General features: G+C 41.9%; 1 protein-coding gene across 1 annotated transcript; it reads right to left on the bottom strand.

The window, feature by feature from the left end:
• Nucleotides 1-18,916: 18,916 nt before the first annotated feature.
• UGCG (UDP-glucose ceramide glucosyltransferase) lies at nucleotides 18,917-57,000 on the bottom strand. Its single transcript, XM_069001544.1, has 9 exons — nucleotides 56,724-57,000; nucleotides 30,400-30,541; nucleotides 26,814-26,916; nucleotides 25,800-25,901; nucleotides 25,292-25,404; nucleotides 23,227-23,405; nucleotides 22,707-22,793; nucleotides 22,090-22,279; nucleotides 18,917-21,370 (listed from the first exon to the last, which is right to left on the bottom strand). Exons 1-9 carry the CDS (start codon nucleotides 56,819-56,821, stop codon nucleotides 21,200-21,202), a joined length of 1,185 nt encoding a protein of 394 aa, XP_068857645.1. The 5' UTR covers nucleotides 56,822-57,000; the 3' UTR covers nucleotides 18,917-21,199.
• Between the last annotated feature and the right edge of the window lie 15,089 nt (nucleotides 57,001-72,089).

Here is a 72,089-nt window from a genome sequence, read left to right as displayed (position 1 = left end):
ATTCCTGACCATGTAAAGGCAAAATGTGCAGCACTGAAGGCAAGCACTTTCCTGAACGGAAACCAATGACATCTGTGATCACAAAATTAGCAAATTAGCTACCACTCAATCAATTTTGTGAGGTGCGTGTTAGGCATTATGCCCAGAGACAGAATTTCAAACTGAGACATCAACTGTGAAAGATAGATTTTTCCTGAGGCTTTTCGTTTCCCCCAAGGAGATTATGTCTACATCCCCACGAGTTCCATGTTTTCAGAGATCAGATGTGGCATTTTCAACTTCCCCTTTGACTTCTCATCTCAGAAGATCTAAGCCCTTCTTCTATTTCAAGTCACCGCAGATTAAAAAACGGTGTGATTTTAAAAACCGCATAATTAAATCAGTACAGAACTCACATACTGATATTATAAACAGATGTAAAACTTCCTTAAAACCACAAAATCAAAATTTGTCAAAACCTTGGTTTACACTGAATTCAGAGCATTCCAGTTCTCAAACACTGTCAAATACATTAGAACTAACCTGAGCAGGCCAGGTCCAAGCCTGAAAGCATGGGATTCAGCTTTCAACAGGAGTAAATTTAGTGTACATCTCAGTAAGATGGGTCAGCTGCTGTAGTGATAGGCAGCCTTGCTTCTCTGGGCAGCCTTGTTTTGCAAGACCTAAAACAGAATAAGTGGTTTCAATAAAGTGACTTGAAACTGATCCCTTGAAGTATAAAAGTATATGGCTGCTCAGGTGTGTCCCCTGTTAGGTGTGCTATGATAGCCTTCACGAGAGGCTTACACCTGCAGCCAGGCTGTTAGCTGTGTCAACGCAGCTGCAGCAGCTAATTGCAAAAATAGTATCTGTTTCACTTGCACATTTTACAGGTACTGCGCAAAAGTGAGAGTCCACGTTTGAGCAGGGTGTGCAGGCAAAAAAAACACTGGTTTTGCCTCAGACACTGTCTTGCTCTGGGTTTGCTCTGTGCCAGGAACTTGGAAGACATGATCCATGAATAGGGCTCCCCACTGTGAGTGAGATAATACAACAAACTTTAAGTCAAACTACTCCTTTCACGTACTGAGCTACAACCTCCAGCCCAAAAAACTTCTGTATTTCAGGTGTGTTTCAGTACATCAGACAACCAACCAAACATGCATCTACATATTTTCTTCAGTCTTATTCCCACTCCTAGGGAAGAAAGGCCAAGGCACAGCACCTGTCCCAGCTGTGGAACGCTGCTGGTGCCCCCTCCCCATAGTGTTCTGCTCAGGAGGAAGCCAAGCAAAGGCATATTTTGTTTTGCATTTTGATGATGAGTGCTGGTGCCTGGATCTGGCTGTATTCGTTCATTTGGAATTAAAGGAGTGACATTACAGTAGTGGTTTTCAATCTGCTTTTCATTTCCAAAGCTTCCAGGTTTTCTCACAGAGACAAAGACCCATGTACAGCAAGTGAAGCCCTTGAGCAATAAATTTCTTCCACTGACTTATTTTCTGCTGGCCTGGTAGGCAGAAAACCACCAGTGCAGTGCAGAGTGGTGCCGAAACCACAACTTGAAATTTACTGGCAGGTGCATTCTCAGTGCACTGGTAAAAGTATACTGAGAACGAAACTCTCTGAACATGCGAGGTTTAACTCTCAGCAGAGAGGCAGGTTGAAATGAAAATTAAAAACTCACACAACTGAATCCCTCTCACTGGATTGAAAGAAGAAAAGACAAAGTCCCAGCTGCTCTTTCAGTTGGTTCATGCTTTTGATGGTTTCCCATGAGGTTTTTTAACCTTTACTTTCTGGGCTTCCTGTATAAGAGACATGGATGTATTGGAGTGAGTCCAGAAAGACGGTGAAGGGCCTGAAGCTTTTAGTCTGTAGGGTAAGGCTGAGAGAGCAGAGACAGCATTATGGACAAGAGCAAGCTCAGGAGGGGTCTTAGCAATGTGTACAAATACCTACAGAGGGGTGCAAAGAGGACAGAGCCTGGCTCATTCCATCAGTGCCCAGTGACAGGACTGGAGGCAATGAGCACAGAGTAAAACACAGGAGATTCAGCTTGAACATCAGGAAAGATTTTTCACCGTGGGAGTGACTGAATAATAGTGCAGGTTGCCCAGATAGGTGGTGCAGTCTCCATCCTTGGAGATATTCAAAAGCCATCTGGACATGGTCCTTGGCATCGAGTCCAACTCCCAGCCCTGCACCGGACTATCCTCAAGAATTACACTGTGTGCCTGAAAGCATTTTTCAAATGCTTCTTAGACAATAAGAAAATAAAAATTAAAACCCACCACCAAAATAAACAAAAATAAACAAAATTCCCTCTCTCTTCTGGTGTCATGGAGTGCTTTATGAGGAATAAACCACTTCTGAACTATTCCCACACCTGTGGAAGAGGAAGGACATCTGTGAAGATCAAGGAAAATAGAAAGAGGGAGAGGGAAGGTGAAAGAGGGAGAGGGAAAGTAAAAGAGGGAAATCAGTGTTCAGTGACGTATTCAAAGAAAGGCCCAGGAACTGTGCAAGCTACTCTAAGGAAATCAGAGTCAGCTTTTCATCTTGTATTTTGTTCCCTCTCTTTGGCTGTTTTTTACAGGCGCAGTACAGCCAGAGCTGCAGGAGGACAGCTGAGATTCTCCTGGGAGCCCCAGTAGAGAACTGGAGAATTATCTTTTCTTAAGTAGGTGACAGAGTAGCTGTTGAGCAGTGTCCAGCACCCTGCCTTTGACCAGTGTCCCCAGCGTGGTTTATCCATGGGTGGCATAATGGGGACTGGTGCGGCAGGGGGACTGCACAGCTGCCCACGTGGCACCAATGCCCCAGCTACCACTGCTCCTCAAATCGCTGCCAGAAGAGGAACCCATCAAGGCTTTCCCCTTTCCTCTGCTGAGTGTGTGGGAGCACCAGGGAACAGCAACCTCCCCACCCATGCATTGCGTGAGAGAGATGAGGGGAGTGAGGTAACCCTGAGCACGCCTGGCTCAGAATCCTGTACCAGGTATTTCCATTTGCAGTTGTCCCGGTCCTGCACGCAAATGCACATTGGCATGAACAAATACACACCTTCCCACTGTCCACTGACATAAATACCACTCACAGCTACTGAACCTCTACTTGAGCTTGATGCTAACCTTTTGACAGGAAAACAGTTACTACAGACTAATGATAGAGAATTCTTTGTCACATAATTTGGACCACTAAGAAGAGATGAAGCCCTTTTTAAAGACATATTTTGCATGAATAGTGTTTTATCTGTGCTTAAAATACCCTAAATTTAGTACCCAAATATGGGTTTACATATGCATTTGGCTTTATATAAAGTTAAAAAATATACTGCCTCCAGAATTTTAAGATGCTGAACAGTTAGAAGATCTGAAATAGTCTTAAAATTCAGAATAGACATTATAACACAGGAAGAGGAAACAGAAAAACAATCTAAACGTCAGAGAAAGGTGTTAAATCCAGCGCAAGGATAGGCAGGTCCTGGCAGAAACCAGAATATGTCTCTCAGACTGTCACACCAGGGCTGAGCTTTCAGTGACAGATGGCTGCAGTGAGTGCTTTGAAGTCCCATTGCATTTCCAAGCATTTCTGGCACCCCTCTGCAGATGAATCAGTAACTTTGAGAGCATGCTGGACATATGCAAGCACCACCCTCCGAAGGCCAAGCCCAGGGGAAACTAGCTCATGCCTTTTGCAATTGCTAAACACCATGTAATTTGTAATTTGCCCAAGACCTGGTACTTTTACTCAATTAAAACTATGAAACCAGCATAAACTCTCAGTAGATCCAAAATATTAAGAGTTCAGGAAGACATATGTGCACGTTCTAGTTACCTTCCTCTAGCAGATGCCATGAGATGACACATGACAACATGCAGTGTCACACACCTCTGTACAAGACTGGCAACGAGCTGAAGCTGCCAAAGCTGACAGTCCTTACTCTCTCTGTGTAGGAGGGTCAGTACCTGCTGTGCATGGTGCCCCTACTGCCTGGGGGCAGAGACTGGACATTGACCCCACTGAGCAGTGACTTCCAGCCAACCTGGCCACCCAGCCCCACAGCTCAGAGGCCTCTGAACACCGTCAGACAGCCTCGTATAGGAAGAAAGAACAAAAATTTTTAAAAAAAGCATTTACCAGAAAGCACAATGACTCTAAGGCAAGAGGTCTGGAAGAAGTCAAAGGGATCAATAATCTTTGCAACCTGGATTTGAGATCTGCAGCCCACTTCCTCCCGTTCTTGGGAAAGCACAGTGCTGACTGCACTATGGGAAGGGCTTCCCATGCAGTGCTCCTTCCCACTGGTTTTGCCCACTCTGCAAAGTCCACCCTCTGCACTTTACTCCTACCCCTCATATGGTCAGCCTCAGCCACTGGCAAGCAGATCTCCAAGGTGTTTCCAGAACTGCAATTTTCTGCACTTCGTTAAGTCAAAATTCTATCTGGGTCTTTCCAGAAACAGTTTTTTAATTCTCCAGGGCCAGAAAGTTTTCCTTTGGTGCTTTGTCTTTACTCGGACCTTTGGAGGGAGGTGAGGAAAATAGGAAATTTCAGGAAATTTCAGGACTTCTAGAAAACAGCAGCTTTACCAACTCCTCTCCAAAATAAATATGCTTTTGTTTCTCTTTTAAAGTGGAATCATTTGTTTAATTACTTACTGCATTGATTTTTATGCATGCTCATTACTTCACAGAAAGAAATCTTGGGAAGAAAAACTGCAAGAAGGCTAAAGTATTTCCTCTCTTACAAACCGGCAAAAACACAACTGTGATTTGACACGCAGACAAAAATACTAACATTCTATTTCCATACTAAGGCATCTCAACCAATGTTATGATGGTTGCACCATTAGGAAACTGTACCACCTACAATTTTTTCTGCAGGCACTGCCCACAAGCAAGCTATGACATATGAATATACGAGAGCAGTTTGCAAAGATGTGCTGATGCAGAAAAAGGCAGGCTGCCTGCCTGTCCCCACACAGCCCATTCGGTGCCACAGAGGGCTTTCTGCAAACAACTAGGCTGTTTAATGGAGCCTAGCTGTGTCTGCCTGAAGTGGTCTTGTCCAGGGTGGGGCATCAAGAGAAAACCACACTCCATCACCATTTGCAGCTCAAATGAAAGGGCCAGTTCCCACATGGTGACAGCTAAAACTGCCAACAGTGTGACTATTTACAGTGCGGAAGACACAGAAGCAAGAATCCTCTAGATCTGCTTTCAACGTGCCTGAATTTTTCTGATAGTAAATGCTGAACAAAATCCACAGTGCAACTACAGCCAGAGATATTTTGGCTTGGCACATGACTTCTCTCAGGAACTTTTTTAATGAAAGGCCCCTCTTTCCACACAGAATTGTTAAGCCTTGTTCCACAGGCCTGTCTCAGGTCATTGTTATGCACCAGTATGCAAGAGTTTCCTTTTGGGCTGCAATCCAAAGTTTTTTTACTTTTTTTCAAGCAGATCTGATTTCATGCAGAAGTTCCAGGATTTAGAAGATTTTTCTCTTTTTTTCTCTTTCCTTTTTGCTTTTTTTTTTTTTTTTCATAAGAAGAAACATTTCCCTTCTACAGTTATCTCAGCTAAAGGAGTCACGCTGCAGGTAGCTTCCATGCCTGCATATTCTGCACACTTACTACTTTTATTCCTTGCACAAAGCTTTCATTTGTGACTAACCACATTGTAAAGCTGGTAGGAAGAGGCCAAGGAGTGTTTTGAGACAAATGGCACTAAAGATACACCTGTGCAGGCTGCTTCCTTTCTCAGAAAGACTATGTTACCGCTTTTCTCTCTTCTTTTCCTTTCTGCTCTATTCAGCAAGGTGAAATCAATCAGTGCTGCTGGTGAAACAGAAATCCAGCAGGCAGCAGTGATGACCAGCCACAGACTCACACCAATTTACATCAGTCAGGCTCACTGCTTAGAGGGTTATTTTACTTTTTACTGGAGCCTCAGGTCCAACCTTCCACTTCTTTATCAGGCCTTTACAATGGAGGGCACCTAAGCTTAACCATTTTGCCTTGCTGAGCAGTCTACTTGCTAAAACAGTCTACCGTGACAGTAGAAACTCCGATACTGAGCAAATATTGGCCTGTTTGTCCTGGCTGACTGTTGTGGGGGTTGAAAAAACTTAATGCTAGACCCCTTGGCTAGTGTTCAGAAAGTAAACCAGGGATGGGCCAGCAACACATTTGCCCACTGACAGAAGGTCTGTCTCATAGCATTGCTATCTGTGAGTGCAAATGGCCCTGGGACACTGCTCACATGAGTTTACTGGTCTTTAACCCTCTTCTGATACTCAGCAGCTTCCTGTGATGTGAGGTGTTGCCCTCCAGGTGCCAGTCCTGTTAGTATCCTGGGAGAACACAACCAAACTCCAGTCTGTAGTCAAACACTGTCTCTCCTAGTGCTAGTAACTTGCTACTTTTTCTGGCATTTGCAAACAGTTTTCATGCTCCGAAATGCAAGTCTGCAATGTCTGAGAAAACCTGCAAGCTGATCAGCTGCTCCAGAGAGGTGTGACCTTTCTCTTCAGCTTCAGGGATTACAATTTATTGTCACTTTTCTGGAGACACACTGAGCGTTAGAGGAACTGGACTTGCACAAAACAGATGCGTTATCTGGCAATGGGTTGGATTAATCTGCTAAGTATTGCTATTTCCTATCCAGACAGCAAGGAGGAGATGAGTAATGTGTACACAACAAGAGCAGCTGGGCAGAGGATGTTGTTAATGTGCTTCTCCTAAGTGGCAGCACTGACGGATCTTGTATTACTGCTATAAGCCTCACTCTTCAGTATGCTTCAGAAAGCCCCATGTTCCGGAAATTGCATTACCTTCTTGCTTTGTGAAAAAATAAAAAACAGAAACAAGCAAAACAGACCTCTGTGGTATTCAGGCTGTGTCAACTGAATAACTAGCACTGTTGTGCAATGCCACAGCAGCATTTGCTGTGAGGTAAGGTTGCTGTTTTCCCCTGCCTGACCTCACAGCAGAAACTTCCAAGAGCACGAAAAAGTGAAGAGAGCTTTCATGAGGGTGACTAACAGATTTACTCCCCTCGGTAGGAGAGGCCCATTCGCCGTGACTTCTGGAGAGTGGGTACCTGATTTTGGGAGCATGCTGCACCACAAATGGGGCCCTGGGCAGCACAGCACCACTGGTAGCTATGAAGGTTGCAGAGGTCCCTGTTTCATGTCCCCAGATGATCAGCGCTAGCCATAGGGTAGCTGTGTGCACAGAAGAAGGAACAGGGGACCCTCTGATACAAGGATACATGTTGCTCCCGGCCTTTACCCCCAGAGTCCTGTCCTCTGCATGAACACAAGGCTCTGTCTGCACCCCAGATTCAGCAAAATTTTTAGGCTACAGCTAACAACAAGTGTTGCCCACACCTCCTTCAGGCTGCCCCACGCCTCCTGAAGGTGATGCCTGGACCCTGCAGGGACATGCAGGACCCCCTAATGCATCTCAAAGGGCTCGTGCTGCACAGGCTGTGGGGACCTGGTACTGAATTGGCATCTCTTGGGTAGCAAAGAGACTTCAGCAACATCAGTTCCTTGGAGAAGTTGAAACCTAATTATACAACCTTGACACTGGTTCCTAAGGACACAACAGCACCTTTGCCACCAGCAGCACCAGCCGCACATGGTGACTGTGCCAACTCTGCCACTTCTGCTTCTTTGTACTCCCTCCTCCAGCATGAGAGCACAGCAGCAAAATCCACTCCATGGGCCACAGCAGAGGCTCAACCCATGCAGTGCCATGAGGGAAAATGGATTATGCTGACTATTGTTTTCAATGGCACTGATGGAGAGGGATGCAGCAGGGAGACACTCAACTCTGCTTCCCTGTGCAGTGATAACTACAGCAGGGTTGAATGATGACTCATAAGAGTATCCTCCCAGACCCAGGAAGGGGAAGAAGAACACATACTTTTAGGAGTGAGAAAAGGGCCCTCCTGTCTCCATCCATCCTCTTAGTCTTTCTCTGAATTTGACTTAAAGCCTCTTTCCCCATCTTCTGCCCACAGAAGCCTCTGGGCTGCCACAGCAGGAAGTTTGTGGCTGTGTGTATAATGTTGTTCCGTCCATCCTGGCTCAGTTAGAAGTGGTCCAGATAGCTGCACTCCCTCTAAGTAAAGGAGCTATTTCCCCAGCAGAGGCCAGATCCTGGTGCCAAGTCAAGTCTGTCTGTTGGCAGCAGAAGGAGCCGCACTCTGGGACAGCCATTTCCTAGGGAAGGAAGTTGGGAAGGATGAATAACTTAAAACCAGTAGAAGGCATCCTCAGACCTGCCTCTGACTCAGTATAATTGGCACTGATTGCAGGTTTGCACAACCTGTGGCCATGATTTCTCATTTTGAGATTGCTCAAGGTTTACATACAATTAGTTAAACGTGGAAGCAGCACACCTGAGGAATGGCTGGTTGCCCTGGGCTGCCCAAAATACACACTCTACCACCTGCTCAGCAACTCCCATGTCCCCAGAACCACAGTGGCCATGGCACAGCATGTCCCACAGGCTCCACTTCCCAAGCTTGGCTCTTAGCAAAAGCACACACAGAGCATCAGGGCTGTGCTCTTTGAACAGGGAAAGGGCTGCTAATGAGAAAAACAGCAGCATGCAGTGATAGCAGAGCAGGCTTTCCAAAAACCTCACCACATCGCAGCTCTGTTCAACCAAAGAAACTATGCAAGAAATAGGCAAGAGAACAGTGCTATCTGCAAAGTACATCTAAGTCCAAAAGCTAATTCAAAATCCTTTCATGGGGACCACAAGTAAGTACCCACAATAAAAATAAGACTAAAAACAGCCTAGAAGAAAAACAGCATAGTACATGGCGTGGGTTAAAAGCACTCACCTTCAGTCTGCATTGGCTCAGGTTATGGTTCTGAGATTGGAGATTAGGAGGAAGTTACACCTCATGGGCTGTGATAATGTTCAGCAGAGGCTCTGGGTCTTCATGGCCTTTACTTACACATCAGTGAAGCCTCAAGGTCCTGAGCCTGGTCCCTGCTCTTCCAGGGTGCAGCCACCTCTGTGGGTACAAAGCAAACATTACAGCAAGGTTTGCTCACAACCCCTTGTCCCAGGCATGAATGCCATGCTGTGGTATGTAGGATTTTGCCACATGTGTTTCCAAGAAAAAAATGTTCATCTCCTCCTGTGGCAGTGTCCAGAGGCTTTGTCCGACTTCATCAGTATGTGTCACTTTCTATGCTTCACTTTGTCAGGACAGACACAAAATTTTGTGCTCTCTCCTGAGCGGGGAACATGGCCTGAAAGAACAAGTCTGAGGTATACACACAATTATGTAAACCTGGAGGAAACATTTGCAAAAAAAAGAGACCTAAGAAAGGCTAGTCTCAATAAGATACTGGTTAGGAAATAGGACTAATAGCTAAAAAAGACTAATTCCAAGTAACACTGCTGGCAAATACCACTGCAGTCATTCAAACCAGACACAAAGAGGTCACATCCACTGCCTTATGCACCATTATGACAGTCAAACCAGAATAAAGAGGCTGGAAGGTAGTAGACTTCAAAATGGCAGCTTTTTTTACTCTTTCCCTCTCTTTCACACTGGAACAAATGAAGACAATGAGGAATCCAACCCTGTAGCTGCTAGATAAATAATAAAGCTTCTCAGCAATAGGACACACCACCTGTTGGAAAAATGCAAAGCTAAGAACTGGTCTGTTTATACTTCTGTAATATCTGGTGCCCTGCTGAAAGAATACTGTCTTTGGAAAAAAAGGTCTTTTTAGCAAGTAGGAATGCAAACACACCCAAACAGCACACAAGTAAGCATGGAAATCTATACTTTTTTCATTTACTAAAATAAAAATGTTATTTATTTCATATAAAATAAAGGAGAGGAAATTTATTAAGACCACATTTTCTTTTTTTTTCCAATTACATGCAAAACTTATGATCAAGCAGTCACACCTTATGTTTATTTAAATTTATTTAAAATACATCCTACTAAAACATACAAATTGGTTACTACTATGAAAGTAAATATATTTAATTTGAAAGTGTATATATTGCCAAAAACAAAATATGCACAGGGTTAATGTTGCTTAGCTAGCTTAAAGCTAAAACTAATCCATACACAACTCAAATTCCCACAGCTTAATATATTTTATGACTAAGCTGCTGCTTTAATGGCCAGTCATAAAACCTAAATCACTTAACCCAACATGCAAAACCCAGCATGTGCATTGAAATCTGTGCAAAGCCATTAAAGGCATTGCTGTCTGAGAGTGTGAGCCTGTGGCACCTTAGTCTGGTGTTGATTGCTGCTGTTGCTTCCCTCTGCCAGCCACCAGACCCTTCCCTGAGCTCTTCCAACTTTAAAGCAATAAACAAATGCACAAACAAAAAAAATCCACCCCAAAACTCCCCCAGGCCCAAACCTGACTACTTCCTCTGCTTTGTGACTGGATTTAGTTTGCTGAAACAGATTTACAAAGGGTTTATCAATCCCTGCAGCCAGCACAATGGATGAGCATTCAGTGACAGACTGTCTACCATTGCCTGTGTCCAACTGCACCTGGGACTGGATTGTGGTAGATGATCAAATTCCTGCTGTGAAGGATGTGTTTCAAGGCCTACAATTTGCAGTGCCTTTTCAAGCTCAGAAGTCCATGGCCTCTGGAGGACCAGCATGTTTGTTTGTCCAAGAGAGCTGCATTTCTCAGGGCCACATATTAGGTGCCAGACACATTGCATCTTCTTGCGCCATCTTTCTGGGTGCCAGCGTAGCCAGACAAAAACACAACACAGAAGACAGCAGCTGAATCCTTTGTAGCATCTCTGGACCATCCAGGACCCCATTCCAGTAGTCCCTGACTATGCTTACTAGGTTTTAAGAAATGGGTTCTGGCAGAGAGGCTGGAGGCACCCTAAGCTCAGCTGAAAGCCATGCTACACCCACCACATGTGCTGCCCATTCCCACTGCTCACCATCCCCCCAGGCATGGAAGCAGTGGGACAGGCTGACTGGTGGTCAGCAGAATGGCGGCCATCAAGGCACCACGGTTGCCTCTACATTTGTCCTTCAGCGTAGAGCAGGTTCCTTCAACATGCAAGTCCTTCCAAGAGGGTGCACACCAGCAACACACCCATGGTTGGCTTTTGTGTGGCTTCTGTGTGAACTGGTGCCTCCTAGAAACGGAGAAGAGCAAGTGGAGAGAGCCATGTCAGTCCTGCATCAGGCACAGTGGTAAGGAAACACAGCTCACCCACATGGATGCATTGTTGGGCAGGGAGTGGCAGCCTGTATTTGTATTTGGCTGGGAGGGAAGAAATGGGAAGGAAGAGCTGAGAGAGCAAACCTAAAGGTAAGACAACAGCAATGGGAAACCTAGAAGTAAGATATTGCCACTGGAAAGATTGGGCAAGTGAAGGAGGAAACCTGGAAGAGAGACTGGAGGCCCTGGGCGAAGAGGAATGCTTGTGAAGGACAAGGAGTTGATTCCCTCACCCAGACAAGACGACTCATATCCAATGTTGAATGAAGGCACTCAATCTGTGCCCAGATGCTTATATATAAAGGATTAACAAAACACATTTATTTTTTTTTTCACCCAGTCATTTCAGGAATTAGTGATGAAGCCAGTAGTCACAGCCAAAGATTACCATCAGTAATCCATTTGCATTGTTTCCATTTCAGACCGAGAAGGATATATTTTGCTTTTAGTTTAGATTAATAGAATTTTTTTCCTATTTAAACTGAAGTAAAATAGCTCCAGATTCATGCTCCCTTTTTACACCATGCTGATGTACATGTGACCACCAGGAGCTCATGCTGTTATCCAGAGGGACCTGGTCTGGCTGGAGAAATGGGCCAACAGGAATTTCATGAAGTTCTGCAAGGAGGAGTTTAAAACCCTGAACCCAGAAGGGAACAGCTGGGGCCTGGGAGCTGACAGTCTGGAAAGCAGCTTGGTGGAAAAGGATTTGAAGGTCCTTATGGACACCTAGTTGAACCTGAGCCAGAAGCGTGCCCTTGCCACAGAGAAGGCAAATAGTGTCTTGGGCTGCACAGAAAGAGTGATGACAGCCAGTTGAGGAATGGGCTCCTTCCTCATTACTCAGGACTGGTGAGGTCACAACTCGAGCAAGTCTATGGGAATGTCATAAGCACAATGAAGGAACTGAAGAATCTGACATAGAGGAGAAGCTGAGAGAGCTGGGACTGCTCAGTGTGGAGAAGAGAAAGCTCAAGGGCATCTTATCTGCATGTACAAATACCTGATGAGGGTAAAGGAGATGGAGACAATGGTGCACAGTGCCAGGATTAGAGACAATGGGCCCGAACCAAAACACAGGAGATTGCTTCTGAACTTTCAGAAATACTTTTGCTATGAGAGTGGATGCACAGGATGGCCAGAGAGTTTTTTTATGCATGCTCAAAATCCTGAGTCAGTCCTGAACAGCCTGCTCTAGCTGACCCTGCTTTGAGCAGGTGGGCTGGACTAGGTCTCCAGAGCTCACTTCCAACCTCAGATGCCCTGTGAGTCCAAGATTAACACTTAATTCTTTGTGGGGAGCACTGCAATACAGCTCCCTGACAGCAGCTCACACATCCAGTCTTGAACAGACCTGGAGGCAAGTCCTGTGCTGCAAGAATGCTCACAGTGGGCTGTGGGGTGCTGTTTGCAGCAGCAGTGATTACCTATCCTCTACTAACAAGCCAACACCCACTTTTACTGAGGAGATCCTTGTGGTAGCACAGACCCTCTCTGGTGGGAAGTAGCAATTTCTTTGTCACACAAAGTTTTCTTAGTGTCTTCTGATTCATTGCCTGTGGACTTTTGGATATCTGTCCAGTACTTCTAAAGGACACAGAGATAGTAACTAAGCTAACATGAAAGGACTTAAGCAGACCGTACATAAAAAAACCTTAAGGCTATCAGCTGGTCACACAAAGGAAAGTGGATGTCTGTGATTTAGTCGATCTGATCAAACTCAAGCAGGTACTGATGCAGCTTTCTCCTTGTAAAATAATAGGCTTCAGCTAAGTATGGAGAAGACCCCAGAAATTGGAAATATTTCTTAGGAGATGTGCAGCAAGGACTGTTTTTTAACAGGAATACTACAGGAAGACTTTTCAAACAATAAGCAAATACCGTTTTTTTTCCCCTTTTATTGCCACCTTGGCAGGAATCAGTTCCCAAAAAGTGACTGCCAAGCATCAGTGTATCAGACTTACACCATCTGCACACTGTGGTACATGGAGATAAGGTTCTCCAACCTGGAACTGAGTGTGGCCTTTAATGCCCTCTGTTTTTCATCCATTGCTAACAGCAGGGAGGAGATGGTAAATTTCCCATGACAGGAGGAAACATTTATCTACTGATTGCAGTGTTGCAATGGGAGAAAATGGCTCTCACAGGTGCAGCAGACATCAGAAGTGGCCGCAGTGCAAACCAGATGAAGGCAGCAGAGCACTGAAATGGTAGAGCTTCAGGCCCTTCAGACATTTGCCATCTCCCACCTGGAAAACCAAAGAAAACTGTGTCCAGCCTATTTATGGCAACATCAGCTTCCTGGGGACTGAGAAGCTCAAAACATTTCACAGCCTAGAAGGGGAAGAATACCCCATGATGTTGGGAGTTATAAATTAGACAAAGTCCATGATACTTTTTTAGAGAGGAAAGCTACTGGATTTTGGAGGAGGAAAAAAACTTTAGTAAAAAGGGCTCCTTTATTCTCTAAGATACCTTCCTTTAGGACATAATCTGTGTTTAGGATTGAAACAACAGCAAGAAATGCTACCTACTCATGCAGTGCAAAATAGCATAATTTTGTGGCCAGAAAACTGGCTTCTATGATCCTGCAAAACATCTATCGCCACCCATGTCAGCCATTTGAAGGACTTGAAGGGCAATTTCCCCTGGATACTTGTAGCATTTTGACATTGAAAGCCCAATGGGTACATGGCCTCTTGGCATAACTGCTGCTGGCCATAGGCTACTTCCCTGTAACCCCACAAAAAACAGCCTTGAGACAGATTATGGACAAGTGCAGTCCTTCCTGCTGTACAGACTTGGCTTATTACTTTGTATGTTCATAAAGAATGGGTCCACTGTTCAACAGCAATGGAATGCCTGAGGCAGAAATGCACCAGCTTTTCTTTTAATCACTGGACAGGGGGCTGGAAACACCAAATTTTACTTCTGATGTTCATTTCAGCTATGTTTTTAAACTAAACGAAATGTTCTCTTTAGTCATCACCTATTGCATACAAAAGCAATCTGTTCGACAGGCAAAGTACAAAAATATTATGCAGTTGTATTCTGGCTGCAGAAAGACTGTTTTTATGTACACACATAAAGATATGAATGTCAAATATGACTGTTGACTCTGAGTAGAAGTTAGCCCATTGCTAACGCACTGTGATGAGATCATTGTTTGTGTCAGTCTGCATACAGACAAGACACTCCACATTCACGTGCACTCATCATTGCAGGAGGATGCCTGAAACACACCAACATTTCAAGCCTGAGATTTTAAGCTCTAGTAAGACAGCTCCTAGTTCATATCACCAGTGTAGTACTTACAGAGCAACACTCCTTCTAACATCTGCCTTCTCCCTGCTTGACATGCTGTGTGCTTTTAGACTCCCCAGGCCCATAGCATCAGCAGAGACCCTTCATGGTACAGTCATCACCATACCATACCATCTAAGAGTTAACATTCTCATCTCAGATAAAGTCCGTGGCTGCAGACATTCCCAGACATGGGGAAAGTCCAAACCTGCCTGCTCCAGCTGGACCTCCCTCCCCACTCAGCCAATGGCCCAACAGTGACAAGTTGTCTCTATCCTACAAATCATCTGCAGGAGGGCAAGAATGCCTCAAGACATGGGAAGCCAAAATAAGGCGGCCTTTGAGTGGTCTGTAAGCCAAAGACAACAGGTGCAAGTTGCCATGTCTTGCAGAGTCGGCTGCAATCCCTGCTAAAATGCTTTCCTCCTTTTCCAGCCATATGACATAACCCTTACAGAGATCATGCTGAAAGACCCATAAAATTAATGGGAACAGGCTTATTCTAGAGATTTAGCCTTCAGGAATATCTCAGAGGTCTCCAGCCTGTCTCTAAGCAAGAATTCTTAAGAACTCTTACAAAATCTCTCTAAAGTTTCACCTTTTATTCTTCCTTGTTACCCAATATGTTGCAAAAGCGGCCAGATTTGCCCATACTTCATGCTGGAGCAATAGTCACATGCAAATTTAACACTGCATTGACCAGTTCTACCTCTCATTTTTGTTATTTCTCCTTCCCACATGTTTCTCTCCTTGGGAAAACTGCTTTATAAAGACCCTCAGGAACAAAACAGTTGCCTCAAAAGTGAAGAGCAGAAGCCAATGAAACTGAACAGAAAGCAGGCAAGTGACAAAAGTATGTGCCTTGCCTTGCTCAGATTTGGGGGGCTGCCAGCTAAGGAAACAAGAGTCTCTCAATTCTCTCTCAGTGGAAGATGCAAAAGCCTAGATGAATAAAAACTTGTTCAAGCTTATAAGTAAAGAGTCCAGGAAGAAAATTACAAGTTTTGAGCTTTCCTCTGTCTGCTTACTGGGATATGAACTGGAACTGGATCCAGTGGCTCATGGTTTATTTAACTTCATGCTGCTGGCTTTTTATACTAGCAAATCATTATTTTACCTGTATGGTCCATTTACAGAAAGTATAAATTTGTCAAATTACAAGGTTTTATTTTGACATTAGTATATATATAGATATATAAAAAAGCTTATACATAAAAATGTATGCACATATACCTTTATCTATGTAGCGTGTGTATATGCAATAGAAAAACAAAAATTATATGTACAAACAATTCCCCCAAAGGCTTCATAGTTTCTTTCTATTTTCTCATTTCTATAGCTTTAGGAAGTCACTTTTGAATGTGTTACTGCATTTTACATGTGTATTCTAAGGCCTTCTGTGGTCTCAGCACCCTTCCCAGCGTTTGGTATCAGAGAAAGGGCAAAGCAATTGCCACCAAAAATAAGTTACTGTTGAACACAAAAATACACTCTTCCAGGCACCAGGCAAGCCTTAAAAGAAGAAAAGCTATTCATTATACAGTAAAGGCAAGGGGGAGGGCTAGCAGAGCTTTAAATTGGCTTGAGCTCACTTCCACCCTGTGAGCAGATCTAACTTTAACACAGGCCCAGAGGATGCAAAGACAAAGTCAAGAATAATAATAATTCACTTCATCTCAAAGCCCAGTGAAGAGATTTCTTTTGACAGCTCCTGCTTTGTGCTTCCAGTGAGGTTACTGGCTTCCTGCACAGGCACATGAGCCTGACCTCTCCCATTCACCCACAAACTGGCTACATAAAAAATGGCCATTAATTCCAGCTGGCACCTGGGTTTGGCTGAGGCCCTTCCTTCCTGTCTGGAACTGGGAAAAAGTGTTGGGGGAATGTGTGGAGGGATGAGACAGAAAGAAGCAGCAATCCGTAAAATTCTAGTGCAGGGCTCCCTGGTCTGCACTTCTTAATTGAGCATCTGCAGTCACACCAACAATTAGGCAAAAATCATTAGATCTGATTCAGATCAAGAAGAAGAAGAAGCATATTCTCCCCAGAAACACAAACCGCACATAAGCAGCAGTCCAGTCTTGATCTGATGAGAATTCAAGAAATAAGGAATTTCAAAAGCTGTGTTGGAAAGCATTGGAAATACTTTACTTTTTACAGTCTCTTAGGTTACAGGATTAAGCTGGCTAGTTATTTCCACCTCAGCTAAGTGTGAAGACACAGCAGCACAAACATCTTCCACTTAAAAGGGTTGTTAGACACTTGTCCTTTCACATACACTCTGCACGGCTTCAGGACACTACCCTAGAACTGCCTTTGAAAAGGAAACTCACTGGAAACAACTTTGCAAGGTTATAGCTGAACGTCAGCAAAGCCCTAGGATCCACAAGACTGGCTGGTGTACTTACACTTAAGGTTGGATTTGTAGGGAGAACTGGACAGATTCCAGGTAGGACTTGAAATTGAAAACAGAGCCACCTAGCATTAGAAACTGCTACAAAGAAACATTTTCCACAAAGGTTTGCAACATAGTCATTACCAATTTCCACATGAAACAGGTAACTAGCCTTCAACACAACCTGGTAGTGGCTAAACTGGCTTGAAGCACTTCATTAAACTGCTTATTGAAAGGTTCAAGCTCTAGGGACCTGCCAAATAAGCAAAAGCAGAATGTGGTGAATTTAACCAAAAGAATTATCACTTATTCTTAATTGTGTATAGCTGGCAATTGAAATTGGTTTGTGCAGTGCAGAAGAGGTCAAACCTTTCAAGCAGTCCAGCTCTGAAGGCTCAGGATCTACAGGACACACAGTCAGCAAGGTTTTGGTTCTGTGGTGGATGGTTTCTTTGGTTGTGGTGCTTTTTTCATTTACTTTTTTTTGTTTGTTGTGTTTTGGGTTAGTTTGTTTTTATGGTTTATTTGTTAAAAGCCATGCCCCCGGACCCTGATTTCAATTCAATTTTGATTATTTCAATTTCAGTGCAGTCCTACACTAACATAAGAACCTTGAACATATTATCCAAAGCCAACGTAACAGCAGAGACGACTTTGCAGAGGAAAGTTCTCATCTACCCAGACAACTGCATCACAACACTAAGTACTGCCTGTGACACAGATTTTAGTTTAAGAGGCAAGAAAAAACCTTATGTAAACCTATGCAGTCACTCTGAGTATCCAAATACTAAACCATTCAGTATAATCTGACCATTAGTTCAAAACTAACACATTCTCTGATCCAAAAGATGGATTAAGTTTTAAATTCTTGCCATTCTATACAGTGCCATTCTCTCTTCTAAGTGTTATTCATATAAGCAAAGACACTATATAAGATGAAATAATTTTGTATTTTGTAGATTATTAAAAGTGTATCTATTGCCATAAAAAATTTTAGGCTTCCTTAGCCTCAAGAGCCATCATCAGTAAAAGAGCTGTTGGGGAACCAGTTCAACACAAGAACAGCTAGAGCTCAAACCCACCTCAAAATTAGATGATCATAAATTAGGTTTGAGGCTTAAAAGTTTTTAAAGTGAATGAAACAGAGTCCAGAAGTGATTTGTGAAAACAGGTGGTTAGAGACAGCTTTTCCAGCAGTCAGAACAGACTTGAGAGGAAACCCAGGTAGCCAGCACCCAGCAGGAAACAGGAGAGTGGCAAAAGGAATTCAAGTGAGAGACTTCACCTGCAAGTACAGAATAAAATGAAAACATTATTTAACAGTAGGCAGGAAAGTAATAAAAGCACTGAAGAAAGAGGATTTAAGTATTGTGCTGTGTGGCTGCAAATGTACCAAGCACAAAATACACCCAGGACCATTTAAGTTTCTATAAATAGTTTTCAAGTGATTCCAGCAGTGTTTAAGCCATGCATCCAGGATTACAACAATTCTTTCATAAACACAGTCTCTTACTAAGTTTCACATGATCTTCAAAAATGGTAGGGAAGAGACAAAAAAAGCCAAGTTAGATGGCAGAGCAAGTTCAGAATGCTTTCTAGTCAGTGTACCTGAAAGCAAAGGATCAATACGACTTCTCAATGTCAACATGTTTTGTGGCAAAGATATAATCTCTAAAATCAGAATCTAGCCTAGTTACAATAAATAGGGAACCATGCTGCTCACTTGTAAAATTTTTGTACACTGAAGTTGTTCTAAAAAATTAAGGATAACTAAAAATCAATTTAGTTCATGTGAGTTAATTTCAGTCAAATATAAAATCCAAAAGAGATGGTGCAGTTGTAAAAAAATCAAAAGAAAGTGACATCCCTTTACTGCTGTGAAGACTAATTAGAAATATAATCTAACAAAACTGCCATAAACACTTAAAGCTGTCACATTACAGCATCACTGAAGAAAGGAAAAAAGTACTCCGAACAGATTGTATTCAAAATTTATTTTTAAATAAAGGAATAAACAAGACAATTATTTTAAATAAACATGGTATATTATACACAGCTGTAGATCAACATAACTTTACATTAGCTGTTTATAACTTTTAAAAGTTCTGTTGCAGCATTGTCTATGACATTTGACACTGTTGGTTTCCATTTCATCACCAACCAAACAATACCCAAATGAAACCATTTGCTTAAGTGAAGCTTTATTTTTCACAGCCAAAAAATGGCTCTACTAATACCAAAGCACCTGTTAAACAATTATCCCCACCTAGTTTTTTTAAACGGAAGTCTGTACAGCCTTTTTTTTTGGTTCTGTTCCATTGCCTGCATAGAAATCAGCATAAAGCTAAGTAGCAAGCTAAGCTTCACTTTAGCAGTGCAATGAACGGCATCAAACTTCATGAAACAAATGAAGATACAAACATTGTCAGTAAAAGTCATCTATGTCAAAAATAATACTAAAAAAAGATGTTTTTGTGGGCCACAACTAGACTATGTTTCAATGTAAAACTTTCCTCAGGAAAAGTGCTTCTTCCTGATTCACATGAAAAGAATGAAGCATGTATCACAAGCCTTTGTTCATACAGAAATGCCCATTAAAAAAGTTTCATGTTACCATAAGGCAAAAGAGATATTAAGGTGGATGAAGCATCTTGGCCCAGAGTATGTTTTACAACAAATACATACACATTACACTTGTGTAGCATATGATGGGTAAGGGATTGGCTCAGTAAGGTAAAAAGTCCATTTTTATAAATACATGTCATTATTGCTAATATGCTACACATCATCATCCAACTTTTAAAGCTGCTTTGTTGACATAACCTTGTAATTAGCAGCTCACGTTCACGGTGACAATTTGCTATTCCATATGAAGAGAAGTAAAGCAGCATAAATACAATTATGAAAACAAAAGGCTTATGCAACAGTCTTCTCTAGCTTTGCTGTGTTTTTTTTTTCATTAAAGAGTGTTCAAAGAAAACAAGTCCAGTTCACCACAAATTAGGAAGTTTCACAATGAGGTTGAAAACCGAGCTACAGGGAACAGAGGGGGGGAAAACCATGGCATGCATTATAATCTAGTCCTTTTAGTCATACCACTGAAATATGGAAGTCCAGTTTAAAGGCTAGACTAACAGGCAAACAGCCAAGAGTAAACTTAGTTTGATATCTAAATTAAGACTACAGTTTTAATCAGTAACAGCAAATTCACCCGGCCCTTTAATATATTCACAATATCTACTGCAATTGAATACTTAACTATGACTAGTACAGGTATGTATGTTCACTTTAAAAAGATATTAAATACCTGCATCATGAAATTACATTCTTAAGACATTGTGTAAGAAAATAGCTCATGTGTGAAATGTTTCTGAAATGTATTTCTGCTCCCTTCTACCCCCTACTATGTCCCCCACACACACAGAACACCCCCCACCCCCCCAGCATGAAAGCATTCACTCACAGGGAAAAACAAACGCCCCTTAAAAAAGGATGGAAGTACTGAGGGGATCACCTTGGCTAATTACAGCACAGTGCTTAACAAGGTTCAAGACAGAACCAGATCAGACTTGGCCAAAAGATGCCCACAATACATGCCTGACCAGTAAATCCTTCCAACTCATTCCTATCAAACTCAGTCCACTTTTGGTTACTGCAATGATTAAAATATTCCCTATATACACACATAAACACAAGACTCCAGGTTTACTTTAGTTCGTTTTTGCAAAGCTGTTTACTTTCTATTCATATTGCTCTGCAGCAACTACAAGAGGTAGGCATAAAACATTTCAGAGCTTCTTTCCCAAGGTCCCGTTACTAGCTCTATTTAGTGGGATAAAACAAAAATCATCTGTACCTCTGTGATTTTAATAGGTACAGCATTGTGCAATCCAGCTGGAAAATAGCTATGTGAATGCTAGATTCGCTAGCCTTGCACACCAAGGAGTAAGAAGCTGTTCATATCCCGGAGGATATTTGTTTTAAAAAAAAAGTCTACTGCAGAGCATTTAAATAGAAAGTAGATGTCAGGACCAATTCTCCCTATTTTTATTTGTATATAGGAGGAAGGTACCATTTGGCCAAGACTACAAGATGTATTTTCACAGATGCAAGTGCCATGCAAAAATAAATTAAAGAACAGATACCAAACATTCAATTAATAAAACTAATGAAGGTAGATTTTCTTGAAAGTATATAAACAACTTCTAGTACTTTTCTTTCCCCCTTCTCTTTTTGACATTCACAGTTACAAATGTGTGGCTATACATCAATAATTTCTTCTGCAGTGCCTCCACAACGTAATCTGTACCGTCCTGTCCTCCAGCTAATAGTGGGGTCCCACAAAGCAGATAGGAAAATATAAATTGTCATGGATTCTCTGATGAACCAAGCTACTGCATAATCAAGTTTTGAAAAACACAGAGCGCCACCCTAGAAATAATAAAAAGCAAGGTTATATAATCATACTGGTAATTCAAGAAATTTTAAAGTAAATTAAAACCTTTTTTGCAGCTAAATCTTATAAATATATATATATATTTATATAACTATATATATTTACATAACAATAGCATCCTTCATTAAAAGCCAAGAATATTTTCTTGTTCAAGATACAGTTACCCATATTTAATATTTTCTACAGCATTAGGAGAACAAATGCTGCTCTCATTTGTGACAGTTTTCTACATTAAAAGTTTTTTGAGGCCTTGGAAGTAGGTTACAGCTGTTTTCCCTTGTCTATCATTAACAAAATTAAGTGAATAATGTACATATGAGTACACATACACCTCAATAAATATAAGACAAAGAGACAACTAAAATAAAATCCCACAAAGCTTCTGTTCTTGTACTGTCAAAAGAGCTTAACATTTCTGCATATGCCCAGGTAGAGCAGATTTGAAACATAATTATTAATTAAGGGGACAGCTAAACTTTCAGAGCCTAGTCGGAGGCAAGTGCATGTGGAATACAAAATTACCACTTACTCCTTTTCATGCTACTATAAACTGAAGCTGGAAGACTGAGAAGTAACAGGATTATTTCCTGCATGTCAAGAGAATTATTATATGGTTGTAATTACACTTAGCTTTTTGCCGAAGTCGATAGCAAAAACAACTTTTAGTAACCTCCTGGAAAACAAAATTACATACCTGAACACCTTTTAGCTGAATGTAGTCAAATATAAACCATGCCAAGCAGTGACACATGAAAAATACCATTATATCCCATCTAAACACATGATGAGCTGCCCATCCAATAACTAGACTGGCAACAAAGCACTCTGAGATTGGCTCACAAATTATTGTGGCAGGCAACATATTAATTCGTAGTTTGGCCCACCTAGAAAAGACAAACAAATCAGTTTTGACTTTGCATTATTCATTACATCCTCCTCCCCCACCTCACCAAATGAGCCATCATGGTATTTTCTAAACTGTTAATCTCATTTAATTCACACCTCCAAATATAATATTGAAAAAAACCTCCCTTTCAAAGATGCTATGGATAGCATTTAAAAGGTACTGAGGACAAGGTGTTTTAAATTTTTTTTTTTTAATGCCTGTATCAGTCATACTTCTGTGGAAAGTCAACGCCTCTCTCCCAGCACTAACAAAGAAGAGTGCATCAAGCTGTGCACTGAACTTTAGCACACCGGGCATTAGATCAACTTAGCTCAGAAAATGTACTGCCTCTCAATATCAGGTTGTCCCCATCAGAAGAAGGGGGCAGGGATGGGTGGGAGAGGAAGTAAAGATCAAAATCTTACCTGATCATTCTGGACTGAAACTGAGAAATAGAATATGAACCAGAGTTTTGCATTGCAACTTGCGTGGCCATCGCAAATTTCCAGCCCCTGAAAAAGGAATTTGTTATTATAAAAATGTGGAAATAACAGATGCAAAAACCAACTAGATAAGAAGCACACCAGAATTTTATTAGGCTTGAGAAGTTTCTTCGGCACATGTGCCATATTATTACAATGGGTGTAGGCAAAAAAAGAAAAGTGTTTTATCAAGACTCTTCTTTAGAAAAAACCAAGTACTTAAACCAAGTTCTGAAACTTTTCTCTAACAGAATTGACAATGACATGGCTTAATTATTTCTGAAGAACTATACTGAAAGGACAAAGCACATGGCATTAACATGTTTGCTACATATATGTGAAGCTGACACAAACACGTATACTTACAGTATGTGCCATGTGTTTTGAAAAAATCCAAAAAGCAAACAAAAAGAAAGATTTAAACTACACTTAAGGAAATAAGCTTTCTTCAGAGTCATCTTACCGGTCAGCTATAGCTTTGGCCATAAAGTAATCTTCAGCAATATACTGTGCAAAAGCTATCAGTCCTCCAGCTTGGTCCAAGACGTCCTTCCTCATCAAGCATGACATTCCTGTTACACACTTAAAGCCAGTTAAGTTGGCTGAAATATATGACCTTGGATGTGAAGTTCCAAAATAGACCTGACAAAAGAAGAAAAGGCATTTAAAGCTCTGTATGTAAGTACTACACTGACAACTTTTTCCTCTGAAAACATATGGAAGGTAAAAAACACTAGATGTGGCCAATTATGATGGTGTATTTGGAAAGATCTTTAGTACCATTCTAAGAAATCTAGTGTATCACCAAATCTGGGAAATCTATTGGTGATATTGGTTATGTTTTTGCAAATCTATAAGCAGGTTTTAAATCCACATATTGAACTACTGCACTTCATTTTGTATTTCATTTCTAATTTACTGAGGTTTTTCTCAGGGAATATATGTACTAAAAGTCTATTAAGTTACAGACTAATCACTAGGATTAATATATTATGTGGTGATAACTGACAGACATGTTCTCTCCTCCTGTGCAAATTAACTGCATTCATGCATACATGTTCTTAGAAACTTACTATATGGCTCTACAGAAGCATGGGAAATTTGTTTACTTAGCACACTTGCAAACAAAAAAAGTGAAGAAAAAATTCAGACTGCAAGCAAACCTTTTTACAAGATTCAGCAACTTAGAACTACGAATGACCTACAAAACAACACAGGGAACGAGTGCTAGTGCCTCTCACTATTATTTAGCGTACACTGCCTTCACACCGGTACCGTAACTCGTTCAAGAAAAGGCATGCTCATCTTGCAGTATACTGGATCAGCAGGCAAAAAGCTCTTCCAGGAATACAGAAGCAGGAGTTGTAGTTTTTGCTTTTACAAGTAGCAGTACTAGGAAATTTGTGCTATAGCTCTCTGCTTTTCTCTTGTAAAAGGAAATTCAGACTTTGTATCATATAAAAAGAAAAAAAAAAGAAAAAAAAATCATCACAAAAGCAGCCCCCACTCAGAGCAATGATGGAGTACTGAATTTACCACATTTTCATCTCTCTCATTTCTGTCTTTCATCCCTATCAGTTAGCCAAAAGGCCTTACACATGCCAGCTCCAAATAAAAATTGATTAAGCTACATGCCTTGAGACACAAGGAACAAAAAAGCAAACTCAACCTCTTCATTCTACCAAAGAGAGCTTACTAAGAAAGAGGAGGGGGGAGAATAGGACAGAGTAAGTGATATGAAGATGGTGGATAGGAATCAACTTTTCACTTTCTCTCTCACTAAAATTATTATGAGACATGAAATAGCACTACAGAAGAACAAGGGTCAGAATAAACCAGATATGGATCCTGCAACAGATGGAACTTCCTGGTAAAGAAAGTTATAGATGTTAAAAATTTATACAGACTCAAAAGAAGAATGGAAAAGTTCATGTAAGAAATCTCTTCTTACTAAAATACTATTAAAGATTAGTAAATATATAAGTCTGCTTTCTGCTTAGAAGTCTCTCAGCTGAAAATTACAGAACATTTGGGCAGTATTACAGGAAAATAGGATATAAGCCTTGCTTTTGTTCTACTTTCCTCAAAGGCTCTGCTTGTAAATACTGCTGGAAATAAGATACTGTGTGAGCTGGACTTAGCTTTGACTTGTCATGGCCATTTTTGTGTGCCTTTTCAGACAGCAAAATAGAATTAATTAGTCCTTTCTGACTAAGCACTAGAAAGCATTCTTCAGTTCAGTTATTCAGTTTTTTACTAATTTTAAATATAAAATCCAAAATGTGTATCCTGTAATCTTTATTGTTTATATTGTAAACTTAAATATTGAATCAATAGAGAGCACCCCAGAGGAACTCTGAAGCATTTAGAAGTTATCCTACTTACCCTTAGTTTGAAGTGCGACTGCAACTGAGAAAAAACATTTCTTCAGTCAAGAAGTACAAGAAGCACAATACAGCTTTCACTCAGCAAGGTTTTGCAAGCAAAAACAGAATAAAACAAAATCCCCCCCACAACACTGCACTCACCTGTTCAAGAGTAGCAGCAAAACCCTGTCTGTCTGCAACATAGGGAAGCCCATGGACCAAGCCCACTTTTTCAGTCATTTGATTGGCCATATCTGTCAGTGTGTCTGGCGTTACTAAGTGACAAACGAAAAAACAACACTTCATGGAACAATTCTGTCATTAGAAGACTGCTGCAGAGAGACACTAATTCTCACTGTATCATCAGTATCAAGAGTACATATGCTTTGATGCATAGTGTCTTATAAGAACAGTTTCAGAAAAATAGTATTAGTGATTAACAATTATTATGATCAACAACGAATAAAATGGAAATGGTTCAAATAATTATTTTGAGTATTTTTAAAGGTATTTTCTCCTTTAATTAGAGGTTAAACTTTTATTCCACAAAAACATTTTGTTCAGACTTTTAACTTTAACTTCTGCTTGTATTCGCATTTAAAACAGTCTCCAAAACCTGCTTACTTATGGTGAGTAAGGACAGTTTCACAGTCAGCACATACACACCTACCTCTGATTCCACTATCACAAATCCATATGAGATCATATTTGGCAACTTCATATCCAGGCATTAAGTTATTAATCTTGGGGTTGATGCCAACCTTCTTGCCACCTAAAAAGTACAAACATCATTCACAAATAATGTATGGGGTTTTTTTGGAATTCATATTCAATAACCTAAATATTTAAATACATGAACTGAAGAAGAGTGAATGTTTACCCACCAATTCTTAAAGTCCACTTTTATGCAAGAGATTTATGTTTTAAGTATACCTTCAATCTTATATTTTATAATTAGAAAAATAAAAGGAAAAAATATTCAAATGCTTCCTTAAAATGGCAGGGTAACAAGATTAACTAAAGAAGCAGGAGAACTATAAAGCTTATAACTACATTCTTGTAAGGTAAATATTATTTATCTCTTAAGACTGATTATGAAGATTATATTCTACAGTAATTTCAGCAGAAAAATAGAAAAAGAGCAGAATAAAGTGAGACACACTCCTTTACATCTAGCTTACAGACATGGTCAAGTTTGTTTCATATCAGAGAAAAAAAAAACCAACTACATTTTACTACCTTGTTCTAATATCCCTCTCCTCCATTAATTCAAATATAAAGTGAAGAAAGAACCCTACAGTCTAAGCAGATTAAAAAGGATTGCTGCAGGACCTCAAGCTCAAATATAGCCACCACTCTGAGTCACTTCCTGCACACTTAGTTCCGTGCAAAGACAGGATTTAAACTGTTGTTTAAAATTAGGAGGAAAAATTGCAGGGGGGTTCCCAAATTGTTCTTCCTAAAGTTTTCCTGAACTGATGGCACAGACTGTTATTACAAACTTACTTTTTAGTGCAAACTGGAGATTAAGCTACAGAAGCAACATAGGCTGAACACGACAACTATTTATTTCTTCCAGTCCATATACATATGGAGTCTTCAACTCCATGTAGAGTATTCTATACGGAATTGAAGACCTATCATTTTACAAGTAAGAGTCCCACCTTCAAGTTGCACTGCTTACCTATAAACAGTCTAGCATCAACATTTGGGTATTTGCCAAGGAGCTTTTTGCACACATCAATAGCTGGATCATCATGATCTTGTACACAGAGCAGTACTTCATACTAGTAAAAACAAAAATGTATACACTCACATATATATTTACATACATACAGCTAATATCCACAAAGTCTACAAAATAAAGCTTAATAGCATAGTAAGCTAAAAAAATAAAGAGTGCTGTTATAGTATTAAAAACAAAGGGCTTGTTTTACAGCTAAATGAGTCTAGTATTTTAATGCACAGCCAAGTACTCGCAAAAAAAGTACTGAGGCTGTATCTCAATGAATTCTTGTACTGACGAACATTACTTTTGCTGTTATTGAAGGGTTTCTATTAGTCATAAAATAAGATGTTCTGGTGTACAAGGTAAAATTTTTTTTCCACTTTCATTTTTGTTCACATATGAATCTTAAATCCAGTATTATATTCCATGAAATGACAGCACCTGAAATATTAAAGAATGATACATTATGACCGCATACCTCTGAACTACATCTTCCATTCCTTTACTTTGTAGATACATATGCAGAACAGAGTTGGAAGACAATCCACAGAGACCAATGTACGTATATATGTACACCTAATTGTACAACAGAGCTCAGGAATATGCATATGTAACATATCTGTATTTTCCGCATTAATTGAGTAGTAGTTGAAAAAACAACAAGTAGTATGAGAAAACTGTAGCTGCTACATGCTTACACAAGCTAGTGATAGTGGGTGAAGAAACAGCATTTTAAAAATCACTCAACATTGAGGCAGCTTTGAAAGCTTTGATAAAGGTATTTCTGCTTTTGCAGTAACAGCAAATACCTTAAATACTTCTTACTTGATACAACCTTCTTTTTACCCTGTTAAAATTAGAGGTATTAGAGCTCCAATACAAAGACTAAAATACAGAAAATGCAAATTTCTGATCAAGATACCCAGAAGCCATTTTTACAGTCCAAGACTGAAAAATTCAATCAAAAGAAGCAATTTTCTTGGACCACATTTACAGTAGCTGCTGTAAATAAGAGTCCCAACTAGCAATCAAAACAGTTGTTATTTTCCCTTATACTATTTTATCACCTCACCAAACTTAAGTTTTTGCTTCAGTAGTTTAGTGAAAATAATCTGAATTTTGAAAGCTGCCTATTGGCTCTGTGACGACAAATTCTGATGTTCTTGTTCAGTAAGGGGTATACATACAACATTAGATACTAAGTTAAATATATACATACTTCCAATAAAAAAATGGCATTGTCATACACAAAAGCCTGAACTACTCCAACTGCATTCAGAATATTGTGGAAATTCAAAATCCTTAACCGTTAAATGGGAATTAAGATTTGTTCTAGCACTACAAACTACCAGGCAAATACCTCTACCTCTCAGAATGCAGACTCAAAGTCAATTTGGCTAATGAGCAAGCAGTGTTTGATTTCTAGCATCTTACATCATGGAAAATGGATTTTAAAAGGTGAAAGAGTTGTCTCATTAAGCAGGCAGGTCCTCTCATCACAATAGAATCTTGACAGCATGAACACCATAGAAATAAACAACTGAAGAAATTAGGTTTTCACAGAATATTAAATTTTTAAAATAAAATTAATTTTCCTAGTCATTATATAATGACTCTTCAGTCCACAGTAGCAATGACACTTCTTTATCCATATTCTCCAAGAAATTCAACAAGAAGTAAAACAGATATTTCAGACTCCAATATTTGAAAAGAGAAAAATTCAAAACAAATGGTCTTTGTATGCAGTAGCAAAGTGAAAAACTAGAAAATGTATGATGAAAGCAGAACAAACATGCTTATCTACACAAACATTACCATCATGTTCATTTGGATTTAACATGAACAGAAAAACTTTTGCAAAATTACAATATGCACAGTAGGTGAGAACTGTTCACTGATAAAAATATTATGTGGAAGTCCTGCAGTTTTGAGACAGCATAACTGGATTCTATTCAAGAGAAGAATATTTCATGCATGGAGGATCACAGAAGAGAATCGTTAGCACTGTAGGTTGAATTCAGCTTCAGTGGGAAAGGTTTCAGATTAATCTTTCAGAATAATTTTTCACTGCACAGCTGAACTTTGAATACCAGGCGATACTGTTGTTCTAATTTTTGTGGTCAATCTTTTAAGGTAGTTCTATACAGTAACTACAAAAAATTTTTTCAGACAGTTTAAGGACCCTGCTTGTACTGTCTAATCTGTGCTGCTGTAAACTGAAGCATTCAGATATGCATTTACACTCTCCTTAGGAAAAGTATGATCGTCTACTACTATCTGAAACTCAGATTTGTGTGGAGTAGCAACATTTTAAGATTATTACCCATGTGTTTTCACAACTAAGGATCAAGACTACCTCTTGTAAAGCTAGATCCAGCACAATTTTTTTTTTGAATTATTAAGTTTTGTTTGTACTCAAATGTTTCAGCTGCATAATGTTTTAGTGTTCATTATAGGTCATATAACACCCACCTTAAGATATTGCTGAAGATTCTTTGCACTGTTTGCAATATTGGCATACACAGCATGCCTAAAGTATGCTTTAAAATGTGCTTGGCCACACTTTATTGCACTCTGTTGAGTTGAAAGGATTTATATGTTCATGTCTGAAGCTTTTCAAAAGGCCCAAAGCTTCACTACAGAAAAAGTTTCCAACTTCTAATTAGTTCCAAATGCTAGGGATTTTTATTTGTTTTACCCTATCCACTTAGGTGTACAGCTTACACAAACCTTTGACCTTTTACAATTGAAACAGTAGTGTCAAATGCGGTTTTGAGAAGAATGAAGTTTTTTTATTAAAGCTAAATTTCAAGTTTCAGAATTCAGCAGATACAAATACAGTAAAAAATGTATTCCTTTTCCCATCCATAGGAAGATACTTCAAATACTGAATGATATAGCGAACATTTGCAGACTTCTTTTAAGCTCTTTAGAGCAAGGAGAGCATCTGACACATGTATCAATTATACTGTTTATCATTTATATTACAAATTCAAACAGCGTTTAACAGCAAATGTGAGCTTTTTTTAACTATTTGCTTCCCAACACCAACCATGGCTTAGAGACTACCCTATCTACCAATAACCGGTGAGGTACACTACTTCATCATTGAGCAACTCATCATTGGATGAACCATCAGTAAGAACCATCAAAAAGTTTCAGGCTATCACTTAAGTGCTCTCTTTTGGAGGATCTCTTACAGAGAAGTAGTCAACTGAGGAGGATTTCTTGCCTCTCAAGTGATCTTTTACAGCAGTATGAAACATTTCAATCTATAAACGCCACAACACAGGAATAATGATTAAGCAAATCTTAGTGGAGTGTAGAGTATATTTCATCCCTAAGCCTTGGTTGTGTTCCTCAATAGACAGCTTTTTAAAAAGGAGTAAGTTTTGTTTGCAACATGTAAAATATGTGATTATACATTTTCTACAGAAGGAAGAACAATCTGACACAATCAAGCAGCACAGTTCCCATCCAAGCTTCTCATATGACTTTTTGAGGCATAGGAGAAAAAAAAGACACTAAATAATATACATACTTTTGGATAATCCAGCTCAAAGAAGGTTTCTAGGTTGTTGATCAGGTTAGGATCCACGCCTTTTAACGGCTTTAGAAGTGAAACACCAGGAAGCTTGCTATATGGCTGTTTGTCCGTGGCTTTCTTATTGAGGTGGAGGCGTCTGTAATGAAAAATAGTATATAACTCCACTTAAGAAAATATGCTAAAGAAAGCTATTCAAAATACAGTCAGAACTAAGAAAGCTTGGGAGTTAAATTTGCTGGGAAAAGAAATAATTCTAGTTGTTGAAAAACAGCTGTATTTCTATCCAATAGTTGATGCCAAAGTTGATGTCAACAGCTGATGTCAAAGGCAGTACCTAAAAAAACCTTAGCATGACATGTAGGTTACATTCAGCTTTATTTAACTCATTAGATATTTCAAGATTAATGCATTTTGAGCGACAGGAATATAACCTTTTTTCAAACTGCAGTAGAGACAATGTTTTTCTTCCTCCACAGCATTAAAACTCATAGCATTATAACAAAATAATTATAGAAAACAATTTACTGTAAACAAGGCAAAAAAGCAAAAGGCTCAGGTGCTTTTTCCTGCTTCAAGTTGTTCAACATTTAGAGCAAACTGAAAGCACAGGGGAAATAGTTTATCCCACTGATAACTCCAAGAAAAGATTAAGGATCAATTAACAGTAGTATAAAAATCCTGACAACAGGCTAGGTCAGAACCATAGATAAACTTTTATACACAATACCAGGCAGTTACTGGTATTTCAGCAATGAATCAGAATTGTTTAGGTTTTGAAAAAGACTTTTAAGATCATCAAGTCACACTATTAACACAGCAATACCAAGCCCACAACTAAACCATGTCTCTAGCTGCCACACCAAATATACAGAATGTGTTGGCAATAATGTCACAACTCACTAAAATCAATGCTTAATCGTACACTCCTGTGTAAATGAATACAAAATTCAATTACAAACGCTTAATGGGAGTCAGAGACTGAATGTTATAATTTACGGCTTAAACCTCTTCATGAAGGACTTTTGCTTTTTATAGCAAAACTGTATTAAAAAAGCTGTAGAGAAGACACCACACCCTGAACAGGCCTTCTGACTGGGGCTCTGAACTGCTCGCTGATGGAGGTAAGATAGAGTAAACTCAGGTCTGGGGATTGAGGAATGCATTCAAAGGGATCAAGCTTAACACCTTTGGATTGGAGACCACAGCCCCAGGGCTATCAGCTGCCAGGCTCGCACAGACCCTCGCAACGAAGTAGGGGGAAGAGAGGCTTGACTGCCCATCCTCCGCTGTGCAGAGCCCAGCTGAGGGGCCCCTTCACCCCGGGAAAAGCTTATCCACAGCAGAAGGGGGTGTCAAGACCCATCAAGGCCCCCCCCCGCCCAGGGGTCCCCAGACCCTGCACCAGAGCCCCAGAGATGATGCAACAGACCCTCAGTGTTGCAAGGGACAGTGTCAAACTATTCCCCTGCGAGGGAGGCACCTGGCCATTTCCACCTGGCCCAAATGTATATTAATCCACGGATTCTACACTTTTCAGCGTGGCAGCAGCCGTGGGGGACCCTCACCACCAGCAGACCAGACAGAGGGGAGCAATGAGACATCACTGGGACCCCCAGAAGGGTGATATGCTTCCACCTAATCCATGTCACCTCTCCCTGTTTCCCCCTTCCCCCTTCACTTTCTATTTATTTATTTTCTCTCTTTGCCTCTTTTATTAAATAAAATATATCAATTTTTTGGCACCAACATCTAACCTAGTTTGGTTTTTACCACGGTTTTTTGGGTATATTTCAAACCTTTCTGGGTCCGATCGCAGAGACATGGTTTCCTTCGGTCTTCTGTGTTAAACCGGTTCATAACAATGGGCCAGTATACAATCTAATTTGCATCAAGTAAATACATATGCACAAGTAACTAAAGGACAAGTATCTGCAGAAACTTAAAATCTGCAAATTCATGTACATACCACATACTGCAGTTCTCTACTATGAAGAACAGTCAGACTGAAAGACTATTATTCTTGCAATGTGTACCTAATGATGTCAATTCTCAGCTTAAACTTTCACCAAGTACAATTACTGAACTATGAAGGAGCTCCAGTAAGAGAAGAGATTCCAGGAGATCTCTTGAATTTTTTTCCCTGAAGTGGGACAGTGGCATTTGATACCTAATCAGCCCCTGCCAGCATGTTTTCCTTTTAGGCAGGTTAGCAGCTAGATATCATGGCCATAATGTTACAGAGAATAAACAATGGTTTGACCAAAAAGACAAAAGAACAGAGCAGATTGTGTCCTAGTGCTGTTTTTGAGCCCAGGCCTGGGCTCTGCAGAGGTAAATGGAAATAGACTTGCTGAGCATTTAACCACCAAGAGATGGTCAGACCAAAGCAAAAAGAACAGTAATTCAGACAGCTATCCCAGACAGAAATTTTCTTAGCAATGTTCACAAATGTAACAGGAAATAAGGCCTTTAGTGCCAACAAAAAGGAAGAGTCTCAAGAATGCAACTTTGACAAGGAGGGTCAAAGAGTAGATAATGCAAGGGAGGAAAAAAAAAAAAAAGTGTAGCAGAGAGTTTTGTAGAGCAGTAAAAGCCATAATAAACAGGAAACACTAGAAGAAAGTGCCAGAGTAATAAGCTGGGAAGACAGCTCTGAGGCAGGACTGTGATAAATAAGCATAAAGTGATAAAGTGCATCAATATTACAAAACATGCCACCACAGTATTATGTGGGTGATTGAATTACAGAAAGCGAAGCCTACAGACTGTGCAAGAGAGAGAAACCTGGCAAAACACACAAGTAAGACATGCAGCATTATCACAATCTATTCAGCTATGAAGCACTGTACAGTTTTGACAGCAAGTGGCAAGACTGTCCCTAATATTCTCTCTTATTTAAGACTCAAGTTCATGTGCTATTCATAACACTGCACGAAAGTGGCACCCTGCCCTTTTGAAAGCACTGAGGTATTGTGACACTAAAGTAATTGCAGTGCTCTGTTAGAGTCCACATATCAAACAGGAAATAAACAGTAAACCAGATCATTTTACACCAAGGATTATTTGTGAAGTGGCATATTCTGACAAAGAATTAAAGTTACAATTGAAAACCTACCAGAGAAACAGGCCAACCATTCAAAAAGTCACAGTATTGAAATTCAGGCTAACATTTAACATGGAAGTCAAAATAATAGACTAAATTTAAGGAACATTAACACAGCTGGTGCAAGTACATTCTACATGAATCTGCCACAGTATATGTACCAAAGTCTCTAAAGCAGAGGTAAGATGAAGCTGGTATTTTTGGGCACTAACTTGTGCTCACACTGGTTCAGTTCTCAGTTCAGTTCTCAGACGTATGTTGTGATCACAAAGGTCTTAATTTCTACATTACTCTGCATGTATAACATGTACAGTTCAAAATTATAAAGCTAAGTAATCCTTCCTCAAGGTTCATATCATGTATAGGATAATATATGTTATTTTGCATTGAAATTAGTCCAAAGCAGTCAAAACCAGTAATGACCTTTGAACTCTGAAACATGCTGGCAGAGCAGTGTTTGTAGGCACTTTCAGACAACGTGTGTAAGAGTAGCCAGGTTATATTCAAGGACTTCTGCACCCACATTTATTCATCAGCCTGCAGTCCCTAGGTAGTGCAACTGAATTTTTTTTTATACAGTCTGGTACTGGTATACATAGATGGGGAAAGGCAAAAAGAAAAAGAGCCATATGGTTATAGTGTCAAGAGCTGTAGTTCCACTAGCCAGCATCATCAAAAGAGCACCTACAAAATTTTCTCTAACTTTATTGTTTATCACAATAATAATTAACGCACAGAAGCACCTGTACTCTAGATTTCCTCTAAGCAGAGGACAAAAAATGTCTCCAAAGACAAAATCCCTACAAGTTATCACTGTTCAGGATGAATTCTTGCTAATCTGTACCAAATTATGCAACAACAACAACAAAAAAAAGACCAAGACAACACCTCCTCTCCCCACCTCATCGAGGCATAAGAGTATTATCATAGAATGATTTGGATTGGAAGGGACCTCAGACATTATCTAGTTCCAATGTCCTGTCATGGGCAGGGACATCTTCCACTAGATTAGGTGGCCCACCACCCTGTTCAACCTGGCCTTGAACACTGCAGGGAAGGGACATCCACAGCTTCTCTGGGCAACCTGTTCCAGTGCCTCACCACCTTCACAGCCAAGAATTTCTTCCCAGTATCTAACCTACTCTGTCAGTTTGAAGCCACTCCCCCTTCTCTTATCACAACATGACCTTGTAATCCCTCTCCATCTCTCTTCTAGCACAACCAAAAAATCTTGTTACAGTAGACAGGCTTCTGGGTCTCTCAAGAGGTACACCTTTTAAACGCAGCTGAAAAAACCTCAACAGTCCTCTCACTCATGTCAACCTTCCCTCAGCAGTTACTTTTTAATTAAAGAACTATCCTGTTAGAGGGAGGTAAGTAAATCTTGATGACAACTTTGTAATAGATACTTAAATATTGCAAGACAGCAAAACAAAATGCAGAAAGCCCTGACGAGGTTCCTTGAAGACTGTGGTTTCACAGGCCATCAAGATAAGGTAGCAGATCATTACTTCTGAAAGGGACTTGTTTTCCTGCTTCTACTTCTGAATTTTTAGTGATCTGAAGCATCTCACACAGGTCTTTGTGGAGTGTTGGTCTGCTATGGAATACAGGACATAAGGTCTCATCCTGAACAGGTATAAGAAAATGTGAGATTATTCTCCTTTTGGTAACAGAAAGGTTAAAAGGATGAGCTCCTCGTATCTTCTTTACTTCACATAATGAAATAGTTATCTATATAGCTATATATTTAACTGTGTATATATAGTTAAAACACTCCCAAAAGTTTGGTACTTTCATCCACAAGAAGAAAAAAAATGAAATTTACTACTGGTATATATATACCACACTGGTCAGTGTACTAAATACAACTGAAAAAGACTGGAGGATTTTAAAAAGTATTACAGACAGCCCCTAAATTCATTAAAGTGGTAACAGCATAATTGCTTCTCCAACACTAATATTAGCAGATATAAAATCTTACCACCCTTAATGTTCCACATAAGGAGGCATACATAGCTAACAAATATGTTTCAGCATCACGCAGCAGTTAGTCTTTATACAGCCATCTGATAATTTTAAAATTAAGTAACCAAGAATACTTTTTATACAGAGATAGCACTTCTATACATAAAATAATGTGTGCACAATAACATCCTTGAGACAACTGGTTATGGGATCAGAACACAAATAGTTTCTCCTCTATCCTTCCAGTTGCAAAGAAGGATGAGAGAAAAAACAGCACCAAGAACTGTCAGGGTCCCTTCTCCCCTGCCATGTGGTCCTGGGAGAGGGGCCCTGGGGGGGGAGACACGGGGTTTCCCTGCCCCTGGTCAGCCTCGTTCCCCATTGGTTGTTTTGTGTTCCCCTGTGTGGGCAAGGACCCTCGGGTCCCGTGACTGGGCAGTTCCTCGGCAGAGCCCCGGCCATGCGGCTGGAGAAATAAACATCTCTGAAACATCTACCAAGAATCCGTCCATTTATATTTATTTTCCATGGGACTCCTTGTTTGATACAGCGTGTTACAGAATCCCCACTGTAACAAGACCAAGCAGAATATAATACCTGGCTCCATAACTGGTGTCACCAGCAGAGTTTTGGGTTTCTTGACACCATGGCCTGCTGGCAACTGATGGAGTATACCTGTCTCTAAGAGGGGGGGAAAGGATTTTTGCATAGGTGTTAGCAGGGCCCATTGTAACAGCTTTGAACTAGATTTAAAGGGGAAGGGATAAAAATCAGACACGCTAGAAATTAGCTTGGGGACAGACTGTCAGTATTTAAGGAACAGTGTACTAGTGAGGTCCTTCAGTCTGCCATCTCACTGGAGGCAGGGGATTGAAATCTATGTTGCAGCAAAGACACAAGGGTTACTGATGTCCTAGAAACTACAGAAGTGTTTGAAAACTGTCACATAGGAAAATCTCACTCCAAAAAAAGGTGGCAGGATTAATTGCCCAGCTGAAGTGCATCTACAACAATGCATGCAGTATAGGCCACAAACAGCAGGAGCTGGAAGCCATTGTGTAGCTCGAAAACTGTGATTAGCTATCACCATGGAAGCAGGGTGGGATGACTGGCACAACTCAAGTGCTACAATGGATGGCTATAAACTCTTCAAAAGGGATAAGCAGGGAAAGAGAGATGGTGGGGTAGCCAGCATGTTAGGGACTGTTTTGGTTGTCTAGAGTTTAATGATGGTGATGATAGGGTTAAACGTTTATGGGCAAGAATCAGGGTAATAGGCCAACAGGGCAGAAACCCTGGTGGGAGTTAGTTATAAACCACACAACCACGAAAAAGAGACAGATGAACTATTCTGCAAGCAGCCGGGAGAAGTCTTATAATCATTAGCCCCTTTTCTCACAGGGGACTTCAATTTAACAGATGTCTGCTGCAAATACAATACCGCAGAGAAGAAGCAGTCTAGGAGGTTCCTGGAGTGTGTGGAAGATACTGATTGTGTCAGGAAGCTGAGTGAGCCCACTGCGGGGGGCACCCACTGGACCTTTTGTTTGTTATCTGAGGACTGGTGGGTGATGGGATGGTTGGAGGCTGTCTGGGGCTTAGCAATCACAAAATAGTGGAGATTCCAATTCTTGGAAAAGTAGGAAGGGTCATCAGAAATGCCACCTAGGACTTCCCGAGGGCAGACTTTGGCCTGTTTAGGAGACTGTTTGACAAAGTACCCTTGGGAGGTTACCCTGACATTTTTCAAGATGGAAATCCTGAAGGCACAGCCAGCAGGCCATCCCCATGTGCCAAAAGACAAGGCCAGGGAAGATGAGTGACCTGGCTAAAGAAAGAGCTTTGGCTGGAACTCAGAATGAAAAGGAGAGTTTGACCTTTGAGAGAAGATGCAGGCAGCTCTGGTGTCATGAAGTTATGGAGGGAGAAAAGTAGATGGGCCAAAACACAACCTGAAGAACTTTATCTTGCTACCGCCATTGAAGACAATAAAAATGTATATCTAAGTACATTAGCAACAAGAGGAGAGCTAAGGAGAACCTCCATCCTTTATTGCATGCAGAGGGAAACATAGAAATTATATATGTTGGGGAAGATGAAACAGGAAAGCCTTATAAATATGATTGCCTAACAAAAGATTTTGGGAATATGAAAACTATAAGCGACATCGAAATGAAGGCCATCTTTGAGATATAAAGTCTTAGTTACTGAACAACTAGAAAACAATGGTATAGCCGGCTGAAGGTAATCCCCTCTTGATTGAACAATACCCTCTGCTTGCAGACAGGTCCAAGGGTCAGAGCAGACCCTACTAGCTCAGCAGAAGGGGTCCAAGGAGTAGTTTTTAGAAGTTAAAATGTAACACTCTATGGTAATGTAATAACTCTTATAGGCTCTATGTAAATGCTATAGGATTTGTACCTTGTATTAGATTGGCTAGTGAGAATTAGAATATTCACTACAGAAGATGATTTATTGTATTGTAACAAGGACCTCGCCCCCTTGATTCACCTCTCTCTCTCCTACACCTTGGGCCTGCTTGGAGCTGCAGCTGGCAGCTCTAAGCAGTGCCCCTGTACCCACGCCCTTTGCAATAAACAGCGTGCACCCCAAAGACCTGCTTATAGAGATCTCTCGTCTCCATCCGTCCGTCTCAGGCCGGGCCCGACCGAACCCTCACCCTCTTCCCGATGAGTTTCTACAATATGGAAAGCCTGAGATACTGTCTTATTTGTTTCAGTTTCTAACAGTAAGACCAGTTGTTCTCCAGGTAACAAGGCCCCTGAGTGGGAAGAAAAAACCAGGCAGCAGAATGAAGGCGCCATAACCTCGGAAAAAATGATGTGTGACCTGCTACACCACTTAGACATACAAATTCACAGAATTCACAGAATGTCTGGGTTGGAAGAGACCTTCAAGATCATCGAGTCCAACCCATGCCCTAAGCACCTCAACCAGATCATGGCATTGAGTGCCATATCCAATCTTTTTTTAAACACATCCAGGGATGGTGACTCCACCATCTCCCCAGGCAGTCCATTCCAGCACTTTATCACTCTTTCAGTAAAAAACTTTTTCCTAATATCCAACCTATATTTCCCTTGGCGCAGCTTGAGACTGTGCCCTCTCGTTCTGTCAGCTGCCACCTGGTGAAAGACACCAACCCCCACCTGACTACAACAATCCTGCAGGAAGTTGTAGAGAGAATAAGGTCACCTCTGAGTCTCCTTTTCTCCAGGCTAAACAACCCCAGCTCCCTCAGTCGTTCCTCACAGGGCTTGTGTTCCAAGCCCCTCACCAGCCTTGTTGCCCTCCTCTGGATGCATTCAAGTGCCTCAATGTCCTTCCTGAACTGAGGGGCCCAGAACTGGACACAGTGCTCAAGGTGTGGCCTCACCAGTCCTGAGTACAGGGGAAGAATGACCTCCCTGCTTCTGCTGGCCACACTATTCCTGATACAGGCCAGGATGCCGTTGGCCTTCTTGGCCACCAGGGCACACTGCTGGTTCATGTTCAGTCAGCTGTCAACCAGTACCCCCAGGTCCCTTTCTGCCTGGGCACTGTCCAGCCACACCATCCCCAGTCTAAAGTATTGCAGGGAGTTATTGTAGCCAAAATGCAGGACTCAGTACTAGGACTTGTTAAACTTCATCTTATTGGACTCTGCCCATCTAGCCAACCATTCCAGGTCTCTTTTCAGAGCCCTCCTACCTTCCAACAGATTGACACACGCTCCTAGCTTAGTGTCATCTGCAAATTTACTAACGAATGTCTGGGGCTGGACAGGATCCACACAAGGCTACTGAGGGAGCTCACAGAAGTGCTCAGCAAGCCTCTTTCAACCACTTACCAGAAGTCCTGGCTAATGGGGGAAGTCCCAGCTCACTGGACGCTAGCCAGCATGACAGCCATCTGCAAGAAGGGTTGGAAGGAGGATATGGGGAACTAACTACAGGCCTGACAGCCTGACCTTGGTGTTGGGGAAGGTCCTGATGCAGATCATCTTGAGTGTCGTCATATGGCATATATAGGACAACCTGGGGATCAGCATGGGTTTAGGAAAGGCAGGTCCTGCTTGACCAACCTGATCACCTTCTATGACAAGGTGACCCAGTTGGTAGATGACGGAAGGGCCACAGGTGTTGTCTACCTGGACTTCAGTAAAGCCTTTGACACCATTTCCCATGGTGCTCTCCTGAAGAAAATGGCTCCCCATGTCTTGGACAGGTGCAGTCTTCGCTGGGGTAAGAACTGGCTGGCTGGACCCAGAGAGTGATGGGGAATGGAGTTAAATCCAATTAGTGTCCAGTCAGCAGTGGCATTCTCCAGGCGTCAGTACTGGGTCCAGTCCTGCTTAATACCTTTATCAGGTCACAGGACCGAGCGCACTGTCAGTCAGTTTGCAGATGACACCAAGCTGATCTGCTGGAGGGCAGGAAGGCTCTGCGGAGGGATCTGGACAGCCTGGATCCAGGGGCCAAGGCCAATTGTGTGAGGTTAAACAAGGCCAAGTGCCAGGTCCTGCTCTTGGGTCCCAGCAACCCCATCCAGAGCTGCAGACTGGGGAAGGAGTGGCTGAAAATCAGCCCAGAGGTTAAGGACCTGGGAGTGCTGATTGACAGCAGCTGAACATAAGCCACCCATGTGTCCAAGGAGTCCAATGGCATCCTGGCCTGTATCAGCAATAGTGTGGCCAGCAGGACCAGGACAGTGACCACTCCCCTGTACTGGGCACTGGTGAGGCCACACCTCAAGTCCTGTGTTCAGTTTTGGGCCCCTCACTACAAGAATGCTGAGGTGCTGGAGTGTGTCCAGAAAAGGGCAAAAGAGCTACAGAAGGGTTTGGAACACAAGTCTGATGAGAAGAGACTGAGGGAGCTGAGGGTGCTCATCCTGGAGAAAAAGAGGTTTAGAGGTGACCTTATCACACTCTACAACTCCCTGAAAAGAGACTGTGGAGGGGCAGGGGTCCGTCTCCAGTCCCAATAACAAGTGGCAAGACAAGAAGAAGGGCCTCAAGTTGCAGCACCAGGGCAAGTTTAGGTTGAATATTAGAAAAAATTTCTCCACCAAAAGGCTTAGCAAGCATTGGAATGGGCTGTCCAAGGAAGTGGTGGAGTCACCAGACCTGGAGATAGTTAAAAGATGTGTAGATGTGGTACTTACCGACATGGTTCAGTGTTCAGCTGACAGTTGGACTTGATGATCTTTGAGAGCTTTTCCAACCTAAACTATTCTACAATTCTGTATTTTCCTATGTGAATAAGATTTTTTCTATATATATTATATAATAAATATTTACAAATATAATTACATTTTGTATAATAAATATGTATGTGCAGGTTTTTGTCTGCATGTGAAGGTGGGAGAGATGGGGTATTACAAGAAATCATTGCCACAGCTCTAGTAGACACCATCAGGAAGCAAAACATGGAGGCAGAAAAATACAGGAAGACTCTGCAATGATACAAGTAAAGGTAAATAACACACTATTATCAAGTACTTGTTTCTTCTACTTCTCTGCCCAGATTTAAGCACACAGTAATACTACTGTTGTATTACTGTGGAGGTCTACTACACTATTACTCCTTCTTAGGGACCTCCTAGATTTCAGAGAGATTTGAAAACTGAAAGACAGATCAAACAGAAAACCAGGAATGACCTGTGGCCACTGGTCTCCTAGTAAATGGAGAGAATTTTTCTTAAAGCAAGAATTAAACACCTTGATCTTGTTTTAAACCTTTCTTCCCCTTGAGAGGAGTTTCATAATGTAGCTGAAGCAGTTTTAACCGCAGGCTACTGCTCAGAGGCACTCCCTCTTTCCTCTTCTCTTTCTGGGGTGTCCTGTGCTGGCATTTGTCTGATCCCACAGTGAACTAGCTGAGATATATAAAGCACCACATAACTATTACTCAACATGTAATGTTAGAATTTCATCAGTTTAACCTAGCAAGCTTGAAAGGATGCAGCAAGATGATCATGCAGTTTCACAGGCAGCAAAGGTCCCCCAGTAATCCTCCTCCTGTGCTGCCATCAATACCAACCAAACAAGACATCATGCTAGTATTGATGTCCATACAATCCTCCTTCACATCACTCACTCAACTGAAAGTTAAATCTGCCTTTTGTTTTCTTCCACATCAGATTGTCTTCTGCCAAATTAGAGTTCAGGCATCTTACGGAAGGCTGCACAAAACTCCAGAGCATGTTCAAAAAGGCTCTGAATGTGCTGCCAAGGTCACAGGAGAAGAGTAGGAATAGGGTCTCCTTCCCTCTCATGCTTCAGTGGGCTTCCAGAAGAGCTGAGATGAGCTGACCATTGATTTGGGTCAGGCCCCTAAAAGCTACTGCACAACCAACTCTACATCACACTTTTCCTTCACAGCATTCACTCCCTTATAGGTTGCTCCTTATCTGCCAGAAACAGCAAACTTGAGTTAATTAGTAAAACAAAACACTGCCAGTGCTCACAAGAGACTCTTGAAGTAATACTTAAGGCACACCACTCTTCTACCTCTCTTGACTGAAAGGAAGACATCAGCCTATAAAAATAGGCTAGTGCCAGGCACCCTTGCTTAGCTGCTGGCCTGATCAACCCATTGCACCAGTCAGTCATTGCTCTCAGAAAGGCATTCTTTCCCATCCTCCACTTCTGTCACCTGCTCACATCAATTCAACAGCCACGTGGACACACGGCAAGTCCGTCCACCCACTCACCAACGTAATAGTTACACAACTGTCAGATCCAACAATAGGGAGGAGCAGAAACACACAGCTGTGGACAACAGGAAAGGACTCAAGGGGAAACCCTAACGTAACTAAAAACATTTAACATGTCGCTTTGGCCTTGATAAAATGCTCAGAGACAGGAGGAAGTAGAGGAGTTTGAAAGAAGAACATGGTAGGTATGATTCAGGTGCGCACTTTGTAGGAGAGACTTCTTGGCTGTCTGCCAGCAGAGGAACAGTCACAGGTTTGTGCATGCCTCAAAACCACTGAAAACAAAAAATGCAACGCTGCTTTTTTTGCGTACTAGGACTTTATGTTGAAAAGCATGCTACAATTGTGCTTCATCACATGCCAGCTGAGTGTACTGCGTGTACATATTTTCTCCCTATACTTCCCATACCTCCACAGACAAAATCAAAAGGACCTGTCAGTGTAATGCACTGAAATCACAACGGGTAGTGGAGAAGAGAAATGATTAAAAAAAAAAAAAAACCCAGTAAACCTAAAACAAGCTCAAAAACACCAAGAATCAAAACTTAAAAAAAAAAACCAAAAAACAAAACAAACAAAACAAAAGAACACCAAACACCAATTTGCTTTTACAGTTTTGGAAAGGCATAGTCCAACCAGTGGCTGAGAATAAGGCCAAAAAAAAAAAATCATATCATGTAGAACAGTAAAAGTCCCATCTACTGCTACTTGCCATTTCAAATTTAAAAACTCCATGCACTACTGAAATTCTTCAACCAACATTTTCCAAGTATTACCATGAAGTCACGTTCAGCAGATGCAATCCATAACTTGATACAGTCTTTTTTAAAACGGGGCAATGGGGGAGAGACAAGGGGAACTAAAAATGCTTTCAAATACTTTTTACAGTTTTAAGTAGAAAAAAAAAAAACCCGACCTTATCTTTCAGGAATAAGAAAGAGCAAACACTAGAGACCTCAACTTTAAGCCAGCAAACATGTTCTCTCCTACTCCCCTCCCACTCCCCCAGGACAAAAGTAGAAACAAACAGGCTCCCATACAATAGGCTGTGGCTGAACCTGAAGCAACAGGAACCCTTTTACTGAGGAAGTTTTTGACAGTTTACAATTCAGCAAGCTGAAATGAAGTGGACTTAACAGAGACACAGCAAGTTGCCTACAACATATCCATTGCTGCATCACACTAAGAATTAAAATAAACACGTTTTTCCTTGTAGTCTATCTGCAGACTGCCATCAAAATAGCAATTTATTCCCTGTTTCTGCTTTCCCACACCCTCAGCCCACTTGTGACTATAAAACAGTCAGCACCACAAGACAAATTGGATCAGCCTGCTGATCAAACAGGGAACTACTCCACAGAAACTCGCTTGCTGATCTGAGTCACCAAATAGCCACATACTCATTAAAGGCAGATTACAATGGCAGAAATGTTTAGAAAGGCATAGCAGTAGGAGGGGATTTGGATTATCCCCCTGAGCATCAAATCAAGATTCACTAAGGCATAGAAACAGAAATGTTTTTGGTACTCCTTGCAACAAACATTATGCAACTTTAGAGAACTGCTTCGTCCAGCACAATAATGCGTTTTGTTTATGAAAGCATCTCCAGGGGATGGCCATAACTCTGGGCCAGATAAACCAACCACAGCAGAGAGCTTTTAGTACAGGATCAACCCATCAGTATTAAGTGAGGGAGCTTCTAAAACACAAAACTTAAGAACAATTTTATTGTGAGACTATTCCATTCAGTTTTCTGACTTTTTTTTGAAAATCTGTTAAGATTAAACTAGCTCAGCCTCAATTATTTCATATGGCACAAGTTTAAACGACAACATTATTTGCCAAACATTACATAATGTGCATCCTACAGACCCCAGGCTGCTCCTCCTGTGCGGCTTTTTCCAGTTTCTTCTCCCTTAAAACTTCCAAAACAGTTAACTGCCAGTAACAGAATTATGTTAATGGCTAATCAGAAACTATATTAACAAACCATACATGCCAACATTTTTTCTTTATTTTCAGTGTATGACAGGCTGATTTATATTCCATTAATTCAGGAACAAGTGTTTCCAGAGTACAAAACAGCATACTGCTGAAAAGGACACTCAAACACCAATTCACACAAGTTTGAACACACAGTCTGGGGCCATATTACCCACAGCTGGAGTAATAAAAAAGCTGTAAACCTTGTCTGGACTACACAATTGTCAGTAAGAGGGTCACCGCTCTCATGCTGCAAATACCTTGGAAAGCTTGAATAAGTCTCCTGTATGAAACACCAGAAACTGAAGAAAGCAATTATATAAAAAAAAAACACTTTGAAAGAAAATGCTAAGTTAAAATTTAACACTTCTACACTCAACATCATGTTTGACTGCATTTCAGAAGAGCAATTCCAAATTTTTTTTTACATTTCCAACAAATAAGAACCAGAAAAACCAACTTAGCAAATTTTATCTTATGTCTACAAAAACCCACAATACTTGGTTCATACTGTCAAAAAAATACTGCCCTCACCACAACACAAACTACACAAAAGAATCTCCTTGGAAATGCAGGTATAAAACATATGTATCACCTCTCTTAAAAATGCTTAAAAGGAAGTGTGAAGTAACAATTTTGAACTCAATTTTAACTCAATTTTTAGCTCAAAGTATTTCAGTATAAAGCACTTGGGATATCTGCTCCGTAACAGCTCAGTACATTGACCAATATCTGATTTTCATCAGCTTGATTATTTTAACATGTGTGTATGACCAGACAAATGATATTTCTGCTTCATAAAATAAGCAGAAATAAGGTGTAGCACACTACCCATTATTAAAGCAAAGCAGCAGTTGTCTGGGAAATCATTACAACACAGGCAAATTGAATCAAGATCAAGACAAGTGCTTAGTAAGAACAGGACGGCTGCAAACGACATAAAAGTGAATGGTTAACTTCATTCACAGATTCCTCCTCATGGACTCATAAATTGTTAACAAATCCAAGATGAGCCCTACCAAGAGAGGGGGAAGAAAACAAAACAGTCTTTGGTTTACAAAGAGTTATTTCTGAAGAGCGGAGCTCAAGTGGTCTAAACCAGACCAAACCAGCTAGCAGCACAAACTGGCAAAGATATCAGTTGTTAGTTATCCTGCTGGTTTAATGAAAAAAGATTGGTCCACTAGAAGCACCCATCAGGTGTTCAAAACACTGCTGCAAGAAATAAAACAAACCCTCAGCAAAGTGTTGCAAGTAACACTGGCAAGACAGTCCTAATCTTTCACTTAGTACAATGCACCCCTTCAATTTTGTATCTTTGTTTATGCTTGTAAGAATGCTTTTTACCCTAGTTCTCCAAAGGACGGTGTAAGACTTACTTTATACATGCTGAAACTGGAATAATTTGATTCACTGTATGAATTCACCCAGGCCAATTATGAGAAGATATAGTCTTGCATAGGTCCTCATCACCCACTATTAAAAGTAATGTATTTAAGAAAATGCAAAATTAGTCACCTTGCAATTAGCAAAATGAAAATCTTTTCTTAGTCTATAGGAAAAGATATCTCACAATAAAGTAATTAATACTTTCTTTTAAACCACATGTCTTGGGGTGACGTTATGATGTGTATCCCATATCGCTGCCTATGCCCAGGAATTAATTTTTGTGCCTTTCTGTGCCTCTAAACTGAGCCTGAGAGGGAGAAGAAAAAAACTGAGCAAAACTTTCTCAAAGCAGTTTGCAGCTTGTTCAAGGTCACTTAAAGATAGGAGGTTTTTTTTTCTTCCCAGCCGCGGCAGGGGAGTGAGGAAGCACCCGGCTTGCTGTGTTCCAGTCAGCTTTTGGCCAGTTGTTTCAGTTTCTGGTTCTCCGGAGAGAGACTGAGAGCTGGACTTTGCTTTTCCTTCTCTGGAATTCCGGATTTTTCTCCCTTTGCTACTGGACTGCTTTTCAGCCTCAGAGCACATTGGGAGGACTTTTCGTCGGGCACAGAGGGCCTGGCCCTGGGCCAAGCCCCGGCTCTGAGGAGACCAAAGGAAGGACTCTAACGCTTTCCCAGGTTTTTTCCTCCACAGCAAAAGATTTTACCATTTAACCTCATTTTCCTTTCCCGTGTGTTTGTTAAATAAATAGTTTTATCTTCTTCACTTTCCTTCGAGGAAAATTTATTTTTTTTCCCGAACCTGGTGGGGGAGGGGTGGTTGTGCCTTCTCTCAGAGTATATATTTCTAAATTTGGCCAAACCGGTACACCACAGTCTTCAGTAAATGTAAAACCAATATTAAATGTGTCAATACTACAGTATTTTCCTTCAGTTAAAAAGCAATTTAAAAATCCTAGTGAACTCTGACACCACTATTTAGCATTACGCAATTCCCAGGAGTGATGGACACAAATACTGAAGGGTGCTCTGGTAAAACAGTAAAACTAGTAATATGCTCAGCATATAACTCAGAAATTTCAGATTCCAATTTTTAGAGTAATTTATCATCTACCATTCTACTCATCAACCTTAATCAAAAGTCATGCTTTTATGGAAACAGCTCATGTAAAGCATCAACTTCTTTAAACTTCTTCAAAATCTTCATATCCTCACAAAAGCTGAGAGAAAGATTGTATTTTTCCTCATTCCACTATTCAGCTTCTTCCACTCCAGCTCACATACAAAGCCGGATGCTTTTTTGCCCTGTAACAGCTCCACTAACCCAACCCATTTCATTTCCATATTACATTCTCCAAATGCTTTAAAATCAAAACATGTCTATTGTACTATCTTCCCTCTTCTCAACATAAGTTGAGAAACATAAACACCATCCAGACTGCCATAATTCCTTTCCTTTAAACGAACAGAAGACAGTCTTTAATCTAGGCTTAGGTTTCTTGCATTCTTGCATAAATCATTCAGGGCCACTACTACCATAATGTCTACCCCGAAGTTTATAGCCTGTGTCTTATCCTCCTGACTCTCATTATTAAAAAATTGGCATGCCCTAATTGCCTTCAACATTATTGGTTTTCTCCCACATTGTTACCACTCTCAGATTTCTGGTCCTGCACTGTTTAGCCTTCCCCGTTTATCAAGCTTGTAATACAGAAACTTATCCACAATTTTAGTATATGAAAAACTAACTCCTAGCTTTTTTCAGATATGTCTTTCCCTAAGAATTACCTAAATTTAAGCCTTATTATTACTTGGTGTCAGGTAAACTTCAACTTGTTTAAAATAAGCAAAACACAAAACTTACAGCCTCCACACAACCTTCTTCTTAGTCCATTGCTCCATAATAGTCCAGACAGCTGCCTCAATGTCATCTTTCACAAAAAAATCACCATACAGCAGAGGTTGGAAGGCACCTCTGGAGGTCAGCTAATCCAAGTGCCTGGCTCTAACTGGGGTAACTAGATTAGGTTGCTAAGGACCAGCCAGTTTTTCCTGTCTCCAAGGACGGAGCCTCCACAAACTCTCTGGAAAGCCTGTTTCAATGCTCAGCCATGAGCATCTCTTTTGCTTTAAAATGACAGTCTTTCACTTGAATTTGCCCTTGTTGCTTTTAATCTTGTCACTAGGCACCACTGAGATGAGTCCTGGACCTCACATCTTTCATTCCTCCAAACAATCAGGTATTCACACACATTAACGGGATCCCTCCAAGCGTTCTCCAGGCAGAGTTCCAGCTCTCAGCCCCTCCTTGTGTGTCAGATGCTGCAGTCCCACCATCACCTCTGTAGCCCTAAGCCAGACTTGTGCCAGCATACCCATGACTCATACTGGAGAGACCAAAACTGTGCTCTGCACTCAAAACACAGCCCTTCTGGTGCTGTGTACAACGGAAGGATCACCTTCCTTAACCTGCTAACAATGCAGCAATGGCTTTCTCTGCCAAAAGCATGTTGCTGTTCATAATCAGTGATGGCTGATTGGCACCAATCAGCACTCACAGGTCTTTTCCTGCCAAGCTGCTGTCAAGTCTGTCAGTCTCTAGCCTGTGCTGATGCAGAGAGTTATTTCTGCCAGGTGCAGGACATGGCATTTTCCTGGGTTGAGCTTCATATGCTTCTTGTCAGACCATCTCTCCAGCTTCTCTGGGTCCCTCTGAACTTATCTGGTCTATCAGCCACTCCCTCCTGTTCTGTACCATCAAGCAAACTTGCTGATAATGTCATATACTCCATGTATTAATAAGATGTCAAACACTACTGGTCCCAGCAATTATTAACACCTGATGATTTTGTGCATCTCAAACTTAGCATTCCTTCAATAGTTTCCATCTTCTATCACAAACTAATATTATCATATCAATGCACTGGGCATACAGCAGACTGTGAAAACTTGTTTCAGCTTCAAGCAGGGGATGGAACTTAACCCTCAACTGGCATTTCCAGCCTAAAGCACTCCAATTTCCTTCACAGTGTTGAAAAAAATGGCTTTCACCTCTGATTCCAAGTTGTTAAGAGGAGATTGTCCCACTCTGCTCTGCACTGGTTCAGCCTCCCCTCAAGTCCTTTCTGCAGTTTTGGGCACAAGCATACAAAAAAAAAAAAAAAAAAAGATACAAAGCTACTAGAGATTGTCTAAAGGAGGGCCACCAGGATGGAGATGATTCTGTAGGGAAGCCTTATAAGGAGCTGCTGAGGTCACTTGGTCTGTTCAGCCTGGAGGAGACTGAGGGGAGACCTCATTAAAATTACAACTTCCTCATGAGGGAAGAGAAAGGGCAGGCACTGATCTCATCTCTGTGGTGAGCAGTAACAGGGCCCAAGGCAGTGGCCTGAAGATCAAGGAACACTTAGGCTGGATACAAGAAAAACGTTCTCCCACAAGGAAGCAGTCAAGGCATGAAGTCTGCCAGAGTTAAGGAAGTGTTTGGACAACACTCTCAGGCACGTGGTGTGACTCTTGGGGCTGTCCTGTGCAGGGACAGGAGCTGGACTTCTATGATCCTTGTGGGTCCCTTCCAGCTCAGGATATTCTGTTTATTCTGACCTCTGCATTCCCACACCCTATCATTTTCCTGTGTTCCTCCCCAGTAACTACTTGACTTCCAATCTTTGCCTTGCTATCTTTCAGATTTGCCTCTGCTACAATGTTGTTCTCCATTTGCTGAAAACCCATACAACATAAAGTTGTACGCATGTAACACTTGTGGCAAACACCTTCGGGTTTCTGCATAAAGTAGGGCCTATCATCAATGCACAGATTATGGGAGACAGGGTTACAGAGGGAAAAAGGAGGAAGATAAAACATCACCTCAGACCAAACAGAAGCCTCAGATAACTTTCCAACTTTTCATGCCTCTCCAATGTCCCAGTTTATGGTCAAACACCTAAGTATTTCTTTTGCTTGGTTTTAACCCTTGAAGAATTTTCGCAAAAAGACGCTGCTAATCAGATCATGAATTTGCTCTGTTCCTTGTTGCACACATTCAAGATCACAGACAACAATCTGTTGTTAGTCACCAACACTTTACATCATCCTTGTCATCAGCTACATAACTGGAAAAACTATTTACCTTGAGGTAGACAACCTGCATAAAAGATTTAAGTGTAAGTTGTTCAAGTTGAATAAAGGTTCCTTTAAGTCACATATCCAAGAACAGACACGGCATTCTGCATGTGCTAGACATCTTCCCACCACTTCCTAGAGAAGCTCCACTACAATCACACTTTGCAGTTCTCCAGGTTTGGTTATCAACAGGAGGCAAGGGTATCTCTCATCTCATAAAGGAGTATTTGGATTATCTCCATCAGAGTCTACCAAAATGTTTGTTCACTTATGCTTGGTAACACTTTATAGTAACAGGAGAATTCTCTAAACATTCCCTTTTAAATTAGTATACACTACAATCTACCTGGTTCCTATCTGCAACAGGATGTGTCTGCAGCAGTTCCACAAACCAAAAAAAATGCAACTTGATGATGGCTAATTGAGTAACTACTGCTGCTCTTAACAGGTACCCTACCTAAGCTATTGCCAGACACTGGAAAACCTAAGAAAGTCCAAAAAAGGAGAGAGTCCCACCAACAAACAAAAAGGTGAAAATGAGATGACAATGAGAAACAGAGAGATTAGAGCAGGATAAACCTGGACACAAATTACAGACTGAGCAGCAAGAGAGGGTCAATGAGGAAAAAAAAAAAGGGTTGACAAGATGAACAAACAGGGCCAAGAGAAATAAAACTGTTATTTTCTTAAGAATTCAGTGTCACAATTACTATGCAATAAGAGATTATTAACTAAAATATCAAAATTACTTCACATAAAAAAGGCAGAAGTTAAACATCATATATGTGGAAGTTTTTGTTTAGGTTTAGAAGCCATGTTTAAGAAGTTCTTCGATGTTGCAGAAGTACCTCTGGAAACTTGAGTTTAATGCATCTGTGCAAACTGAATTTCCTCCTTACGCCCACAAATACTACAATAAGGCTACTAATACTTTTAGTTTCATCTGGGTTTTTTATTACACGTATACATTTATGAAAAGTCTTGATTTTCACTCAGCAGACAAGGCCCAGTTACACCCAAATGCCACATAAATGCAGAATTCATTATTTCTTCATTGACTACTGTAACTAAAAGCTTTTAAAAAGAATTTGTCTAAAACCAGCAGCATGTTTATCAATTAAGTGACACACAGTACCCTTCCCACTTACACCTGGGAACCAAGACAATGAGCAACCTCAATACCAACTTACTGTGGCTGTCTTAAAGTGATTTCCAGTAAGTGCTATAATTAGAATTGCCACTGACAACTGGGACAAGAACAACGAAGACTCAAAGCCAGAACATGACTTCACATAAGTTCAGGCTTTTTGACCAGATAAATACAAATGGAAAGACAAATAAATAGCTTAAGAGAGTTACGAAACATTATCTAATGTCTTTAATATCTTTATTGGGGACCCAGACAACAGGATCAAGTGCACAGCACGTTCACAATGACACTAAATTGGCCAGGAGTACTGATTTGCTGGAGGGTAGGAAGACTCTGGAGAGGGATCTGGATTTGACAGGCCAGGACCAGTTGTTAGGTGGTGTTCCACTAGGGTGGAGGTAGTGAGGGGGTGTGAGTGAGCTGCTGTGGGTGCTTAATTGCTGTCTGCATTTAAGCCATGACAGTGGTTCAACAAGGTGAACTGCTGGGTCCTGCACTTTGGCCACAACAACCCCATCCAGTGCTACAAGCTGGGGGCAGAGTAGCTGGAAAGTCACCCAGCAGAAAAGGACCTGGAGGTCCTAATCAACACCTGCCTGAACAGGAGCCAGCCATGTGTCCAGGAGGCCAAGAAAGCCAATGGAATCCTAGCTTATATCAGCAATAGTGTGGCCAGCAGGACCAGGGCAGTGACTGTTCCTCTTCACTTGTCACTGGTGGCCACACCAGTGAATCCTATGTTCAGTTTTGGGCCCCTCACAACAAGGAAGGCATTGAGGTGCTGAAGCGTGTCTAGAGAAGGGCAATGAAGCTGAAGAAGGGTCTAGAGAGTAAGTCCTGTGAGAAGCAGCTGAAGAAGATGGGGTTGTTCAGCCTGGAAAAAAGGAGGCTCAGGGGAGAGTCCTTATCACTCTCTACAACTCCCTGAAAGGAGGGTGTAGCCAGGTGGGGGTCAGTGTCTCCTTCTAGGCAACTACTGACAGAACAAGTGGGCATGGCTTCAAGCTCTGTCAGGGGAAGTTCAGGTTGGGTATGAGGAAGAATTTCTTCACAGAAGGGGTTGTCAAGCATTGGAATGGACTGCCCAGGGAGGCTGTGAAGTCACCTTCCCCAGGGGTATTGTGGAAACGACTGGACATAGCACTTGGTGCTAAGGCTTAATTGACAAGATGGTGATCAGTCAAAGGTTGCAATCAATGATCTTGAAGGTCTTTTCCAACCTAAATGTTTCCAACCAAAATGTTTCAAACCCATTGAAATTAGAGGGAAGAAGTGGCAAGAACCAGATTTTGCAAATGCAGTATGGAAGAACAGTACCTTAGCTTTGAGCTACAACTACTACAACTTTGAAAGCAATTACAGCATGAACCAATGCAAAAGAAATATTGTCTTGACCTTAATCTTAACAACTGCTGAAAGCATTTCAAGACAAAAAAGCTTACTTTCTTGAATAACTCCCTTTGCCTACTTAATTCACACATTCTAAGTCTTTTGCTAAATCAAACTTTTTAAATACCAATAGAAAACCACAGAAGGATGACTGTCTAGTCCACAACAGCTTTACTGATATGTCACAACATTATCTTAGTACTCTAGTGGCACAGAGGAGACCTTACAGTTCACCAATAGAGCATGGCTAGACACAGTGCAGACTGAGTACAAGCAGTACCTCAACGACTTTAAAAAAATTAAACCAACAATATTGTCTGTAAAGAGAAAACAGGAAGACTAATTAGTTTCATCTTTCTTCTTTATTTCCTGTAACAGGAACAATGTATTATTCAGTATATGCCAAGTATCACCTAATTCTATTCTATTACTGTATCCCTCCACTGACATAAAAAAGCAGTTTCTGCCCATAAGTGAAGACCCCTTCATACCTCAGGGGTCTAGGAAAGGGTGCAGTGTGCTGTGTTTGCCATCCAGGATAAAACTAGTCTCTGTGAGACAAAGAGCACTAGTAACAGTGTCCAGCCACCAGAGTTTTCAGGGCATAACACTAACAATCATCTTTTATCTGGGGTCTTTTCCCCATAAACATGCTCCAGCATTCAAAGCAAATACAGTTGATCATCTCCTCCACTATCCTGCTTGCAGGACCAGGCCACTCCTCCACGTACAACTCCATTAGACAACCCCCCAGCCCTCCACCCTTGCACAGGGCAACGCTAACAGGTGGCACAGGCTCCAAACTCACCGGCACACTGCCCTCTCTAGCCATCAGCTACATCCCATCAGCTACAGTTTCCCAGCACCACCACAGTCACTGCAAGGACAGTTCCCTGGGATGGCTGCTTTAGTGTCCATCATTTCTTTATTTTCATTTCCAAGAGCAGCTGTGCAGTCACACTATGGGGAGCTGTGGTCCTTTTTCCTCAGATCTGCCGAATCACTGTAACCGGGGCACCTCCATCACAACAGCCTGTGAACCCAGAACAATTTGCTATTTGGTCACCTCAGTGCTACCATCTGCTCACCTCCAACCGTGGGCCACTGTTTTGCACTGAACACTAAACGCCCCTGTTGCCATCAGCCCATTACTCTGTCAAAGACAGCGCCCGACTCTGGCCCTGCTGAGATGGCGATTCCAGAACCCTGCTGGAAGCAGACTTTTCTTCAGGGGTCTCAGAGGCTGAGACTGGATCACTCCAGCTCTCACCACCCACCCACCCCCACCCAACTGCTAAGTTTTCTGCCTGTTAACACACAATTTTTACATATACTTGTAACACAAATTCCCATTTACAAAAAATACAACTCCTTCCAGATTTCAAACCACTGCAAAAACTCTAGATGCAGGCAATACCAGGTCCAGCTGTTGCCTGCATTCCCCTCCAATTACTGTCACAGGCAAAATTGCCTCAACTCAGGCAATTCTATTTAAATTACTGGCAATTATCAGGCAACTAATTATCCATTTGGATATTGAGGCAAAAAAGACAAACAACCTAACCTTCAGCAAAGGGTCTTTCGCCCTCCTTCCCCAGGCTCTGCTTCAGAAAGAAACATTTTCCCCCTCACCCTCCTATCTGAACTACTCATTTGCATTGCTCCTTACACCCAGACCCTCCCCAGCCCTTCAGCAAGATGACACAGGAGGCAAGGTTCAGCACATAATGGTTTTTCTGCCATGCCTTACTTCTTACTCATTTTCCTCCACTGCTGGTTGCACCTTAAACTGTTACTCTGCTCTAGCAGGTGTAATTGGTCAGGAGTGACTTATGTACAGGTTGCAATCCCTTTGGCAGAGTCTGTGCCCCAGCATGAGCCTGCCATAGGCTGCAGGCTCCTCAGGAGAGAGGCAACCATGGGACTGCAGCCCCTCAGGGAGTCTCTACCCCAGCACAGGTTGCCCACAGGTCCCTACAACGGTGCCTTACCTGCAGCTCAGAGTGCACTCAGGAGTGCCCCTGTCCCACTGCTGCCTTCACAGCAGGCAGTCCCTTTGAGGGGATAGCTCTTGTGGCACTGACTGCCCAAAAGTGTACTCTTGCCTCTAGTTCTTCCCTGTTCTTTCTTCTCATATCTCTTTGCATATCTCATCCTTCTTCCTCCTGTTCATCCTCTTGCATGTCTTCCCCATTTGTGTCTCCTGCCCATTACAGTTGTCACTTATTCTTGAAAGATTTATGAGCGGTAGCACCACACACACTCACTTGACAGGCTGAGATTTAAGCATGCAATGGACTGTTTTAATCAGCTTTAAAGCTGACCAGAATCAGCCATGACCAAAGTAGTCTCTTCCCCCACTAAGCATCCCTTTCTGCCCCCCAGTACTGAAATTTGTGTCCAAGATAACCCACACAGGTAGTTTTCAAGAAGTTAATTATCCAAGTGAATATAAGATCTAAGGGTAACTGAACTACAGTAGAAGAGAATAAAACTATTAGAGCTTATAAGTGATTTCACATTTTAAACAAACAAAAAATAAAAACAAGAGAAGAAGAAGCAAATCTTCAGTATGCATGAATTCAACTCAAAGTGTGGACGGCATGAGTGAAGAGTGGTGGATTGAGAACTGGCTGAACAGCAGATCCCAGAGATCATAATCAGGGTCCAGTTGGAGTCCAGTTCCTAGTGGTGTCTCCCAAGGTTCAGTACTGTGCCTGGTCTTGTTTAACTTATCAGTCAATGACTTGGATGAAGGGGCAGAGGCCTCCTCAGCAACGTCACTGACAACACAAAGCTGGGAGGAGTGGCCGATGCCCCAGAGGGCCGTGCAGCCCTTCAGAAGGACCTTGACAGGCTGGAGAGACGGGCAGGGAGGAACCTTCTGAAATTCAGCAAAGGCAGATGCAGGGTCCTGCGCCTGGGGAGGAGCAAGCCCAGGCACCAGCACAGGCTGGGGGTGACCTGCTGGAAAGCAGCTCTGTGGAGGAGCTGGGGGTGCTGGTGGACAAGCAGCTCTCCATGAGCCAGCAGTGTGCCCTGGTGGCCAAGAAGGCCAGTGACATCCTGGGCTGCGTTAAGAGGAGCATTGCCAGCAGGGCAAGGGAGGCGACCCTACCCCTCCACTCAGCCCTGGTGAGCCTCACCTGCAGTGCTGTGTCCAGTTCTGGGCGCCCCAGGTAAAAGAGAGACAAAAGAGTGTCCAGCAGAGAACTATGAAGATGATTAAGGGACTGGAGCATCTTTCATATGAGGAAAGGCTGAGGGAGTTGGGCCTGTTCAGCCTTGAGAAGAGACGACCGAGAGGGGACCCCATTAGTGTCTAGGAGTATCTGAAGGGAGGTGTCAAGAGAATGGAGCCAGGCTCTTCTCAGTGATGCCCAGAAATAGGACAAAAGGCACAAACTTATGCACAGGAAGTTCCACCTGAACACGAGGAAGGACTTCTTTACTGTGCAGGTGACTGAGCACTGGAACAGATTGCCCAGAGAGGTTGCACTGGAGATATTCAGGAACCCTCTGGACAGTCCTCTGCCATGTGCTTTAGGATGAACAGGGATGGATGGACCAGGTCATCTACTATGGTCCTTTCCAACCTGACCCACTCTGTGAGCTTTATCACAGGTACCTATCAGATGCAGTAGAGCAGCAAGAAAGGAGAATAGATAAGCACAAGGAAAACAAACAGAAATTCAGGTATTTCTAATCCTAGTAGTGATGCAAGAGGGCCTTTTACTTAAGACAGCAAAACGACTATCTACAAAGAGATGCATTCTTAATCCTTTCCCCACATACCCACAGAAAATTCCTCTGCCAGGTTCTGTCTGCCTTGTCAGTCACTAAAATGCAAACACTGCTCACAAACTCTAAAGGTATTTTTACTTGGACTTATCCAAGAAGGATCTGACTCACTATATATACTTGTTTTACTAGTACTGTCATTATTTCTCAATACAAAAAAGAAGTGTGCTTATGGCTGGCACAGAGTACTGTGTTCTTTCAGTTGTTCAGCCGTACAGCGGTTGCACAGTCAAACATTATACATACAAACATTATACATATACATACTTACATTTTGTAAGTCCTGTGTACTCTGGTCTCTCACAACCACCGGGAAAGCCACGCTTTACAGGTGTATACAGGCACACAACAAACCCCAAGCCTCCCCCAGCAGCACTAAAGGCAAAGGAGCAAAGATCACGGCACAGAGCAGAAGGCAGAAACCCAGAGGGCGGTTTTTACCCGAAGACCGACGGCAGGGACACAGCTGTGCCCTGAGCACGGCCAGCCCGAACCCCAGCTCTCTGGGGTGGGTCTGCGGGAGGCACACCGGAGGGAGGCAGGCGGACCCCCGGGCTGACACCCAGGGGCAGAGGAGCCGCCGGCCCGGGGCGGAGGCGGCGCGGCGCACGGGGCCCGCTGCCCGGACGCTCCGGGCGCGATGGCGGGTGGGTGACGGAACAACGCCGGCGCCATCCCCCCGCACCCCAGCGCTTACGTGTAGATGATGGACATGAAGTGCATGAGCCAGAGCACGACGAAGAGGATGAGCCCGAAGATGGCGAGCCCCTCCGAGGCCAGGGCCAGCACCGCCATCCCCGGGGGGCGCGGCGGCCCGAGCAGGAGCCGGCGGCGGAGCGGAGCGAGGCGGGGGCACGGGCGGCCCGAGGGCGGCGGTTGCCGCGGGCGGGCTCTGGGGCGGCTCTGAGGGCGCCGCTGCTGCTCCGCACCGGCCTGCGCGCGGCAGCCGCTGCGCACCGAGAGCCGCCGCCGCCGCCTTTCTGTCAGCGCAGGAGGCGGGGCGGGCGGGCACATCCGTTACCGGCCCGGCCCCCGCCCGCCGCCGCCGCCGCCGCCGCCGCCTGACCTTGGGTCCATCCCCCTCGGCCGCCGAGGGAGGCGTGGGGCTGCGGCGGCAGGCGAGGGGGTGCTCCCCGCCCGGTCCGGCCGCCGGGGAGGGGTGTGGGCGCGGCAGAGGGCTGGGTCCGTGTCGTCCAACTTTGGTGTTGGGCGCTGAGGAGAGCGCAGCCCCTTATCCACAGAGGTAGGGATCGGGGGTAGCCGGATATTGCCGTTGTTGCCGAGCATCTCTGAGAAGAGACTGCGGGAGCTGGGCCTGTTCAGTCTGGAAAAGAGAAGACTGAGAGTGGATCTCATTAATGCATATAAATACCTCAAAGGTGGATGGCAAGACCAAGAATCTTTTCAGCGAGGCCCAGCAACAGGACAGGGAACAATGGCCATAAACTAAATCAGAAGTTTCACCAAGAAGTTCCCCGCAAACTGAGAAAGAACTTCTTTACACAGGCAGAGTACTGGCACAGGCTACCCAAGGATGTCGTGGAGTATCCCTGTCCCGAGCCATTCCAAACCCACCTGCACGTGTTCCTGGTTCACCTGTTCTAGGTGACCCTGCCTTGGCAGGGGGGTTGGACGGGATGATCTCCAGAGGTCTCTTCCAACACTAACTGCTTTGTGATTCTCAGATCTAGTACAGGGGGGGCTGACATAGGGCTGCATGGCCTTTGTTATTTTTCTTTATTGCTTTTGAGTCTGAACATTTTCTTGGTGATATTGAATGCTGCAGGATGGGATTGCTATTTCTAGCATAGGTGTGCACCTGTGAGTTGCTGGCAGTGCTGACCTCTGTGAGTCAGAGCAGCTGCTCCAAGGACTGGGGCAATTCCAGCAGTCATACTGCCGTCTGTGGAGGCCCAGCAGTGCTAAAGCAACCTGGTGGCTACCAGCCTTGGCTACGTTTGCGTTAGTGCCCAGTTAATGAAAGAGTCAGTTGCTCATTACTAATCCTCTGAGCCAGCTATTCTTGCCTTTATTTTGTTACAGGGTTTATGGCAATTCCTATTACTGTGATGTGGCCCTCTTTTTGAGGGGGTTCATGTGAAGAAACCTCCCATGACTTCTGCTCTCTTTTACAGTTCAGCATTTTAGATCTGGGCTCAGAAATGCCAATTTTACCTTTCTTTGCTTATTGTGTAGTAGGCAAACATGCATTGCATTAAGTGTTTTAAATTCAACCCCATTAATCTGGGGTATGCTGTGGGAGGATAAAATGACTTGACCAGCTGTGCCTGCATACTGAGCTTGCCAGAAGAAGCATAGCCATACATAAGAGACTATGTTTACCTGTACATGAGAAGGTCTACTTTTTCTCAGGATTCTTGACCAATAACACAAGCTGAATATTGCAGTATATGCGTGTTTTCTAATAGGTTTTTTCCTCCACAGCTCTCTCTTATTAATGTAGGTAAAGGAGGTAAACTGCTACAAACTCAGTTGTCATTTTGAAAAGTATTCTAGTCACCACAATAACTAGAAAGCTTGGTTTTCAAGGTAGCTCTAGCTGTATATAAGAAGTTAGGAGGTAACAATTTAAAGGCAGCTTACTGTCAGAAAAGATGGGATCTCACCTGGTGAGGATTTGACCAAATTAAAAGTATAATTTAAAACTAAAAGTGAAAAGCTACTAATAACTGGTAATAACAGGTGACATGTCAGTCCATTCTAGAGCCAACACTGCCTGTGTAGTCTGTTAGTTCCTGGTTAATGTTAGTTTCCACATAAATAAATCATGGGGCCAGCAACATGCCTTTTCACTGGCTTCAGTGATTTCATTATAACTTCCTTAAAAATAACTTTTCAAGTAAAACAAATTACCTTAATTTTCAAATTCCCCTATTGTGTTTGTATGTCATTTGTAACTGAAAGTGGCAGGTTTTATTCTATTTGTTCCTGCATTTAGAGTTTAATGATCACATTTATATTGATTTAAGATTGCCTCAATGAGCTTTGTAGGCATTTTTTAGCCATGATTTGAATTGCCATGTTGGCACAGTCACAATACCAGTTCAGCCAAAGAATTATGAGCTGATACATATGAATTGTTGGAATAGAGCTCATATAACCCTTACCTGGTTGGCTTGTGTGTCTCTTCCAAGGGAGAAACAGCCTATTCAAAAGAGTATCTTGACTTAAAATATGGCAGTACAGGGAACTGAGGAAGATTGAGGGCCTGTCTCCAGTAGTCTGTCAAGCAAATAATCACAGTTTATTAAACTGAAGCAGTAAAGCTTATTCTTTGTCCTAGAAGGTGTTTGCCTGGGAGATTAGATTGAGAGGCTGCTTATTGTGCAATAGGTAGGGTTAATGGTTCCATGCAAACAAACTTTGTTGAGGCTTCTTCATAAATAAAACAAGTAAAGGTACTGACTCCAATACTTCAGCAAACCATGCAGATGAATGAGCAGTTATCAAGCAATGTTACATGAGAAAACACTAAGCTAGCATAAATAACTTTGTTTAGAAAAGGATCCACCTTTCTGCCATCCCTTCTGGGATGTCATTTTGCACTCTGGTTGTATGGGAAGAGGGAACTCTCTCATGAGGTGTTTAAGGTAAAAAGCTGCAGCACTCAGCGTTCAAGTTGATATCTGGTTTAAAAGCAGAAGCTTCAATGTACTTTCAGGATTGTAATGGAGGAAAACCAGGTATGGTAAGGCCTTCAGCCTGAGCAACTTCTCTAATCAAACCTACTGCCACATGGATTCTTTCTGCGGGTATATTAAGGTTAGTGGGGGAGCAAAGAGTAAAGGTTCCCTGAAGCATGGGGCCACCTGGAGTTGTGACAGTTCAGTAGCAGGGGCCTTACACTTGGTCTCCTGTCTGTTCGTGTGGAGTGCAACAATTCACGGAGAGCAGTGTTCTTTAGGTAGTGCCAGTCTGCCTTCTCAAAGGTGCCTCATTATGCCTTGGGGCATGATACACCCTGGTGTTTTAATCAAGTGCTTGGGACTTAATGCAAATGTGTACTATGCTTAAATTAAAAACAAAATTAGCCCTCCCATGTGCTGTAAAGCTGCAGTTCTTTGTTCATTCATCATTTTGCCAAAATATTGATTAACAGTGTTTGAGTGTAGTTTGTTGCAGACTGAAAAAGATTAATTTAATAGAAATCCCCTTCGTAAAGGCCCTAAGTGGCCTAGATATGAGACTTGTTCCAAACAGCAAAGCTGATGCAATATAAACACTCATGTAATTTTGAACTGATAGAAAGGGATAAATATAATTAGATAGTTAACAAAGGAACAATAGTGGATAACCCTGTAGTGATACTGGTATTAATGCTGAGAAGGCCCTGTAGTGATACTGGTATTAATGCTGAGAAGGCTGTGAAAAACAAAACCACAAAAGTTTCTCTTACTAGTGTATCTGAGAAAGCTTTTAACCATATACAAACCTCCCAGTTTTCTTCTCAACCATCAGTTTCTGTTGAAAACCATTGCTTACATAAGCTTTAGAGAGAGAAAACTGATCTAAGTCTCCATCCTCAGATGGCAAGACAGTTTGTCACCTGGATTGCAATTAAAATTGTATTTAAAATCTGCTGAAATGCTGTTTCAGAATTTGTATTAGTGTTTCCAAGTACATATTCCCCAGTTCACTTTACTATTACTGTTGCTGTTTAGAATGGTATCACTGAGGTTCTGGGCAAATAGAAGGCAAGGACAAATTTGCTTTCTCTTGCTTATGTGCCATCTTCTTTATGAAAATATAAAAATAAGGGGACAGAGTGGAAGTTCTTTCTTTGTGTGATTAGATCCATCAATGCATCTGCACTCTGAAACTGCTTCATAAAATACCTTATTATAAAGGAATATGAGCTGGTAAGGATTGTGTGTCTTTGAAACATAGTCTTAGTACTTTAAACTCTGAAATGTCTGACTTCTTTTATTAAAAATCCGCTTTTGTTCCTTATTTTAAATTAAATCGAAGAAATGTGTGTATTACAGCTCTGCATGTTTGTTATGATATAAATACTGTCTTGCATCTTCCTCTTGTTTAAATGTTTAGATTATGAAAAAAGTATGCAGTTGGATTTGATACAGAAATCTATGCAATTGCTCCCTGCTTGTTAGCCTCCATGCCTAAGTGAGTTCAGAACTTTATTTAAGTCCTAGAGCACTTGTAAATATAAAATCTGTCTAGTAGGGGCAAGAGAGAGAGACCAGTAAGAGACTGTTCTGCCAGTATCCTCTTTATCTGGCAGCAACAAGCTATCTGATCAGCATATGTGAAGTGGCCTGTGAGGTTTAACAAATGTAGTTCTAGGCTAGCCATAACACAGTCTTTCTCTCATCTCAAGAAATTGAACACCAGAAAAATTAGACACCAGAGCTCTTATGCCCAAGGATTGAAAAAGTTAAAACTACAGGCTGCAGTGAAACCTCAAAGTACAAATCCAGAAGGAATAAAGCCTCAGTACTTTCGATCTTCAGAAATCATTTTGTAATAGAACATAAAAGCAGGGTTTTTTTTAAATATCAAACAATAATGCTTCAGGTACATGTATTTTTCTTGACAAATTGATCCAGGCTGATTAACCTATAAACCTCCCAAGTATTGCTGTTGGAAATAATTATGCTTATGCACTCAGCATTAAATTGTGGAATACTTGGAGAATAATTACATTTAGAAAACCAAGGTACATAATTTCACAGTCACAGGACAGCTGAGTTTGGAATAGACCTCTGTAGATCCTTTATTCCAGCTTACTGCTTCAGCAGGTCATCGAGAGTAATTTCCTGAGTTTGGAGTCAGTCTCCGTATTCATTACTCCCCCTGACGAGGCATTTGTGCATGTTGGTAACATTTCCCCGAGCCTTCTGCAGGTTGAACAATCCACCTCTTTTGTCACTCCTCATATGTCAGATGCTCCAGCCTCTGTCATCCTTGTGACCCTCACCTGGTCTGTTTCCATGCTACTACATGTAGTGGCAATGCACATAACAATGAAAGCCAGGATGATGTTGGCCTTCTTTGTCTAAAGGATACATCGCTGCTTATGGTCACCTTTGTGTCCACCAGCACCCCCAGGTCCTTCTCTGCAAAGCTGCCTTCCAGACAGTTTGCCCGCTGTGTGTGGTGCTGCTTTGGATTGTTCCTCCCCAGATGCAGGACTTGGAATGTTCTTTCTTGAATTTCATGTAGTTCTTGTCAGCCCATCTCTCCAGACTGTCAAAATCCCTCTGAATTGCAATCCATCCGTGTATGTTATCAGCCACACCTCCCAGTTTTGTATCTTTTGCAAACTGTCTGAAGGTTCAAACAGCACTGCCCCCACTATTGACTCTTGATGCGTTCCAATAGTGACTGGCCTCCAGCTGGACTTCTTGCCACTGATCACAAGGCTTGGAGCCTGGCTGCCCAAGCCAGCTTTCAGTTTACTTCACCATACCCTTATCTGGTTTATCCTTGTCATTCTGTCTATGAAGATATTGTGGGAGACAGTGGTAAAAGCCCTCCTGAAGCTCAGATTCACAATTTCCAGTTACCACCCCTTATTCAGCAAACTAGTCATCTGGACATAAAAGGCTACATAGAAGGTTGGTTTGCACTGCATAGGTCCATGCCAACTATTCCCAATCACTTTCTTGTTCTTGGTTTGTTTAGAAGTGGTTTCCAGGATAGTTGATCCGTCACCTTCGCAGGGATTGAGGTGAGGCTAATTAGCCTGTAGTTTTCTGGCTGTAACTTGTGGCCCTTCTGGAAAACAGGAGGGAAATTTTCTTTCCCCTGGTCCTCAGGAACCTCCCATGTTCTGCTGACATGTCAAAGACAATCAGAAGAGGCTCACTGCCTCAGCACTTATGCGCATCCATCAGATGGAATGGTCCCGTGTGTCCAGTACCATTCAATGTTCCCTAACCTGATCCTCCTGCACTGAAGGTAGGCACTGAGTAATTCAGTCTTATCCATGTCCTTTATCACCAGGTATCCTCCCTGCTTGAGCAGTCTCCTACACTTTCTATGATCTTCCTTTTGCTATAGGGTATTTCAGCATCTTTCACATCCTTCATCAGATTCAACTCCAGATGGACTGTGGCTTTCCCTATGTGCTCAGAAAGTGTGTCTGTATTCCTTCTGAGCAGCCTGTCCTACTCCCACCTCTTGTAAGATTCCATTTTATATTTGATTTTGATAAGGAGACCTTGCTTATTCATGCAGGCCTTTTCAACCTTTTTCCTTTATATGCTCTGAATACCTTCTATTTCTTTACTGCTTTTTCCTGATTCTCCTGCAAAGTTCTTACTTTGCGGCAGCCACATTTCATAAGGGTTTGTTCTCCGAGGCCCACCTCCAAATGTTTGCTCTGTCTTGTCCTCTGTTACCTACTCCAGAATTTCTCCTTTTAATTTCCAATTATCAATGAGCAAGAACAATGGGGCTTTGTTATAGGTAAGTGTCAACAGGTCATTTTTTCAATTTTCATCTGCTCCCTTTTTATTCCTTCACCTCCTCTTGTATCCATTTTTATTTTGAAATTTTCAGAACAAGGATTATCCTTGTTTCATCTTCTGAGATGAAAAGACATTCTTTTTCAATATACAGACTGTCACAAAATTGTCATATCTATACACCAGCGTTTTATTTTTTAAAAAATGTCCTATAAACAAATTACATGCTCCCTTTGGGGCATATCATGCTATCCTCACCTCCTGGAAAATAAAGCCATCTGGCCGCGGTATTTTGATTATTGCAGAGCCACAGGCCAAGGAAGATGGCCAGGAATCTCTCCCTGTGTGGCGGTATGAGAAACAGAGTGTGGTGATCAGGGGTGAGAGCATCTGATTGAAACAGTGTGATAGTTATGATATTTTTCACATCTGAAGTACAAAAGGAAACAATGTATCTATATATAATCTATATCTATATATATTTCACAGAAACACAGAATCAACTAGGTTGTAAAAAACCTTTGAGATCATCAGCTCCAACCTCTGATCTAACACTGCCCTGTCAACTACACCATGGCACTGAGTGCCACATCCAGTCTTTTCTTAGACACCTCTGGAAAAGTGACTCCACCACCTCCGTGGGCAGTTCATTCCAATGCCCAGCCACTGTTTCTGGGAAGAACTTGTTCCTACTGTCCAGCCTAAACCTCCCCTGGCACAGTAGTTTAAGAGATTCTTGTCCTCTCATCCTGTCAATGGCTGCCCGGGAGAGGAGACCAACCCCCACCTGGCTGTTGTAGAGGTTATAGAGAGTGATAAGGTCTTCCCTGAGCCTCTGTTTTTCCAGGCTAAATATCCCGAGTCCCTCAGGACTTGTGTTTCAGACCCTTCACCAGCCTTGTTTTCATATATATATATATATATATATATAGGCTCCAAGTTGTTTGGGTGTTTTTTAAAGCTCTAAGTCCACTCACTTTTGGGGCTAGCTTTGCTTCAAAAATAATCGCTCTGTTTTAGAAGTTACATCTTGAAGGAATCTTAAGCAAACAGCTTCCTTTTAAAAACTAAATCTGTAGCAGGTATTATTACCAAAACTCAGTAAAATAAAGCTCCTTAACATGAATGTAGCATTAAGAAGCAGGCATTCTTTATTATGGACTGGATTCACGGGATATCCTCATCAGTGGAGAAAAGTGTAGAAAAGCTCCCACTTTTATACTGTATTTTACATAATATTACTTGATTTTCCTGGAATAAACACACATAGGATAATTATTTCCCTGAAATTATTATTATTAAATGTTCCATCCCCTTTGCACATGTGTTCTTATATCCCGGGGTTCCCTCTGGTGGTCGTAAGCCCCAAAGTTATAGCTGACTTCTGGATAAACTGGTGTTACTTCCCAAATATGGAAGTAACTTCATTATTTTGCACCTCTTCTTGGTTAGTGCTTAACACAATCCTGTACAGTAAGCATTGTGTGGTTCCATTGGCTACTAGTTTTCAGCATAAACATTTTATTTTCCCACCAGCTGAGCAAATAGTTCTTCATGTGACAACAGCATGTACACAGAATTTCACATGCTGAGCAGAATATATATCAAAATATAATTGCTCTTTTTAACTAAGAAACACATCAGAGAAATATTGAGTACGAGCATAGAGAGGGAAGAAGGTCCTTTACATTTACATTTTTATCTGTTAAGATAATGTTTAAAATTTACGTTTTTCATTAATAGTTTGGAAAATAAACTTGGATTTTTTCACAAGTATCTTAAAAGAATACTAATTGTTAATTGTGCAGTTGGATACACACTATGCATGGATGTCGCGGGTTGGGTTTGTAACCGGGCAGAAACACCAATTTAGTGTAGTGGTTTGGTCTAAAATACTCATTACTGTTTATCTTCTGTGAGATAAGAATTAGGAGAAATGCAAAGCAGGCACCAACTTGAATGAATATAAAGAAGTTTATTAACAGACCTAAAAGAAGAAAAGAAAAAAATTATACCACCTTTAGAACTCTCCTCCTCCCCCCACCTTCCTCCCGTCTCCCACTGACAATGTAAAGACAACCCTTAAGATGTTCAGTCTGTTTACCACTTCCATAATAACCTGGTTCAGTCCATTTAGAAAGAGAAGTCTCTTCTTGCTCATGCTATGAAAACAGTATCACACCGAGACAGCCACCCACTTCCAAATATTGTTCAGTCCATTTAGGAAGAGGAGTCTCTCTGCTTGCGATGTGAGTCCCTTCCCCCGACTTGCAGCTTTTCCCGCAACTGCTTTCGAGGGTCCACTCTTGAAAGTTTTCTGGGGTACAATTTTAAGGTTGAGCTGTTCAGAAACAAAGAAAAACAGAGGCCCTTCTCCTTCCCTGGGAGCAAAGGGTCATCTTCATCTTTAAAACTATCTCTGGAAGCATCTCTAGGAATTGAGGTTTTTCTCCTTTCCTCTTTGGAGCAAAAAGTCCTCATCTGGTTCATCTGGTTCATCTCTCTCTGTCCAAACTTCTCATGAAATTACAGCTGCGTCAGCATCTGCCTATCTCAGCGCAGGTGCTTCTGCTTACGAGTTGAACACTCCACCCCCCATATCTTCATGAAATTACAACAGGATACTCTGATATATCATAGCTTCACAACAGACTTTCAGCTTTAAGCATCTCCTCTCTCTCTCCCCTCAGGTTTTCAGCTCTTCACAACAATAAAAGGGTTAATCTCACCTCGGCCTTGCAGCTGGAATGTGGCTTATCGCTGTTGGTCACCTGACCTCTGCCGGACAGCGGTGCCGCTTTGCTGAATCTCGGCCGCAGTGGAGGGGGGGGGTTCCGAGCCTCTCCGGCTGCCCACGGCAAGGCAGTGGGGGGGGGTTCCACAGCTGGAACAGGCCCATGGCTCCAGGCTGGCCATGGCCCGGCCCGGCCTGGCCCAAGCAGGGCCTGGCCGGGCCCGCTGGCCCCTGCACGGGGCCTGCAGCCACCTGTGCCAGCGCCGGAAACGAGAGAGAGCTTGGGGGGGAGTTTGTCTATTCTTAAGTGTGTATCACAGAGGCGGTCACAACTTTAAGTGGCTTAAAGAATTGTCCATATTCAAACTGGCCAGCTGATAGGTTCTATCAGGTCCCAGAGGAAGCTGTAAGCACCCCTTAGCAAGGATATCCCTTCCGGGACTATGCTTGCTAACCTATGACAATGGACTTTTCACTTGGACTATAATTCATTGTTTTATTCATGGAACTCCATTGGCCATTGACATCACCTCAAAATGGCCAATGTCTTCTATGGATATTTCATTTTTGTAAAGATAAGGAAAAAATCAAGGAAAATTTCAAATTGATTAGATAGGTACATATTTCATGATTTTCAGAAGAGTAAACATTCATGCTACAGTAGGGTTTCTGAGTTTTCATCAGTGCAAACCTTGAAAATTGCGAAGTGCAAGTTATACTACCATTAGAAACATGTAATCAAGTTTCTTTTCCTACCTGCTAGACCCAAGCTGACACTCAGGGTTCTTTGCATCTCTCAACCCTTTTTACTGCACAACTGTTGAATTCTTGTTAACCCAAGCAAGGATAGCCAAGAGCACATTCCAAAGTCTTAGTGGATTCAATGAAGGACAAGTTGTTTGGGGACTTAGGAACCAAAGGCATACACCAAGGGCTTGAATTGGGGGAGGGAATTTGGTTGGGGAGCAACAAAACAGAAATTGTGGTCAAGAGAGTCCCCTTAGGCTACAGGATCAAAAACTTTAATGTTTTTGTAAGCCAAGAGTAAGAGCCGAAAAGGGTGAAATCAAGGGAACAGAAGTGAACTAAGTAGTCATGTTTCATGACTGAATGGGACACTAGATCTAAAGGTAATGTTTGTTGCTTCCAAGAACAAGTATTTGATGCTCCAAGAATACATACAGATACAAACAATAAATTTAAATGGATCTATGGATACTGATGCTGAGATTAGTCCTTAAGGAACTCCTGGGCCCCAACATTGGACACCATGGTACAAAAATGGTGGCTAGGGTAGGAAGGGGTTCCTTAGCTCTGTAGAAGCAGATCCAGGACCAGCTGGAAAGCTCACAGTCCTTTCTCTCTACTACAGCCATGACAGCCTGGAAGCAGCACCGCCTTGGCCAGATAGGTGAGCAAAATTGTAAAGATGTTTTGGTCATTACTTATCAAAGCTTAGAGGGTGGAGGGAATAAGTGCTTTAGAAAGATACCTGTCTTAGAAATCAGGCTCAGCCCTGCCTTGAAGCAGAGTGACCGAGCAATTTCTGAACTCCACGTTAACACACTGACGACAAGATAACTCATGATTATCATAGTCCAAAGTATCTCACAGGGTTTCCTACTCATGTCTCAAGGGCTGGAATTACAGCATGAGCCATTAGCTTCGTCAGAGGCATCCCTAAGGAATGCCTCTTTCCCACATGGCTGTGCAGATATGAGTTATATTTGAACCTTTCCCAACCACTACAGAATTGTCAGACATCCAGGAATCACTCTGCACTCCCATATAGAGTGCTGGGATCTCCTTTATGATATCTGTGAGTATTTGCAGGCAGTTTCCCACAATACGAGTGGAGGTACAGACTGAAGATGGACGGATGGGTTATGTGTAAGTTGCCAGAATGCATTGAGACATCTGTTCTTAGCCATGTGCTTGGTTCTCGTCACAAAGAGTCACAGATTCATAGCACTGATTGGAAGGGACATTTTGACTTGTTCAAGTTCTACCTGGGTGCTGCTAAAAGAACCTGAGGACAGTGTAACCTAAAGACAAAATACACAGCTAAAATTGTTAAGAGGAAAATTTGTCTGCCATTTTAAGAATACTGTTTTTAAAAGCTATTTTCATGGCTATTCCTGGTTTAGAAACAGTTGTTTCTAAATAGTTGTTAACAAAGTATTTCAATCAGATATGAATGATTCCAGAGTTGCTTGTTTAGATGTTATTGCTGCTTCTCCATCTTACCACAATGATTTCTGATATTCCAGTTCCTTTATTTTGTGAAACTAAGCTCAGTAATATAGGTCACAGGAACATGATAAAAGCTGCTATGCAGCTATATTTCACAACCACATTGAGCAAGTTTTCCCAACTCTCTTTTTGGAAACACCTCTTATTTACCATGTCTAATACAGGTACATGTCCTGCAAAGGCTGTACCTGCATTTCTTTAAAGGAGTTGCAAGTAACAGGCTCCTGTATCTGAGAAGCTCTGCTGTTCCAAATTGTGTAATGTGTTTATAGCATAGTCCAGACCTACTATTTCAAACGGAGAAATGTTTTTTTCCAGAACAAAAGAACTGTTTTTCTCAGGACTTGCATTAGCAGAGCCATTTTCGCAGTCGTGTGCTGAGCTGGGCTAATAGGTCACAACTTCTGTAGCTACTCCAGCACGACTGGGAGGTGCACAGGGTGTGGTGAGCCGAAACTAGCTGAAACAGTGGGAGGTCCTGCAGGGAGAGTGTTTCCCATTGGTCCCTCCGATGTTCCTTACCTAGCTCACAGGGATCACCTATTCTGACCTACGCACATTTTACACAGCAGTTACGGACTCCGGCTTTGCACAGGGGTGTGCATCCAGGTAGAAGCAGTGAGGGTGACCTGAGATGTCTGAACTGCAAAACTTCCTGTGTTGTGGGTCATTTGTATTTCTGCTGTGGTTATTTAATTAGCACTTTCACAGTGAAGCAGCTGTTAAGTGGCTCAGAAGACATTGAGTCTAGACGGGCACAGTTTGAAACCTGAGTTTTCAGTTTCTAGATAACCGATATAAATGATGCTATCTGAGTTTCTGTTTCTAAAAACGTTCAGTATTTCCATAGCATTTTCCTGTTCTTCGCAAATGAAAGATCATCCTTTGTTGTGTTGGTACATTGTCCTTGACAGGAGTTATTCCTTAAAAATGCGGGGAAAACTGCTGAGGAAATTATCAAGTTTCAGTTACCATTTAACCCCATTACAAAAGCACCAGAGTTTAATGTTCTTCTAAATTTCTTTGCAAAGGAATATTCTTATAATTGGGTGCACAACAGATGAGAGAGAACGATGAACTTTGATTTATTTACAGTGGAGCCAGCTCTGAAATAAGAACTCTATTTTTTAAATAGTGAATTAGCAAAATTCTATGTACAATTTCCTTTCTCTAAGCAGAACCTGTTTTAATTTGTTGTAAATACTAAGTTGTTAGGTGTTGTGTGAACTCGTTTTCATGCTGGGCACTGCTCAGCAGTAGAAGAGATGGGGGGGGATAGAGCTCTTAGCATCATGGTCTTTTCTGGTAGTGACTTCTGCTTTACTCAGGAATTCTCTATGCAGTTCGATTTTCATGTTGTCCCAGAGAGTGACTGTTACGTAAAGACGTACAGATAGGAATGAATGTGATTTGGTATGGATGAATGGTAGAATGCTCTCCAAAAGCCCCTGAAATTAAATATCAACTCACCTGCTTCTGGAATCAACTGCTCTCAGCAACCTCCAGTATCTGTCATCAGCCCTGCTTACATTTGTGAGAGCAGAGTCTTGCCACAAACAGAAGTATAAGCAGCTGGTTGCTGTTGTGTTAATGTTAGTGATATCAAGCTGGACATCAGGGGTGAAACAATGGGAACAGCTGCAGGATCCATCAAAATTTCACCTTGTTCGGGACCATGATCTGTTTCAGATATTGAAAAAAGTGAACAAACAAATGATTGAGAAATTTCCCCCAATTTCATTTAAGTTTGAGACCTCAGCCCAGAGCATGAAAGTGAAAGCTACATGGTTTTTGTTTGTCTGTCTTGCTTGTCTGCAAGCCTTCTACTTGTCTGTCTGTCCTAAAAATCCCTGTGGTAGAAGAAAACTTCTCTTGAATCAGTGTTATCTTGAGTGCACTTGGAGATGTCATGAAAGCACTGGCACTGTGTTTGGGAGACACAGCTGCTGTGCCCTTTGCCTCAGGACAAAAAGTTCAGTCCTTCACCAGTGAGTCATAACTGGGTGGATCAGCTGTAATACAGGGGACAGGTTAATTCTGCATGCTTGTCATCATGAGCCATCGTTGCATCACGTATTCCAAGCCCATGGTGTCAGTGTAAGGTGTGACAGTTGATTTTGACAAGTAGGAAGCAAGAGTCTACAAATTACTGCATCCTTCAAAAGGGGCTATTAGAAGATTATATCTTCTCATCCTTTTCTTAGTGACTTGTTCTGGTTTTTATTACAGTTAAAGGTTCTTTTCAGGCATGTAATTGTTTTAAGTTTGAATATGGAAAGGCTGTATTCTGTTTCTGTGTATCACTACTGGGTCCTGGGCACTTGCAGAAATCAGTAGGCATTTTGTCTTCAGCTGTCTTCATCACAGTTGAATCAGAAACATTTTATGCATCCCCTTCTAGTAACCTTGCCTTTGCCCTTTCATTCTTTTTCCCTCTCAAGCAAATAGAATTATTACTCAGGCACCAAATGTTTTGTGTGTATGAGAGAGTACAAACATTAGATATGGTTTAATGGGCAATGTTTCTTGGCAGTCTAAAGCCATTTCCTTGCTTGCATATGTGTTTGTGTGCTCTTATCTTGCTTTTCATTGGGCTGTGACATTGTGTTTCTCAATGCCATGAGAGAGCAGGCAGCTCACCTAAGAGGCTTGTATCACATGAACAGGTGTGGCTTTGAAAGAAACCCTAGACTGTTTCCAGCAGGAATTTATTCACCACTGATTCTTTTCACAGTTACCTACTTGTGATAAACTCTCATTGGGCAATGCAGCTATGCATGGCATGAAATAATCAGCTTTTCCAAAGCGTAAAAGAAAAACTCCTCTGGCTGATTCAGACATTTACACAGCAAATTACTCTTTGATTAGAGGGCTATGTGGCCAAAGATATTGGGATGTATTGACTGCAGTGCTTCTCTCCGTCTCTAGGGAATAAGGAGCAGGTGTCAGGGGAGCAGGCATGTCAACCAGGTCTGAATGCAACCTCTTTGAGAATCTTTGGGGAAACTTAAAGGGGTGAGAGCACAGGCAGAATTTGGCACACTGGTACAAGTCTACACTTAGATACTTAAAGGTTTTAGCTGTGTTAGCATTAAGGCTCCAGCAAAAGTACTCCCAAATATTCTTCTGTACCTCTTGCCTACAGGTATTCTGCCTTGTATGGAGACAGTTAAATATCAAGGAAGTGTGAAAAAGGTGTGATAGACAAAGCAAATTAATTAAGTAATGTTAAATTATGGTTATGAATACTTCCACAGCATTTATCTAATTCTGGGAAATGCAAAATAAATTACTTTGCTATGTTTTACCACATTTGTAAATCCCCTCTGATTTAAAGGGGATTAACCACAGTTAGCTATGTCTTTTCTTAAGGGGTGGATAGGATACTATTATATGTTCATACGTGCTATTATGCATTAAATATGTAGTCCATGACAAAGTATTGCTAAAGCAAAAGAGTAAGCAGCATGTCAGCAACTGTCATAATTGGTGTTCCAAAGGTGACTCCATACTGATGCAACGTGCCAACAGTTCACAGAATCACCAAATGTGTCAGGTTGGAAGGGACCACAGTGTGTCATTTGTTCCAAGCTCCCAGCTCAAGCAGGATCATCCTAAAGCACAG

The sequence above is a fragment of the Aphelocoma coerulescens genome, assembly GCF_041296385.1.
Source record: "Aphelocoma coerulescens isolate FSJ_1873_10779 chromosome Z unlocalized genomic scaffold, UR_Acoe_1.0 ChrZ, whole genome shotgun sequence".
In the NCBI taxonomy this organism is placed as follows: Eukaryota; Metazoa; Chordata; class Aves; order Passeriformes; family Corvidae; genus Aphelocoma; species Aphelocoma coerulescens.
The sequence above is the reverse complement of the archived record's forward strand: the minus strand, read 5'-3'. Positions and strand labels throughout refer to the sequence as shown.

What these genes read in the sequence shown, in the direction of transcription:
- UGCG (XM_069001544.1), bottom strand. Translation starts at nt 56,821, where the DNA reads ATGGCGGTGCTGGCCCTGGCCTCGGAGGGGCTCGCCATCTTCGGGCTC. An exon ending in TTTCAGTCCAGAATGATCAG is followed by an intron (nt 22,280 to 22,706) that starts GTAAGATTTTGA and finishes TGTCTTTTCTAG; the next exon opens with GTGGGCCAAACTACGAATTA. An exon ending in TTCAGCTAAAAGGTGTTCAG is followed by an intron (nt 21,371 to 22,089) that starts GTATGTAATTTT and finishes TATTATTTCTAG; the next exon opens with GGTGGCGCTCTGTGTTTTTC.